The following is a 72089-nucleotide window of genomic DNA, read 5'->3' on the forward strand; positions in this document are numbered from 1 at the left end:
GTCTCTGCATGCTAGAGTCTCTGAGTCAGCCAAAACATTTGCATGACATATTCATGACTTGCATCATGAGATCATTAAACAAATCCAAGCAAGTAATGCCCAATATAAAATTCAAGCTTATTCACGTAGGAACCTTAATTCCCTTGACCCCGACACCAATCCTATAACTCATCCCGTACAACTACCTCTTCCACCACCATATAAGGAATATATTAATGTTATTTTGAATGAGCAGGTTGTTTTCCCCATGGATGGAGGAATTAAAAGCTTTGGATTACCAGGAACATGTTGCAGTTGTGACGTGATGGAGTACCATCAAAGCCGGTAGGAGCTACACTCGATGAGGTCAAGCTTTTCCCACCTTAGGAGAGTTGGTTCGGGCACCAAATACAGGCCACTAATCACACGTGTATGGATGCCGATGTCGGAGGACGGCCAAGCCAATGAATTTGTAGTTGGGTGATTGAGAGCCTGATATTATGTGAGTGCAATGTTTATTATTCAACATTTTATTTTATTATCATGTTAGTTATTTACCAGAATTTGGACTTTATGTTGTTTCTTTTAGTTTTGGCTTTTATGTTATTTCTTTTAGGAGGCTTTCAGCCTAGGTGTGACTAGGGTTTAGTTCCTTGGTCTATGATGAAGCGTGATTCGTTATATCAGCAATCCTCCTCATAGATCTATGTTATGTTAGAGGACATGACAGATCGAAAAGGAAAATTTTTCATTTTCCTTTGGTTCAAGGTGCTATTGTGAGCTTTCATATATGAAAGTTTACTGTAGCAAAATTTTCATTTTGAAGGATCTGTTGGAGCAGAAAAATGACCTATAATAACTGAATATAACTATGATGAGCTATTTGGAGTGTCTGTTGGAGATGCTATTATTGCTTCACCAGAGAAAAAGAAGATCGTAGTATATCTATAGATCATCCAAAGCAATATAAAAAGAGAAGATCCTCCTGCTAATGCCATCCACACCAACAAAGGTTTTATTTGTTTTGATCGGATCAACCTGCAAAGAGTCACCACAAGCCACCAAAAACGTTTTTCACTCTTGACCACATTCACGTGACATCATCATAAAAGTCTGTAAGCTAGAGGCAGGACAGACAGGATCAGCCTCAATCAACGACCTTGTTTACAGGAAAGAAGCATGCAGACAACCGAAGTTTGTCCAGTGATGCACTGCAACTTCCTATGGACATAAGAAACAATATCGTTCCACAAACAACAATACAGGGAGGCTTTAAAATCAATCTGGCGGGGGGTTGGTTTGCCTTAGCGAAGAATACATGCAACCATTACTACTGAAAGCAATATGAAATCACCACAGAATCGAAAAGAACCAAAGCACTATCATTTGGCAATGTTGAAACAAGCCTGGGAAAATGCTAACAGAATTCATATTCTAAGGAAAACAATAAACATGATCTGACACAGAGTTTCTTAAATCATTAAGACTAGACATAAAACTTCAAACGCCTACTTAGCCTCTTCTTCAGTGGGATTAAAAAAAAAAAAAAAAAAAATGAAACATACACCATAAAATTTCTCATACAGAAGCAAGTTTACCAGACACGCCATTTCCATGATTCTCATCTACAAAATCATCACCATCATTCTCGCTGTCAGTCTGCTTCGACGATGCTGTTGACTCACGCTGCAATGGAGCACTGCTAGCTCCAGTAACTGATTGCTGATAAAGAACTCCACCGGCAAGTGTAAAGAGAAGGCACAGCAGACCAAATGGAGTTGCATGCTTATCCCAAATCGTCACATTGATGGCAACTGTGAGAAACTTATTAACAACACCAGTCACTGTAAAAGCTGTAGCAGAGATCGCCTTCCTCGCTGCAAACCCAAAGAAACTGATGGCCAATCCGAAAACACACGACAATGATACTGCAAAGAATGCAGCGGGTTCAAACCAGTTCCCAGAGTTAGATCCCAACGCAGCAAACACATCAACATACTCTCCCGTAAGAAACCAAAAGACCGGAGCCATCATCAGCGAAAGCAAATTATTATACAACACAAAACCCCAAGTGTTCAGCCCAAGATTCGTCACCATATGTTTGATGTAAACCATCTCAGTAGTAATTGTCACCAAATACGCGAATGCCCACGAATATGCAGTCAAAGTAAAGCCCGAATCTGTGGCCACATACCCAACAGCTCCGCCCAATATAATCACCAATGCCACAAACGTGAGCTTTGACGGGCATGGCTGTTTCCTAAACGTTGTATCCGCTACAGCAACCAAAAGGGGTGTCAACGATCTAAACACTATAAAAGTATCCACATTTGCGTGGCGAAGAAGATTCGTGTTGGTAAAGATAGCCAGATAGAAAACCATAGCGGCTGGCAAAAATTTCTTGGCAGTCTCCAAAGTAAATGGATCATGGTGCAAAAATCCTAACTTCCCCAAAACCCAAACTCCTAGTGCAGAAGTTAGATACTGCAATGCAGTCAAAAGGCCAGGGTAGTTAAATTTGGTTATGGCAAACTTGTTTATCACAGCGAGCAAGCTTGAACAAAGCGCATACCCGACCACGAGACTGCTCGTGGCATAGTACTGCTTCGTAGCATCGAATCGAATCGAAGACATTATCAAATTCTACTCTAATTTCAACGAAGATAGGTGCTAAATCTAATAGATCTTCAACAATTTAAAAAGCTATAAAGCAAGATTGCACATCCAAAGAGTAAATGAATCAAAATCGAAAGGAAATGAAGTGGGAAACGAATTCATAGCAAAATCTGAGACGTGGGTATTTGAAATTAAGACGAATCTGGTATAGTGGGAGCGAATTAATAAGAGAAAATAGGACAAATTCCGCGGAATTTCACTACCCTTAAAGATTAAGATCAGTAATAATCGAATAAAAGCAGAGATTAAAGCAAGAAAATGAAACCCAAGAGAGAGATTGAGGTACACATCACCGACAGAAACAGGAACACAGATCTTGAGCAAAATGGAGGCCGATTGAGAATCGGAGACAACTTAGCTCGAGTCAGAGGTCAATAAAATCTTTGCCAGACATTACCGGTGCAGTGCGCATATGAGAGAGAGAGAGAGAGAGCTGAAGCGGATTTTGGCAGTCCAATCCAATGCAATGAAGACCTTGGAAGGAAATCAATGCCGTTGATTTTGTAGTACAAAGCAAGAATAGGAATGGCAGCCCATTTTCCACACAAAATGATGTTATTTCGCTAAAGCCCCAAAATTGGGACGTCGGTGGAATTATTGGAGGGGAAACGACTTCGTTTTCAGGGAATGGTGAAGTCATGCTGAATGGTCTTCCTTCCGGACATATCAAACCCGTGTTGGATGGGCATTGGAGGTGAATTAAAAAAAAAAAAAAAAAAGGGGGGGGGGGTTAAATATGTTTTTGTTCCCCAACTTTTAAAGATTTTATTTTTTATTTCGTGTGGTTTATTTCTTATCGTATGTGCACCTTTTTTATGTCTAACTTTCCGTCTAAAAATTAAGAGGGCAAAAAAATAAAATATTTAAATCATTGGTGTCAAACATATTTAACCATTTAACAAAAAAAATAAAAAAAAATAAACAAAAACTTCTTTTGTTTGAAAATGTTTTAGGAAATGTTGGGAAAAAAATGGAAAACCATAATGAAATATTTGGATTCCTCTGCTAACCTGTGCGAGATTTAAATTTTCGTTCAGACCAATAAAGATAGTAATTAATTTTGACAGAGAGATTCCCATCTCCGACAAGAAAAAGAAAAATTTATTTATACAAAAGAAAAAGATCCATTCCCATTTAAAATATTTGAATATTTCGAGAGGAAAATTGTACCGTTGGTCTCTGTAATATGCTATAATTATTTTTCATTCTCTATGTTTTAAAAAGTTCATGGGAGGTCCTCGTGGTATGCAATAATTACAAATCGATCCCTGTCGTCAAATTCTGTTAAAATTTTTAACAGATTCCGTCAAATGCCACGTCAGCGACACGTGTCGCCAATAAGATGGCGACACGTGTCCATCTTAATAAAAAAAAATATAAATTTATTAAAAAATAAATAAAAATACTTATTTTTTTTTTAAAAAAAAAAATTCAAAAAAAAAAAGCTGAAAGGGTGGCTGGGCCACCCCCGGCCACCCCCTGCGGCCACTGGGGGTGGCGCGCGGCCACCCCCTGCGGCCACTGGGGGTGGCGCGCGGCCACCCCCAGTGGCTGGGAGCGGCCAGGCCATCCTCAAAGGGGTGGCCCAGCCACCCTTTCAGCTTTTTTTTTTTTTTTTTTTTTTGAATTTAATTTTATTTTGAAAAAAAAATTAAGTGTTTTTATTTATTTTTTAATAAATTTATATTTTTTTTATTAGGGTTAAATACCTCAGAGGTATCTGAGTTTTACGTGTTTTTAAATTTAGCACCTCAGTTTCATTTTGTATCACAGGTAGTACCTGAATTTGGAAGAAAAAATCATTGTCAGATTTCTCGTCCAAATTTCAACTTCTCGCCACGTGTCAACCGCTGAGGTTGACACGTGGCACTAAAAAAAATTAAAAATTAAAAATTAAAAAATTAAAAAAATGATTAAAATTAAAAAAAAAAAAAAAAAAAAAAAAAAAAAAAAAGAGGGGTGGCTGAGCCACCCCCCTTGGCCACCCCCCTTGGCCACCATGGGGGTGGACTGGGGGTGGCCGAACCACCCCCGTGGCCCTAGGGGGTGGCTCGGCCACCCCCTAGGGCCAAAACCCTTCAAATTTATTTTTTTTTTTCAACTGTGGGGTGGTTTGGCCACCCCAGACCGGCCAAAAGCCACCCTTTTTTTTTTTTTCTTTTTAGTTTTTTTTTTAATCATTTTTTTAATTTTTAATTTTTAATTTTTTTTATGTGGTGCCACGTGTCAACCTCAGCGGTTGACACGTGGCGAGAAGTTGAAATTCCCGCGAGAAATTTTACAGGTACTACCTAGGGCTTTTTTCTTCCAAATTCAGGTACTATCTGTGATACGAAATGAAACTGAGGTACTAAATTTAAAAACACGTAAAACTCAGGTACCTCTGGGGTATTTAACCCTTTTTATTAAGATGGACACGTGTCGCCGTCCATCGTGTCGCCAATAGATGGCGACACGTGTCGCTGACGTAGTATTTGACGAAATCTGTTAAAAATTTTAACAGAATTCGACGCCAGGGATCGATTTGTAATTATTACATACCACGAAGACCTCCCATGAACTTTTTAAACCATAGGGAGTGAAAAATAATTATGGCATACCGCAGGGACCAACGGTGCAATTTTTCCTATTTCGAGATACACGTAATTTTTTAAAATTGTTATTCTTTCAAATTTCAATGTTGGCTTTATTTTTTAGAAAAATAAAAATTAATTAAAATTTACAAAATTATATATTAAATTTTTTAAGGAGAATTTCACTTACAATTTCTGATCTTTCATCATTTTTAAAAAAATGTAATTAAAATTTAAAAAGTGTCAATTTAAGATATTCATTTTTTCAATTTTTTTTCAAATTCAACTATTTATTAGAATTTTCTGTTAAATCCTATCAAAATTTTCAAAATTCCCCTCCCTTTTTTTAGAAAAAAAAAAAAAAATGTTAGGATTTAGGTGTTGTTCAGAATTTAACGAAATTTGCAAAAATACTCATGTCTGAATCTTTGAAAAATTATATATATTTTTTTTAAAAAAAAAAATGCATAAGTATTTTAGAAATTTTGATAGAATTTAACGAAAAATTCTAATGGAGGTTAAAATTAAAAAAAAAAAAATTTAAAGAAATACTCTAAATTGACACTTTTTAAAGTTTATGTACATTTTTTTTCGAAAATGATGAAAGATTAGGAATTATAAGTGAAATTTTCCTAATTTTTTTTTATTAACAACCATATCATTTCAAATTAGAACATCTATTTATTTTAACCGAACCAAAATGTTTAAGAAAAGCCATTTGGTAAACATTCTTATCAAAAAAATAAAAAGTCAGTGATAAAGTATATTTCTCCATTTCTTATTGTTTTAATTCGTCGTGGTAGAATTTTCCTTCTCCCTATGTTTTCTCTTTGAAACCTAGGGTTGAAGTATTTCTCATCTAACCCTTCCTGGGTTGAGAGTTGTTTCTTCGCAGTGTCTATTGTTCAAAGATTTTATTTTTCTCGAAGGAAGATGTGCTTGGCGGTATCATGGCGGAAGATACCCTTGTGAAAAGAGGCAAAGCTTGGTGGTATCCAATGAATCAGGACTAGATTCCCTTGTGACAAGAGGCAAATCTTGTTTGATTGGTAAAGTGCTAGCTGATAGAGTTGTGCTCAAGGATTTCATCAAGGTCCATAAGACTCATGCATGGAAACCTATGGGACACGTTGTTTTCCACGTGATCCGAGAGAATCTGTTTCTTATGGAATTCGAGTATGAGTGGGGCAAAGCCTAGGTTCTGGAAGGGAGGCTCTGTTTATTTGATGAAAATCTAGTCTCAATAGCTGACTTTGACGGATTTACTCCTCCATCTTAGATGGATTTTGAGAAGGCTGCCTTTTGGGTTAGGATGTATAACCTTCCATTGGCTTGTATGGGCATTGTGACAGGTATGCAGATTGGGATGAGTAGAAGAAGTTGACGTCAACGATGAAGATGTGGGCTGGGGGGAATATCTGAGGGTACGCATTGTCTTGGACCTTACTAAACCACTGGCTAGGGGGAGGAAGATACAACTCAAAAACAAGTCTATTTGGGTAGCTTGCAACTATGAAAAAATTCCTAAATTTTGCTTCAAGTGCAGAGTGGTATGCCATGGTAAACTCGGTTGCGAAATCACTAGAAGCCGAAGGTCCCTGGGTGCAAATGGGGATAACCAATTCGAGCCATGGTTGATGGTGAATTTTTTTTCAGGTGTAGGGGTGGAGGAAGTGAGGAACAGAAGGGAAGAGAGAAGGTGGATAGCGATCAGACGCCAGAGAATACCAGCCTTCATACGAGTACTGGTGTGATGGCAGATGACTGCAGTTCCCGATCTGAAGGTGGTTGAGGTATGGCTGGCCAAAACCGTAATCCTCCATTGATGACGGAGATGCATTCTAAAAAGGAAGGTCAGCATTTTTTTGGCAACTGTAGTAATGAGAGTTATGGAGGAGCTATGCAAAGTAAGGAAGATTGCGGCAATCAAGGCCTCTCTCCTGGGATCATGCATGCGTTACGTGACTCCTATAATGGGTGTGATAAAGAAGAGCAAAATCCTGGAGAAGGAAATAAAGAAGGAGATACGATGCGGGATATTTTCGAAAGGGGGCCAAGCAAATATGTAGGAAGGTGAGATTTTGCTTTGGGGAAACTAACATTGAGCAATTTGGGATCTGGACCTAGTATTCAACAGCTGGAGCATGCATTAAATTTTAATCCTTCTAAGCCACGTGGTGCAGCATCTTCTAGAAGTCTCGGAGAGCAATCCAATGTGGTTCTACACCACATATTGCCTTCTCAACAGATGTAGATTCTACGATGTCCATGTCTTCTGATGTACAACAGCTGGAATTGCCACGCTTGCTGTCTCACACCAATAATCTGCCACGAAACCCAATTGGTCATTCCTTGACTTGGAAAAAAAGAGCCAGAAATGGATAAGCCTCAGAGGAGTCGGGAACGAAGGAGGCCAATGTAGATGGAAAGAGAAAATGTGAAATTTTATCAATGGAGGGGGCAAGCCTCCGAGCAAAGAAGAAGATGAAAGAGTAGGAATCCAACATCCCTCTACAGAGGAATTAGGCGGCAGTTGTGCAGCAACCCCTCCCACAGCAATGAGTGCATTAAACTGGATCTACAAGGGGCTTGGGAACCCTCGGACAGTTAGAGACCTTTGCCACTTGGTGAAGGAGAAGAAGCCTAATTTGGTTTTCTTGATGGAAACCAAACTTATGCAGAATAAATCTTGTTCTCTGAAGTCTAAGCTTGGATATGATCATGTATTCACGATGGATTGCAAAGGAAGAAGCGGTGGTCTCATACTCATGTGGAAATCAGATATTCAGGTAGACATTCAAAATTCCAGTCGCAAGCATATTAATGCTGTAGTGAAACTGAGTCACAATGCTCGACCATGGAAGTTCATAGGATTTTACGATTTCTAGTTCGGATGCAACCAAACCCTTAGTTATGTATCGGGGATTTTAACGAGATACTCTCAAATGCTAAAAATGAAGTTTCACTTACCAGTCACGCAGCAAAATGAAGGACTTTCAACAAGCTCTGGATGATTGCAACTTGTATGATTTGGGTTTTTGTGGGCTGAAGTTCACTTGATGTAATGGTCGGGAAGGACATGCTGAAACCAAAGAGAGGTTGGATAAAGGCCTAGCAAATCCAGCATGGAGTGAAATTGTTGATGTCGCTAAGGTAAAGGTCTTAGCTAGGGGGTGTTCGGATCACAATCCATTTCTGGTCTCCTTCTCCTACACTTCGGATATCAGGTGAAGTAAACCAAGACTGTTCCAGTTTGAAGCAAAATGGACAAAGCATAAAGACCACTCGACCCTAGTTAAAAAAGTTTGGAAACAAAAATAACAGGTAGAGGGGCAATGGAACATTATTCACGTTAAGTTGAATGGACGCAAACAGTCATTGTAACAATGGGTTCGTAAACACAGCAATCAAGCGGAACAAATGAATCGAGAAAAGATAGAAGCTTTGCAGAAATTCCAAATGCAAGACACTCCCCCAAGAGTAGAAACTGAGGTGCAACTCCAGGGAGAATTGCAGACCCTACTGTAATAAAAGGATACGTGATAGAAGCAAAGAGTTAAAGAAAACTGGCTTAGGCAAGGAGATCAAAATACCAAATATTTCCATGCTTGTGCAAATAAGATAAGTAGGAGGAATCAGATTATGCAGATTAATGACCAAGAGGGATGGCAATTAATGCAGTACTCAGACAGAGATTGAATTAGCATTTATTCAGTATTTCCAAGACCTCTTTACTACAAGGGGGTAATCTGAATGTGGAAGCAAGTGCAAAGGCAATGGAAAGGAAAGTAACCAATGCCGTGAATAAGAAGCTCCTAGCTGATTTCACAATTGGAGAAATCAGTGCTGCTTTGGATCAGATGTAACCACTCAAAGCTTTGGGTCTAGATGGTTTCTCTGCCAGCTTCTACCAACAAAATTGAGGTATTGTTAGCCCTTAAGTTAGTAAAGCAGCCCTATTTTTTTCAATTCAGGTGTGCTAGATGAACGAATAAATGTCACTCATATTTCCTTGATTCCGAAATAGAATAGCCATAGTAGTGTCACAGATTTTAGGCCCATTAGCTTATGTAATGTTTTATATAAACTGATCTCTAAAGTCTTAGCCAATAGACTTAAGGTCGCATTACATGATATCATTTCCTTTAGTCAAAGTGCTTTTATTCTTGGGCGTTTAATTACAGATAATATTTTGGTTGCTTATGAGATCATGCATACCATGCAAATTAGGAAGTCTAGGATGTGGAGTAAAGTGGGGTTCATGGGAATCAAACTTGACATGAGCAAAGCCTATGACAGGGTGGAATGAGATTTTTTTGAAGAAGTCATGAGGCGTTTAGGTTTTGCTTCTCAATGGATTAGCCTAGTTATGGCTTGTATCCACTTGGTAATTTATACTGTGTTAGTAAATGGGAATTTTGTGGGCCACATAAAACCTTCAAGTGGTATCAGCCAAGGTTACCCTTTATCACCTTATATGTTTCTAATATGTGCAAAGACACTTAGTTCCTTGCTTTTGCAGGCAGAGAGCAAAGAGAGTATCACAAAGGTTCCTAACTTAAAATATGGGCCAAAATTGAGTCACTTATTTTTTGCAAATGATAACTTGCTTTTTTGCAAGGCAAACTCTATTGAGTGGCGACGACTGATGCACTTTCTGGGTATCTATGAAGTTGGGTTTAGACAAAAACTTAATCTTTAGAAAACATCCATCTTTAGTAGAAACACGGGCCATGCAAAGAGACAATAAATACTCCGCCTTTTAGGGTTGCAAGAGGCCAAACAGTATGATAATTATCTTGGGTTACCTTCTTTGATAGGGAAATCCAGGGTCCAATCTTTCCAAAGTATCAAAGAGAGAGTAGGCAACAGGTTGAACAATTGGAAAGTAAAATTCTTATCACAAGCGGGGGAAGAAATCCTGTTGAAAGCTGTATTCCAAGCTATCCCAACTTATTGCATGAGTATTTTTCAGCTCCCGATCTCATTATGCAAAGAGCTAAATGGATTGATACAGAAATTATGGCAAATAATGCAAAGATACATTGGATAAGCTAAGTGAGGATGGATTGTTCTAAAAATGAAGGAGGAATGGGCTTTATGGATGTTGTCATTTTCAATCAAGCGCTTCTTGCAAAACAATGTTGGAGACTATTTCAGAATCCCACATCTCTAATTGCGAGAATTTATAAAGCCAAGTATTATCCTCAATCCTCAATCATGGAAGCTTTTCTAGGGACACGACCTTCATTTGCGTGGAGAAGTATTTATTCTTCTCGCACACTTTCACAACATGGGATGGTTTGGAGAGTGGGTGACAGACATAGCATCAGATTTTGGGAGGATAGGTGGTTGCCCACACCTATTACATTCAAGGTACAATCACCCCAACATTATCTAGGTGGGAATGCTTTGGTAACAGACCTTATAGACCCTGTCACAAAGAGATGGAACACAGAGCTATTTTCAACAGTTTTTCAAGAGGCAGAAGCTCATGTAATAGCAAACATCCCATTGAGTCCACTCCAACCTCTAGATTGCATGATATGGATGGGGACAACAAATAATCTCTTTTCTATCTGCAATGCATACCACTTGGGGAAGAAGATAGAGGCACATAACAAATGAGGTAAATCAAGAGAAGATATAGACAAAGCAATTTGAAAAACAGTTTGGAGTCTAAACACATAACATGGTAAAACTTTTTATGTGGAAGGCATGCAATAATCTCCTACCTACTAAGGTAAATTTATTCCGACGAGGGGTTGTAAAATACAACTTATGCCCGATTTGTGTCGTTGAGGAAGAGACTGTCATCCATGCTTTGTGGAATTGTCTGGCATCGCAAGATGTTTGTGGCCCAATCATTTTCCAAAAGAGAAGCTCATGGGGGGGAGGGGGATTTTCTGCAAGTTTTCGCTAATTTAATTGAGATATGTAGCCTAGAAGACTTGGCATTGTTGGCAATAATGACTCAAAGAATTTGGTTTCGTAGGAACTCTGTGGTACACGATGGACCTTTCACCCATCCAAATTTGGTATACTGCGAGGTAGTAATGACTTGTGAAGAATTTAAAACCCGCAACACGCAGGATATACATACAGAACTAGAAATGGGACCACATGAGAATAATAGACCAACTTTATGGCAACCTCCACCCATAGGAGTGATCAAGATTAATTGCGATGCTGCAGTAAATAACAAGAAGGGTTGCATTGGAATTGGAATTATAGCTCGTGATAGTCAGGGATTATTTTTGGGGGTGTAGTGTCACCCATAAGCTAGTGGTGGATCCAAGAGGTGCAGAAGCAATTGCTGCCCTCACTGCAGTGCTATTTAGCAAGGAAGTAGGCTTTTTTGAAGTCATTTTTGAAGGCAATGTGCTGCAAATAGTTAAAGAGGTAAATTCAAATATTTTATCTATGCACAGCTTGGTCATTTCATAGAAGGGATCAAACACGAGCTGAGTAATTTTAGATCTTCTTCGGTGGTCCATGTAAGGAGGGAAGCAAACTTAGTGGCTCATACTCTTGCAAATGAGGCATCCAACAATTTCATTGACACTGTATGGTTGGAAGACATTTCTAGTAGTATTTTTTGCATTGTAAGTAGGGAGTTTGTTGTCCCTAGATCCTGATTCTCGAATCATTTGCTGATAAGAGGAATCAAAGCTTACCGGAAGGAACGCAGGCTTGTCAAAGACCTAAATCGAAAATTAAAAAATTTGTGGAAGACACCACTGGGACAGAGAGGCTTAAACCCACTACTCCTCTAATTTCTGGATTGACCCAGTGCAGCCATGGCTACAACCCCACCACAAAAGCTACGGTTTTTCTGGTAAAATGATCCACCAAACCTAGTTGCAGAAATAGGAGCTAAAGGGGAAGGCGCGAACGAAGAAAATAAAAATAATAAAATAAAATAAAATAACTTAATAGAGAAAACAATTTGTGAGCTAGATTTATAGTGAGAATCTGATGAGAGATAAATTAGAGGAACAATAGAGAGAGCTCGATGGTATTCTCCAAATTTTGGAGAAAAAGTTTGAAATAGCTAGCTTGATACAGATGCTCTTAAGCTTGCTATTCAACTTAGAGAAAGAGTAAGAATCAAGCATATACATATACATATATATATATATATATATATATATATATATATATATATATATATATATATATATATATAGAGAGAGAGAGAGAGAGAGAGAGAGAGAGAGAGAGAGAGAGAGAGAGAGAGTAAGGAAGCTCAAAAGAGAGACAATAATAACCGTAACTGTTGAAAGACAATAATAACTTTGTGTGATTTAACTATGATGAACAAAGAGGAAGGCAATTCTGCATAAGAGGAAAGATGTTTTTATTGGATATAGGAGTTAAAAGGTGCTTTTAAAAGAAAAAGAAAAATGTGAATGATTTGCCCGCCTAAGCATGCATTGGGCAGGTCCTCGATCAATCCTCACTACACGAGAAAAAACTTCTAATTTTTTTTACTTTTGCAATTCGTGGCAAAGAGGGAGAGGTAGATGACAAACCTCGAGAAAGCCTGTGACCCATATGGGCAAGCTATGCTTTTTGACCTTCTTTCCCTGCAATTTTTGACCATTTTACTGACACGTGTTCAGTGACCTATGTGTTTTTTGACCACTTTAATATTTCAACGAAGACAACTAATGAAAAATATCTTTTTGCTTTTTTTTTTTTTTTTAGATCATAGCATCTCGTTGAGATTGTTGATTTTACACTGCCCAATGAAGCAAACGTCTATTACGTGAAAGAAAGGAGAATATATTGAATTGAAGTAAAAATATTTTACTTGCCTTTACAAAGAGTACTCAGAGTAGTATATACAACTACATGAGCAAGTAAATCAAGAAAGAAGTAAAAGGAAATACAAAGGTAATAGATGTCATTGTCAAAACTAGTAAGCCTTGTTATACAAGGTGGAGACGTGTGGTATGAGTGTGCCACAAGGTTTGGTAACCTTTCCAACATAGTCTGCAATCATATCTGTGAGGGCTTGATTGGAGGAGATATGTAAGGCAATCTTTTGAGGAGGTGGCATTGTCTGAGGATGAGTCGTGAAGAGATTTATCAGCATGAATAGCAATAGGTCTTGCTATGTTAACAGCCCCCCTCAAGTAGATGGGAGGCACAACCAGCAGCTTGGATCGTATATAAGCAAAACGGGAGGATTATAAACCTTTGGTAAAAATATCATCAATTTGATCACCAATGGAAATAAACTTAATAGCAACATCATGGTTGACCACTTTTTCATGCACAAAATGATAATCCACTTCTATTTGCTTGGTGTAACATCCGGAAATACTAATAAATGTTTAAGTGTAATTAAACTATTAGAGTTAGTAAAATGTCGAGAAAACGCTTGGAAAACACTAGGGGTCGTGTCCGGGTGTAATGGAATGCTCAAATAGACATTCTGGTTCCCAAGTTTGCAAGCTGTCCGGACCCTCATGGGACGCGTTTGTTGACCGTCCGGACCCTCTTGCAAACGCTGAAGTCCAAGAACTCCCGTCCTCTGCCTGTTCGGACGCTCTTGCAAACACTCAACTCTAAGAGCTTCCATTTGCAACATTGCCCAGACGCCTTGAGGACGCGCACGATTTAAAATGTGCGTGTTCAGATGCCCACTTAGCCCATCCAGACGGTGCCTGAGAATATATGCGAGAATGAGTGTATTTGGCTCATGTCTTTGGTTTTCTTCACCCCAAACACGATTTTCTTAGGGTTTTTCATGGAAAACCCTTGATCCACTTAAATTCAAGCCCCTAACCTCAAATCTAACCCCAAAAATGTGATCTATGAAGTCCGACCTACGTTTCTATCGATTGGTTTGAGGTAATTTTGAAATCTCTACTTTCTCTAGATTTTGAGCAAATCCTTGAGTAATTAAGTTTGATATTCAAATATTCTTTAGGATTTGTGCATTGTGAAGTCCCCTAGTTGTTCTTCGAGCTTCGGGTAGTATTCGGGTGAAATTTGCAATTCATTGCACGACCTTGGTTGTAGATTTTTCCACTAAGCCGCGAAACTTACAAACAATTGAGTATTCTACTCACTAAGGGACCTTAGGAATTTTATATATATTTTTGTGTTGTGTGAAACTTGAATTAATACAATGTTGATGAAATGACTTTGAGATATGCATAAGAATGTATTGTGAATGTAATATATGTTGATGCGTTGATGTTGAGAAATGCATGGGATTTGCGTTGTGAATTAGAAATATGTTGATGGGATGTTGTTGAGATAAGCTTGAGAATGCATGTGAATGTGTAACATGTTGTTGGGTTGATGCTATGATATACATGAGATTCATGTTATATGTATGAAACATGTTGTTGAGATGATGTTGAGTAATGCATGAAATTGTGTTGTGGAAAGTTGAAATATGAGTACGATGTGATAATTGTGTATCATTTGGGTGAACATTATGTCGAGATGAGCTTTATGATGTTAATAGAGTATGATAATTTGGCATGTGTGATAATATGTATATGGTGTGAGTGGATACCCAGGCAGGGGTGGAGGCACGCCCAAAAAATTTGCAAGCTTTTATTTTTTATTTTTATTTTTAGGGTTAAGCATCTATGGCCCCTCCAAAAATGAAATTCAGCCCCCCCAAAAATGGAATTTAGGCCCCCCTAAAAAAAATATTAAAAACCCAACAACAAGCAGCAGATTTTTTTTATTTTTATTTTTATTTTTATTTTTAGTCATAAGCAGCAGATATAAAACTAGAAAGAAAAAGAAAAAGAAAAAAAACCTACATAGATGTAGCAGATAAAAAAAAAATGTAGTTGGCATATCTTCTCCAACACGCAAAACTAATGCCAATCAAAGAATCATACTGCACAAGAAAAAAAAATCTACTTTACAACAACTCTCACATTTCTCTCCCTCAATCTCACACTGTCATCCAACCCCAAGAAGAAAGAAAAAAAAAACACAATACTTGAAAATACCAAGATCCAAGAGGCGAGAGAACTTTTAAGTCTCTGAGAAGAACCGCTTTGGAAACACCATGAGGTCCATGATCTGGCTGTGCATCCATCGTCGGCCGTCTGTCTACCGATCCACACACCACCACCAGCAGTCAACACTCACACCGTGAGTTATCTACTCTTATTCTCTGTTTTGCTTTGAAATTTAAGGCTTTTCTAAAAAAAAAAAATCCGTAGGTGTAGTTTGTGTTTGATTCTGTGGTTTCTTTGAGATGGTGTGAGGTTGAAGAGAGAACTAGCATGAGGAAAGGACTGAGGTTTGAGGTTGAAAAGAGAAATTAGAATAGGAAAAAAAGGAAAGAAAAAATGAAAGGCTGAGCTTGAGGGGCGTTTGCCGCATCTCCCGTCTGATACTATGATAAATTCTAATCTGATTCGTGAAGAAGATAAGGATAAAGGACTTAAGACTGAACACCTTTTAAAAAGAAGGGAAAAAAAAATATGAAAGGCTGCGGGGCGTCAAGCGTAAGAGTGGTGGGAGTGGGACCATATGTCTCTTGACTCCTTGACAGTTGAGAATATGAGATTCTATCATTCTAGTGTATTTGTCTTTGGTTTGTTTTTAAGAAATGCCTCAAGTTCAAAATAACGTTGATTCATTAAAATGTACTCATTTTTCTTAGACCCTATTAATAGTGCTTAGTTTATTTGTCAAGTAGTTTATATTTTTTTGTGTTTGCTATTTTAGCTAGATTAATATTTTTAATAGTTACTTTGATTATTGGATTTTTTTTTTTTCTAATTTGATGGGTTTGATTTGGTTAATTATTCGTTGCTTTTACGCTTGTTAATGCTAATAAGAACTATTACAAGTAAACAATTCTAACAAATATCTTATATTTCTAGATACTTTTTGGTTAATTTATTAATCTATAAATTATTCTTGTAGCTTAAAAAAAATGAGCAGACAAAAAACAATTGATTCATTCTTTAAGAAAAAATATGCAAGTCATTCAGAGGTTGATAATGATATACCTTTAAATAGATCGTTAGCAACAGATTTTAATGCTTCAGTGACTGATGAGCAGCCTTCTAAATGTCCAAGAATCCTTCCTGAAGAAATTGATGCCACCTCTTTGGAACGTGATCCAAGAATATGTCTGCAAATATGGAAATTTCCTGTTAACTTTCAAAATGAAACGCGACGTGCTTATCTTAGAGCTGGCCCATGTCAATTTATTCTTAAAGCTACAGAATATTTAACTTTAGGATCGGATAATCATCGTCGTCGATTTCAAGGTTCTTGGTTTCAGGCATACTCAAGTTGGTTGGAGTATTCATAATCAAAAGATGCCATCTTCTGTCATCCATGTTACATTTTTGCTAAGAAATCGACAGGCCGTGTGGGATCAGATGCATTTACTGTGAAAAGTTTTAAGAATTGAAAAAAATGTGAATGATGGAATGAATTGTCCTTTAATGGGGCATGTGAGGACAAATCCAAATTCACCAAACAAAATTGCTGTGAAATGTTGTGAAGATCTGAAGAATTATTCACGGCATATTGACAAGTTAATTGAAAAACAGTCATCACAAGAAATTTAGAATAATCGATTGTGGCTCAAAACATCAATAGATAGTGTTCGATGGCTAGTATTCCAAGCATGTGCATTTAGAGGTCATGATGAAAACTCTGACTCAAAAAATCAAGGTGACTACATTGAATTGATAAAGTTTTTAGCAACTTATAATGATAAAGTTGCTAGTGTTGTCTTGATTAATGCTCCACGAAATGCCAAATGTACATCACCCCAAATTCAAAAAGAAATTTTGCATATTTTTGCAACTAAAGTGCAAGATGTAATTCGTGAAGAAATTGTGAATGTCAAATTTTGCATTCTTGTTGATGAAAGCTCGGGATGAGTAAAAAAGGGAGCAAATAACAATTATTTTGATATTTGTTGATAAAGATGGTTTTATTCGGGAGAGATTCTTTCATACTGTACATGTCAAAGATACTATTGCATTAACTTTAAAAAAGAATATATGTGATGTCCTTTCTTGTAACGACCTCAAAATTCAGAATATTCGAGGTCAGGAATATGATGGAGGTAGTAATATGCGTGGTGAATGGAATGGGCTACAAGCTTTATTTCTTAGAGAATGTCCATATGCATATTATGTGCATTGCTTTGCTCATAAGCTATAATTAGCTTTGGTTGCAGCATCTAGAGAAGCAAAATATGTTCATCAGTTCATTGCCAATTTGAATTTTATTATCAACATTGTTGTTGGTTCTTCAAAACGCAATGATGAATTGCAATCTGCTCAAGTTGCTGAGATTGAAGGTATGTTTGCTTCTAATGAAATTGAGACTGGAAGGTGGGCAAACCAAATTGATACTTTGCAACAACCTGGAGATTCTTGATGGTCTTCTCATTTTAATTATGTTTATAGCTTGATAAAAATGTTTCATGCAACTTGCTCAATTCTCGATACTATCTCAAAGGAGGAAACCAACTATTCTCAACGCGGTGATGCTATAGCGGCTTATATGGTATTAACATTATTTGAATTTGTTCTGATCTTACATTTGATGAAGCAGATTATGGGATTTACTAATTCTCTTTGCCAAGTTTTGCAACAAAATTCTCAAGACATTTTAAATGTCATGACTATAGTTTCAACTACAAAATCACCTATTCAGAATTTGAGAAATGAAGAGTGAGAGCCTTTCCTTAATACTATTAAATCATTTTGTGAAGAAAATAAAATTGATGTTCCTGATATGAATGCTCGTCTCGAGGTAGATCATGTCGCCAAGATGACAAATCTTCCTTTACAATGGAGCATCATTTTAGAATTGATATATTTACTGCTGTAATAAACTTCCGATTACAGGAACTAAATAATAGATTTGATGAGCATGTTGTGGAACTTCTTATTCTTAGTGCCGCTTTAAGCCTTGAAGATGCATACAAATCATTTAAGATCGATGATATATGCAACATTGTTGAGAAGTTTTATCCTCAAGACTTTACTAAGCAAGAAAAAATCATTTTTGAGATTTCAATTGGATCATTATAAGCTTGATGTGCCAAAACATTCAAATTTTCAAAATATGTCCACTTTATCTGAGTTATGCAGAGGATTAGCAATTGCAGGAAAATTGAAGATCTATAATTTGATTGACAGGTTGATTCGTCTAGTGTTGATTCTCCATGTTTCTATTGCCACTATTGAATGAGCATTTTCTACCATTAAACTTGTAAAAACTAGATTACGTAGTAGAATGGAAGATGAGTTTCTAGCAGTTCATTTGGTAGTTTATATTGAAAAAGAAATTGTTAAGAATTTCACGACAGAGATGATAATGGATGAATTTTATTCTATGAAAGACCGTCGTTGAGGACAATTCAAAGGAGATATGAAGTTATTTTTTTTCTTTTCTTTTCTTTCTTTTTTTTTTTTTTTTTTTTTTTTTTTTTTTTTTTTGTACATGTCGATAGAAAACTAAAACGCTTTTGTATTTAGAAAAAAAGTGGACATGTAACTTTTGTATGCAATTATAACTTATGATTTAGTATGAATTTAAGTTTAAAACTTGTTTTATTTTATTTAGGTTTGGCTCCTCCACCTCCAGATTCCTGGCTCTGCCCCTGTACCTATATATAATGAGAACTCGGTAGTTGGAAAATGACAAGTCTAGTGTCGTAGCATCTTGCACAGTGATAGAACATAGGGTTGTAGCTTTTAGTCGGGTAGTGTGCTCTGCAGGTTGTAGCCTTACAGGTGGGACAAGGTAAGTCTAGAGTTGTAGCTCCTAGCACTTGTGAGTCGTTGGTAGGCCATAGAGTTGTAGCTCTTGGTTGAGTGGTGTGTCATGCGGGTCGTAGCCTTACGGGTGGGATCTGTGTAAGTCTAGAGTTGTAGCTCTAGCTACAGTTGGGGTAAGTCTAGAGTTGTAACTCTTAGCACTCGTGAGTTGGTGATCTTGCGTTCGATGTGTAAGTTTAGAGTTGTAGCTCTAGCTACAGTAATGGTAAGTCCAGGGTTGTAACTTCTGGCACATGTGGGTCGTGACTCTTGGAATTTGAGATAAGAGTTGGTAGGAAGAAATAGAATAAAGCATGTGATGTATGATGTGACCAATGTTTGGGAATGTATGGGTGTGTGAATACGGTGAGATACAATTATAATGGTTGTGTTATGCTTGTGTACTTTATTTGCTAGGTAGAGTCTTATACTACTGAGGGCCTGAGGCTTTTGTATTATTTATTGAGGGGATGAACTCATACTTTCACTTATACAAATGTGGTTACCACTACAACAGTATAGATGAAACTCCTTTGGTTGCAGGTACACGATGCGGATGACTTTGTGGCAAATTACTTGGAGTACTACGACTAAAGCATGTCGCTTGGGTCGTAGTGGCGTTGGAATTGGATGGTCCTTTTGATGTATATTTTGTATATGGTTAGTGTTGCTTATAACACATAGGTGTTAACCATTCTTTTGTTGTGTACAATTATGCCTAAGCTTTAAACAGATAGACGCTAAATGACTCTTTGTGTAATTAACAGTTTATGTTTATGTTAATGATTTCTGCTACTAGATTTGTATTCTGATGCACAAATTTTATTACTCTGGTAAGTTTGGTTGGGACTGGCCTAGTGTGGCTCGTGCGGAAGGCTTCGTTCCTCATACCAAGGTTTTAATGGCCCCTTGTGGAGGAGTAGCGGACATTGCAGGATATCTCATGAGATGTCGTATCAACGACAACCAAGATGCTCAAAATGATGAAGAATATCACAAAGCTATTATAACTTGATGGATTTCTCGATAGTATCACAATCTTTATTTGAGTACAACAATAATTCTTCAACCATGCCTTGGTTTCCGTCGACTTTGCACTCACACAATCTTCCTTCTGATCTGAATGAAGTCCCCAGAGTCCGTGTTTCTTTTGATGATCAGATGGAATCTACCATGTGGGTACAACCTGGAGACCTAAACGGTTTAAAGTGTCTGCTAGTAAAAATGTTGGAACTCTCAAGAGGATGCTTGCCTCTGACCCGAGTTCCGTTTTCGAGTACCAGAAGTTTTTCGAGCGGCCTCTTTATGTTCGAACTCGCGAGTCTTCTTTTTTGGCGTACAATAAAACTACGTTTCCTTTGCAATCAGAGACTGCAATTTGCAAACATAAAATCAAAATCAACTTCCACATTCACCAAATAAGCAAAGATCAAAAACTTAATTAACCACAATTAATGGTTGATGTAATAGAATACTTACAGCTTCTCTGATAGCTTTCAAAACGTAGAAAAGCTGCTTCAGATTCTTTAGGCCCAGAGTCAGAGCCCTTTCTTTTGTACAATAAACGGTGCCTTACAATAATAGATAAATAAATATATGTTGTCATCAATATTAAAATTTTAAAATTAATTGATAATTTATTATGATATTTAAATTTATTAATTTTTGTAATTTATAATTTTGATCAACCTACTATTATGCTGAGCTCTTTCTCGCGAGAGATTCGCTGTCCTCCGAAGCAACCAAGTCAGCCCAAAAGCCCATAGAGCTCTAAATATTTGTAACGTCCACAATGTTGAAATTGCACAAAGCTCAGATGCTTACCGAAGGTAGCTTTAGAAAAGCCGTTTGGCTCTTTTGGCAACTGAGAAAGGATGGCCTTTGGGTTGAAGACTGGGCTTGAGTTCGACACCTATGTTTGTAAATAACTCATGGACAATGAATGCTGAACAGGGCGAGGTTGAGAATTTCCAGCAGTTGTTCGACGAAATGCCTGAGAGAGACAGGGTGTCTTGGAATGTTATGATTTCGGGGTATGTTAGGTGTTGGAGGTTTGAGGATGCTGTGAATGTCTTTCAGCGAATGCGAAGAGAGAGAGAGAGAGAGAGAGAGAGAGAGAGAGATGAGAAGCCTGATATATGAAGCCACAGTTGTAAGCACTCTATCAGCTTGTACAACATCGAAAAGTTTAGAGATTGGTAAGAAATTCACAGTTCTGTTGGAAACGAGCTTTAAGTTACTATTATAATTAGAAATGCGTTGTTAGACATGCATGTATGCTAAGTGTGGGCGTTTGAGTGTTGCCCGGGAAATTTTTGATGAGATGCCAAATGTGATTTGTTGGACTAGTACGGTACGTGCAGTCTGGGTATGTAGATTGTGGTCAGCTGGATGAAGCTAGAGAGTTGTTTGAGAGGAGTCCAGTTCGGGATATAATCCTTTGGACAGCTTGATCAATGGGTATGTGTAGTTTAACCGTTTGGCTTAAGAACAAAAGTGAATCGATTCTACTTAAATATTTAATAATGACCATCTACCATTTAGCAAGATTGACATGAAAAACATTAAGTCACTCGCATGCATTAAGAATACATAAAGCTTGAAATTTATCATAACCAACAAAACTTTTGGGGGATTTAATTAGCTAGGAACCCAACAAATAGGATTTGTAGCTCTCTTTCCATTGGGATTATGAAGTAGTAGCAGTAAAACATGTATTCATGCAGCTGGAGCATAGTCATAACCATCGTCATCATCGTCATCACCTTCCATGGATGCTGCTGGAGCATAGTCATAATCTCCATCATCATCATCATCATCATCTCCATCCGTTTCAATGCATGCGGCGGGGGCATGATCATATCCATCATCACCATCGTCATCTCCATCTCCATGCCTCTTCTTGTACAATGCAGGGGCAAAGGCCTTGGAATTGAACAGCATTTTCGGACTCACGTAACAAAATTAATAAGATAGAATGGGAGTGAAACTAAGAATTGGTCTCCTTCTCAAGGTTTGAAGTACTAGAAAAAGAAATGGACTCGTGTTAAATAAAGGGAAGAGAGGGTAATGGACTGGTCTCGGCATAAGCCATCCACGTGGGGAGTGTGGACTGATGGTTGAAGAGTGTGCATGACCCAATGCCAATGACAGGCCATCCTATCTGATTCATACACCTTGGAACCCCGGTTGACAGTTCAGCAAACACGTTGGAGCATCTTTGGACTTGATCGATCATGTGCATGCATTAATGGTTGGGTCATACAAAGTGCAAGATTTTTTTTGGCCTGATGGTGCCTGGTGGGAATGAAAATAGTCAGTCAAAGTAGCAGATTATATGTTTCTTTTTTGGATTTGAATTGTTGAGGAATAAAGATTATAATTACATCACTGTTGGAGGGAGGGTGTGAATAATCAGGTGTTTTACTGAAATCACGTACGGGATTTTAATTTAATTTGAGTGCTTCTAGCAATTAAGCGAATTGCTAGAAGCTAGCTAGGCTTTTACATCCACCAAAGATGTCCAAGTTTGGTATAACTAGTCAATTCCTTGATTTTGACAGTGTCTCTCTCCACTTCAACTTCATTCCGGTTGTTGTTGTTTTTAATTAAGCGGAGGATCGGAAAAGGTTGAGCGACTTCTGAAAGTTTGTGCTCCTTTCTGTACCATTTTATGCGGCTCTTACAGAAAATGATCAAGTCATTTTTTGGCTAATTTTCTATTATTTAGTTATAATTTTTGCCCTGTCATTTTTGTTTTGGGTATGTTGTTGAAGAGTCCACCCATTTTTTTGGTGCTTTGATTCCCTGTTACCCTTTTCCAATTTACTTTAAAAAAAAAAAAAAAAATCAATTCCTTCGTCATGGCTAATTTAATTTCATGCCTTTCTGATCTAAGACATCCATAGTTTCGATAAGTTGGACTTTATATATATATATATATATATATATATATATATATATATATATAGATGGGTTCTTTATTTACTAGCCAATAGGCTGAGGCACTAAATGGTTTTAGGGAACAGGGATGCATGTCACAGGATTGTTTTGTCTTTCAGCTCAGCATGCAGACAACAATTTCACGATTGCATGTCTAACGCAAAAAACACCAACAAAAACTATAACATTATGATATATATGGGCACTGTTTTACTTTGATATATTTGAACAAAAATCAAATCAAAGATGCCAAATCTTATCTAAATTATAAAAATCTCTTGAAATATGAATATGAGCGGAGCGTTATATATATTCCTGTTCCCACAAATCAAGATCAGGTACTCAATATTCCCTCGTGATTGATCTTTCTTTCTTTCTTTCTTTCTAATCGTCTCATGATTGATCTTGATTTTCATTGATGATGCTTATTGGGTAACTTCTCTCTCTCTCTCTCTCTCTCTCTCTCTCTCTCTCTCTCTCTCTCTATATATATATATATATATATATATATATATATATATATTCATTTACTCATAGATTGGACGCTACGCGCACAGTAAGATTGAAGAAAACTTGAGAGTACTGCTGCATCAAAATAAGGAGAACAAAGAGGAAATTTTTCAGCTTTAATTTGTGAAAAGATTTTTTTTTTTTCATTTTTTTTTTTTCAGTGTAAGACTTTGGGTGTAATAGGATTCACTTTTGAATTGTTTTCATCTCGATCTATTATTATTTTTGTACTCCATCTTTTATATTTCCTTTTGATTGTTTTCGTTTGTTGACATACCTCATGTTAAGGGAGCCAAGTAAATCTTTACATTCTTGTATGTAAGTATTTTGTATTATTTACTGTGACCGCGGCCAATTGCTCAATAATAATTAATTATATATGGAGAGAAAGAACTCTTGGCTTCTCTTCCTTGTCAATACTTGAATAGCCAAAGCTTGGAAAAAAAAAAAAAAAAAACATAGAAAGGGAAAAAATAAAAGGAATTGAGTAACACAATTCAAATAAAGAGTCACAGTACCAAAAGAAGAGATGAGGAATAAGATGAGTCACATCTTAAAAGAAAATAATATGTTTATTCATCAATTCTAATTTGTCTCTATTATAGTACAAAAGAACACTTCAATAAAAATTGACAAAAACCATAACCCTAATTTGGCCGACTTTGGGCCAATGCAAACTTATTTATTTACAAAATAGCACAGCTCTTATAAATTAAATACTAATAACCTAATTAATTAATAAAAACTACTAAAAATAAAAGACCAAATTATTCTTTTCTCATCCTGCATCACAGTGATCAAGAGCGTACAAAGCATAAAGTGTTATATATTATCTCCAAACTAAATAAAAGCAAGGGGGAAAAAAAACACTTTATAATATTGATTAAGTGATCAAATTCATCATATGGTGAATTCTCATTAACTTAAGGTTTTAGGATAATTTATCATGGTATCAAAATAAGTAGTAATCAAGAGCAAGTATTAAAAATATTTAATAAATAATTAAATTTATAATTTCTTATCTAGGTTAAGTTTTTGAAACAATTGGTAATTTATTAAGTAAGGGAAAAAAGTCAAAAACTACTAGAGTACTTTTAACAAGAATCATATAGCTACTTAATTACTCTCTGAAACTTGTATTACAATAAGTTGGCAGTTGTTTAAGACACTAGTTAGGAAAGCATTGAATTTACTTCCTTGTCTTATTATTATTTTATTTTTTTTTGAAATGACTTCCTTGTCTTATTTAGTACTGTATTTGGTTTTATGGAGCAGCACCCTAATTGGTTAATTATAATTTGCACTAATTTCGTAAGGATTTTCAAAAGAGGACCGAAAATTTATTATCTCTAGTATGATCGATGTACGTAGTGATTTGGGAACCCTATTCCTTAGTTATAGCCTTATAGGTTTGTGTAACCTTTTACTTTTATGATTCATACACTTAATTTCCAGACCAACACTACGACTGTTATAAAGATGGGGCAGCAGTACGTACGATCGAGTAATATGCATGCATGATGATTGTCATTGATCTGCTCATCAATGATGCTAGATTGCCTTTATTTTATCGGTAATTAAACATTAATCTTACACATTTATTAAATAATTGAAGTAGCTAGCTAGCTAGCAGGTGAAATAGTCATGAAAGCATAAATTCTGCTTCTTTATTGGAGTTTCAAACACATTAATTTTCAAAACTGCAGTGGCTGATCTTAACTTAAAATTAAGGTGTGTCGTGAGCTAGCTTGGTCAATAATGCATGGATTTGTTGCATTAATGAAATCTCTTTCTTACTTTTTTCTTTCTCTATGAACACTATTGATCCTTAATTACTCAATGGATGGACTAGACCATTATGGTACAAAAACATAAGTTGTTTATTTAATTTACTAATTCAACATCATAAGTCTTTAATACTAACCAAAGAAAAATAACACAAGTATTCTTTATAGCAATAGTATTACCATTAATTCATTTTCTTCATGCATGTGGTTGGTCTTACAAAGAGCAAATATCCAAAGATAACGGCTCTTCAACTTCTTAGTTTCGTATAAATATGGACTCTCTTTTATATATATATATATATATATATATATATATATAAATAAACGCATGTGAAGTTAATTATATTATGATGCACCTGAAAAGGCAAATTTATTAGGAATATATGTTCTAATTAGCCGAAGGGACCCTTAAAAGAAGAAGAGATTTTACATATGAGCGTCATGAGATTATAAGAAGCTGAGAAAAGCACATCAAAAACAGATTTTCTGACTGCATTTTAGGATCATTAAAACTTTTAGGGTTTTAGGGCTCTAGGACTAGCTAGGGTTTCCACAAGATACGTACGGATTGGCGCTTCAAGCTAGGCTCAAGCAGCTGGGGCATAATCATAATCACCATCATCGTCATCGTCATCATCCCCATCACCTTCCATGGATGCAGCAGGAGCATAGTCGTAGTCGCCATCGTCGTCATCATCATCATCTCCGTCACCTTCCATGGGGAGATTAATACACCCATTATCATAATGAAGATCATCATCGTCATGCAAAGTAGCATGCGTGATGCACTTCGACCTAAACATCATGGAAATGTGAAACATTTTTTCTTCTTTTTGACAGGGACAGAAGCAAAAGAAAGTCTGAGGAATCAGTCAGGATTGTTGCTTGGGACAAACACAGACAGACAGGGCCAAGTGTTATATAGACGGAGGAGAAGATGTAGGGCTTGCTTTGGTGCACGTTAGCCTCGTGGCGAGGCGTGCCATACTGCTTGAGATATGAGTAGGAAACGTGCCAGAAATTCCAGGTGGAAGCCTCGTTGGCAGCCTATCAGACACCTGCTACAAACAGACTGAATCTACGCGAGATAGCATTGTCGATTTGCCCTTGGAAAGCTACTTGTAGATTTATTCTCGGGTAGTGGCCAGTGGGCTGCTCTCTATTTGCAGCATTTTTGGTCATTTGCCTTTGTAGCTGTCCTCTTCTCTCTCTCTCTCTCTCTCTCTCTCTCTCTTATTTTTGGTCATTTCCTTCTTTCTTTCCTGTGTATTGCTCAGGAAATAGAAAAAAGAAATGGAAAATGCATTTCCATCCAAAAAAAAAAGAGTGGGAAATACATGCATTTCGAGTTGATGGGCCATATACACCACGTGATGTATTTAGAAATACAGTAATGCATTCTAACGCGACAATCTCGATCAATTCTTAATTTTTTTTTAAAATAATGATTGGTCTAAAAATTAGTTAAAATAGTTACGTCAATATTGTAAAATACTTGTAAAATAAAAATATAATATCTAACATTACTCTTACGTAGGAAATTATACACGTGCATGTGTTAATTAAAACAAAATAGAGTTCTTTTCACTTGTAATCATTATTTTTTAAACGAAATATGTTGGAGAAACTTCACTTAACCTCTTTGAACTGCTATCACATTTGCAATTACCATCTAAACTTCAAAACTCTCAATTTAGTATATCCATCTTTCAAATTTTATTTTTTTTTCAATTTTACAAATCCATTAGGATTTAGCAAAATCATAACGGAGAAGTGTCAAGATTTTCAAATATAATACCCATCTTTTTTCTAGGAAAAGAAATTGCAAGAATTTAGGCGTTGGTCAGAATTTAACGAAATTTACAAAAATACCTACACTTCACTCTTTGATTTATATATATATATATATATATATATATATATATATATATATAAATTTCCGGAAATGTATGCCGAATTGGGCAAGGTTGAGAATTTCTAGCAATTGTTCGAAGAAATGCCTGAGAGAGACAGGGTGCCTTGAAATGTTATGATTTCATGATATGTTAGGTGTAGGAGGTTTGAGGATGCTGTGAATGTCTTTCAACGAATGTGAAGTGAGAGCAATGAGAAGCCTGATGGAGCCACTGTTGTAAGTAGGGGTGTACATAGGGATGCAATTATTTGCAATATCTGCATTAGCATCTACAAAATATGGATATCGCTTTTAGAAATCTGCATCAGTACTATATTTTTACTATACGCATCCGCGCGGTTACTGCGGTTATTATCTCTATTCGCAAATAGGTGATGAGTCTATTTTAAACGATTTTAAAAATAATTTGAGTCGATTTTTAGTGTTTTGTGCTTGTTTTTAAAATGTAATGCAACATCGAAAATATGTAGAACTGAGAAGAAAAAAAAATAAAAATAAAAAATAAAAAAAAAAAAAAGAAGAAGAAGAAAAGAGAGAGAGAGAGAGAGAGAGGAGATTATGGGTACAACTTAGTAATCAATACTCACAAGAAACACCCTTATATTTTTTATCCATAATTCAATGAGCATAATAATCAAGCCAACAACCAACAAAAATTGCAATAAAAATGTCTAAATATACAATATTACAGCCTAGCTGCCGGTCCCAATATTTCCCATGTTAGGTATATAAGTAATTACCCAATGCCAAATTAACCTTGCAGCCAACATTAACCACGCAGCTGCTTAATCGAAATAATCCAGAAAATATATATATATAAAAAAAAAGTTACAAATTCAACAAACCTAAAAAAATAATATTACAACTTCAAAATATAAAATACATAATGAGAGTCTAAGCTATAAGAGAATCGGATATAAGAGGCGAGGGGAGAAGACGGCTTTGGGCTCTAGCGGCGTATGAATGTGAACTTTGAAGTGATGAGAAGAAAAAAACCTAAAACTTAAATATTCAACATAACCTATATGACGTCGTTTTGGTATTAAACACAAAAACGCATAACGGCCCTAAAACCGCCATCCGCATATGTAGATAGTGTTTTTTGTTAACCACATCTACATGTGTGAATAGTAGATAGTTGCCAATAATAGATGCAGGGGTTTAATTAATATCCGCCCGCATGCATGGACATTCCTAGTTGTAAGCACTCTATCAGCTTGTAAAGCATTGAAAAATTTGGAGCTTGGCAAGGAAATTCACAATTCTGTAGGAAACGATCTTGAAGTTACTATTATAATTAGCAATCCCAGCCGTTGTTAGACATGCATGCTAAGTGTGGGAGTTTGAGTGTAGCCCGACAAATTTTTGATGAGATGCCAAAGAAAAATGTGATTTGTTGGACTAGTATGGTGTGAGGTGTATGTGTAAAGGAAAAAGATACAGGTTCTTGGACTTCAATTATTTATGGCCTTGCCATGAATGGCAAGACAAGCAAAGCACTTGATCAATTGTTCTCAGAAATGAAACAAGCTGCAGCTAAACCTGATGATATCACATTTATTGGTGTTTCAAGTGCTTGTAATCATGGAGGATTGAGTGAGGAAGGCCGACATTTCTTTAATTACATGACCAAGGTATATAAGATTGAGCCAAAATTAGAACAATATGGGTGTCTGATTGACCTTCGATCTTGGTCGAGCTGGAAAGTTGGATGAAGCAGATCGAGGTATTGATAGAAGAAGTCCCTAAAGAAAGTTATGAGATCATAGTTCCACTTTATTCGTTCTTTAATTTGCTTAGTGCTTGCAGAGTCCATGGCAACGTTGAGATAGGTGAACGGGTGGCTGAATGGGCTGTGAAACTTGATTCAAGTGATCCTAGTAGTCATACACTTCTTGCCAAAATCTTTGCCTATTCGGATAGATGGGAAGATGCAATGAGAGTGAGAAGGAAAATGAAAGATCAAAAAGGGTCCTGGGTGTAGTTCAATATATTGAGGCTAATGGGATTGTCCATGAGTTTGTTGTTGGATATCCATCTCACCCAGAAATGAGAGAAATATATTCCCTGCTGGATAGAGTGGCAAGACCTTTGGTGGGTTCAGAAGAAAGGGAAATGGAAAGAGAAATTCTACTTCCATCTTATTAATTGGTGAGGATCCAAGCTGCATTTTTGGAATTTTTCAGGCCACAATTGTACGCTGAGAAAAAGTTCGATCATGACAATTTGCCGCTTCTCCACAATGAACATTATACAATGTGCAGCCACTGGAAAAATTGGGTAGAATTCCATTACTTTTCTCAGGTGAGATAGGGGTCAAGTAGTATAGCTCTTTATAATGATTATTAACTCTTTTGAGATATTGGTTTACAGAATAACTCTATACATAAATTAATGAAGTATGTTTAGACCAGATATTTTGGGTCCCATGCATAGAGATCGAATTAATTTTTCAAATTGCCCTTTATCGTAAAATCCAATATTTTATGCATAAAAGAAAAATAAGAGTATTTCTAGTAATCTCACCAAATTTTACTAGTTAATTATAAAATAGCTAAAAATTATTTTTTTTTCTATTCTAGTGAGCCACTTTTTTAATGCACCTCCAATAGCTTCACCATTTTAACAATTCACTATCACTATTTCATATAAATAATACTTTTTTTTTTCATATTTCTTTATTATTTCTCTATTTAATCTTTTTTGAATGTTTATCTTTTCTTAACAGTTATATGTTTGAATATTTCTCTTATTCTAATGTTTATATTTTTAAAAAATTGTATTATATTTTATTATTATTTTACTATATTTAAAATTGAGAATATCGAGAAAATTTATTTTTTAAAATTATGTTTGGATAGTTTAGAGAACCCAAGACAAAATTGAAAACAGTTTGATAAAACTTGAGTAAATTTGAATTTAAAAAACCTACCCAAACATGTTTTTAAAAAATAATCAAAAATAAAATACTACCCAAATATGCCCCTTTAATTCCACAAAACTTGTTGGAATATGTGAACAAGAAATTTGCACGGCATTGGATGTCTGAAGTATGGAAATATTGTAGTTTAAGAGAAAAAAAAATACATTTTTAGTCTAAAACATTGCATAACGAACCAGAGTTGTGCGTGAGAAAGAAAGAAAACAACAAAAAAAAAGAACATAGAGAACTGACTAAATTTTTATAGTTTTTTAATGATTTGGTGAGTGAACAGTATTCACTATATTGTTGGTGAGTACTGTTCACTCACCAAATTTTTTTAATTATAATAATGAGGCGGTTATGAGAGGTTTTTGTGTGTTTTGCTTTTTGGTGAGGCGGCTAATGCTCTAAAAGGCTACAAACATTCTCCTCAGAAAATTGCGTCTTACTTAAGAACAAAAGTGAAACTATTCTTATACTTGAAAGAATATTGTTCCAAAAAGTTAACTAACAACTTCTAATGAAGTAATCGCTAATATTTAATAATGACCATCTGCCATTAGCAAGATTGACTGCATGAAAAACACTAAGTCACTCGCATGCATTAAGAATACATAAAGCTTGAAGTTTATCATAACCAGCAAAACTTTGGGGGATCTAATTAGCTAGGAACCCAACAATAGGATTTGTAGCTCTCTTTTCATTGTGATTATGCAGTACGTAGTAGCAGTAAAACATGTATTCATGCAGCTGGAGCATAGTCATAACCATCATCATCATCGTCATCACCTTCCATAGATGCTGCTGGAGCATAGTCATAATCTCCATCATCATCATCATCATCATCACCATCCCTTTCAATGCATGCGGCGGGGGCATAATCATATCCATCATCACTATCATCATCTCCATCTCCGTGCTTCTTGTACCATGCAGGGGCAAAGGCCTTGGAATTGAACAACATTTTCGGACTTCACTTAACAAAATAAGATAGAATGGGAGTGAAAATTAAGATTTGGGCTCCTTCACAAGAAGCAAAAGAAAGTCTGAGGATTGTTGCTTGGGACACACAAGAAGCAACAGACTTGGCCAAGTGTTATATAGACGGAGGAGAAGAAGTAGGGCTTGCTTTGGTTAACGTTAGCCTCGTGGCGAGGTGTGCTATACTGCTTGAGATATGAGTAGGAAACATGCCAGAAATTCCAGGTGGAAGCCTCGTTGGCAGCCTAGCAGACACCCGTTACAAACATACCGAATCTATGCGAGATGAGAAATGCTGGGGAACCCACCGGTATCCCACCAGCATCCCACCAAGGCCTAAGTGGCTTTGTCTTTTTATTTAGCAAATTCATTTTTTGTTTTTTTACTTAGACCTTGGTGGGATGCTGGTGGGATACCGGTGGGTTCCCCAGCATTTCTCATGCGAGATATGCATAGACGGAGGAGAAGAAGTAGGGCTTGCTTTGGTTAACGTTAGCCTCGTGGCGAGGTGTGCTATACTGCTTGAGATATGAGTAGGAAACATGCCAGAAATTCCAGGTGGAAGCCTCGTTGGCAGCCTAGCAGACACCCGTTACAAACATACTGAATCTATGCGAGATATGCATAGTCGATTTGCCCTTGGAGTTGGAAAGCTACTTGTCATCTTTATTCTCGGGTAGTGGACCATTCTACTCACAGTATTTTTGGTCTTTTGCCTTGTAGGCTGTAGCTGTCCTGTTAAACTGTTCTCTCTTTTTTTTTAGCTAGCTGTTCCCGTTTCGTTCTTTCCTTTCCTCATGTTTGTTGCTCACGAAAAAAAAAAAAGAGAAGAAAGTGTTAAATGCATTTCCGTCCAAAAATAAGTGCAAATTAATGCATGCGTTTTGATTTGATGGGCCATATACACCACGTGATGTATTAAGAAATAGAATAATGTTATATATCATATTTTTATTCAACAATAACCCTGAGCATATATAGCTTTGTACTACAGAATCGACAAGTATGTCATTTGAGAAATTTGATAAACAAATCAGAAACCTAGACCAACATCCTACACAAAATAGATGTATCCAAGTGAATGAAAATATGTACCGATGGTTTGTGATCCAATATGGGCTGGAGTAGGACTGAAAAACTAATTATTGAAGGACTTTGGATTTGAATTGTGTTGGGGAGATAATATCCATCGTAATATAATAATAAGGTAGGGCTCGATCTCCATAAAAATATTATATGATAAGAGGAGGTCTGTAAAGGAGGACAAATTAAAGGATAGAGAGGAAGAGGATCCCCTTCCCTTATAGAAGGAGACCACTCTGTATCCCCATCCCTCATCTCCTCCATCTCACTTTCTATATCCCTCCCTTTGTCTCTTTCTTCCTTTCTTAGGGTCCTTTGCACCACATTATATTTCTTCACTCAAAACGTAGATACACTAACTTAAGTATCGAAGCATCTTTAGTCTCCGATCAGAGACTCTCTAACCACCTCCTTATTTTGCAAGAACATCATTCTCAGGCTGAAAAATCCACTAAAAGCGTAACGTCTCGAAGGTGATGGATACTCATTCTGAATGGTCTTCTGAAAGCTTCAACAAGCCCCTTGTGATAAATACCCCTCTATATTATAAAATATCTTACCCAAAAAATATTCCAACAGATTGCAACGGGAATTTTCTTTTTTTTTTGAAAGAGCAACGGGAATTTTCTAAGCAACAGAGTTGGTGACTTCTGAAGTTACTTATTCCTGTGATAGTGGCCTTGAACATATTACAATGCATGTACATTGCAAATCTCCGCATGCATGGTTCATAATTTGCAACTGAAGAAGAGACAAAAAAAGAAAAAGAAAAAAAAATGGAAATTAAATTGCTTTCCACTGTTTGATTGTAAAGGGATATTAAAGAGAGGAAAATAAATCTATTAATGGTTTCTCAACCAATTGTGGCAAATCGATCGGTTGAAATACTTGGACTACACAGTACATAAGCCAAAACATGGTCCAGTTGCTAAAAATGACAAACGAAAAGCTATAGGAAATGGAAAGAAGGGTACTTAGGGCGCGGGCGCCGGAGCTTTTGGCGGAGAAGGGATGGGGTGCGGAGATCTTCTTCTTGGCATGGAGCAATTCGATGTTGGTCGACTTGTTGAACGCCTGAAAGATAGAGAGACTCTTGGACTCGCGTTCTTGCGTGTGAGAGAGAGAGAGGGGGAATTTTAGACGTGATAGGAGGAGTTAACGGTGGTCCAATTCTGATAATCCTATATATAAAAAATTTCCGTAATTCTCAAATGTTTTCGATGACATATTGCAATTGTGTGTGTTTCCATCCCGCTGTGCCTTGAAGTTGTGTAATAGTTAGGGTGAGGTTGTATTTTTAGCATTATTCAATGGGACCCAGTATATGTGATCCACCTCAATGTACCTTGGAATTGTACAATAGTTAAGGTGGGATTGTTTGTGAATCAAGACTCTTACAATTTAATAGGTTGGCTAGGTTGGAAAATTTTCCTCCTTAGCTAATTTAGTTTTTTTTTTTTTTTTTTTCCTGGAAAAAAAATATTAATAGCTTCCATTTCTTAATCAAGAAAATAGAGCTAATTGCTCTAACAAAATAGTATCACAAATGCAGTTAGAAATTTCTTCCATCCAGACGTGATTTATAAGTTGTTAATATTTAATATCAGCCTTAACTAACCCGGCATTGAGAGGAAAACTTTGTCATTTTGTCGGGTAGTAATTGGGGGAAGGCACTTGACCAGCTTTCTCCCCCTACTTTTGAATAAACAAACCCACTTTATTAAAGAAAAAAAACATAAAAATAAAAAAAAATAAAAAAAAATTGGAATAAAATAGATTTGTTTATTCAAAAGTTGGGGGAGAAAGCCGGTCAAGTGCCTCCCCCCAATCACTACCCCATTTTGTCAAGTGATCTAGGCTTCCTCCAACTATAAATGTATATATGATTGTTTAGTAATTGACATTCTCGTTAGGGATAATATATTTAAGAAGTTAATTGGACATGATTTATTGTGAATGAGTACGTTAGAAGTTCACAATTTCTAGAAATAAATAGAAAATAATATTACGTGAAAGAGAAAGAAAAAAGAGAGCGGAAGCGGAGAGAGACGTATAGGCTACATCTTGTCTATCCACTATATTAAACATTATTACATAACTCTCTATTTATAGAGAAATAATGAGTAGTGAGCAAGAAAACCTAAACTTAAATAAGGTAAATATTAATAAACCTAATTTAGAGAATATAAATATTCTAACATAACGGGAATAAACCCTACAAAGAAAACAAACCTAAATGAGAATATTATTATAAGAAAATACACTAACGTAATATGAAATATATATTCTAACGTAATATGAAAATACACCGCCTTGATCCAATCATCGACTTCAGCTGCTTTTAAGCTTGAGTTTGAAAAAGAGAATGAATTAAAAGCAGCTGAAGTCAATGATTGAATCAAGGCGGTGTTAAAGATGCTCTTATTGTAGCTAATATTAGAACCAGATGCAGCAATAAGAGTCATTTTTAGCTGCTTAAAAAACCATCTCTTATATTTTAGCTATTTATTTTTCAATATAATCTCCAGCAAGACTATCTATTTTGGATCAGAATTCCTTACAATTTCTTTAAAATTGTAGATTCTCAAATTATATTAATTTATGTTGTTTTATGCATAGAACGGCATGAAAAATGCTACTTATTAAAAATGTGACATGTTAACAATGAGAATTGAGTACATTTTTATCAGATGCTTACAATTTATGTTGTAGAAAAGTTTTGAGCAAAAAATTGAAGTGAATAAAAAGCCTTTTGAAATTTATTTTTTTTTATGCCTCAATACCATGTCATATGTTTAATATGTAGCATTTTTCACGTTGTTCGATGTAAAAAAACAGTCTGAATTCACATAATTTGATAATCTAAAATTTCTTTAAAATTGAAAAGGATCCTAATCCATCTATTTCACCCTGTACTTTTTCTAAATATTATTTTTCAATCATTTTTTATTATTTATTTCACCTTTCACCTTTCTCTCCATTTTTTTAAAAATATTATTATATTAGTCCAAGTTGCTACAGATTCTAGCAAATTGGATTGAAAGCTTTTATTTTAAAAGCTCTATTGGAAGGTTAAATTACATGATAATAGCTAAATATAATCATTATAAGAATAGTCATTCTTTCATGGGCCATGAGAATGACTATTCCAATATTATTTTTATTCTAAATGTTTTTATTTAAAAAAAAAATATATATATTTATTTTTTTAGTGGAATAATCATTTCACATACGTACTCTTAATCTTTAAAAATATCATGTGTCACATGAGAATTTTTTTTTTTTTTTTTTGTATTAATCCTGTTAATAAAGCATATAAGAACGACAAGTTATTAAAGTGATTCACACACGTTCAAAGCACGCATAACATTTTTAGAGACCATATTAAAAAAAACACTTAACAATTTTAAGACCGGGTTAAAAAAAATTTCCTACGACCCATTTTCTGTCATTTGGAAAACTAAAACTAAATATGTAAAAAATAAAATAAATAAATAAATGAACAAAGTTTCTAAAGAGACCAAGAACACTTGCCCCATCCATTTCCACCAGCTTCAACCAACACAAGCCAATCATTTCTTTTGGCTAAGCTTCACATTGTCCTAACTAAACCCAGAAAAGCAATTACCCACAGATCAATGCCCACACATTTGAACCCAAACAAATGGCCAACACCCAACTCTCCCACCATGTTTTCCGCCCAATCCCCTCCGTGCGTCTCAGCAGCCACCGACTGAGTTCCACCAAACCCACCACCAGACTTCCCCTCCAAATTTTCAAAAACAAAAGCTTAGCTCTTAAAGCTCGCCAAAACTCCAAGTGGGCCATTGCGCTGAGCCTTGTGGACCAAAGCCCGCCAAAATCGACGGCCAGCGTGGAACGGCTTGTGGGTTTTTTGTATGATGATCTGCCGCATCTCTTTGACGATCAGGGGATTGATCGGACGGCGTACGATGAGCGTGTGAAGTTCAGGGATCCAATCACCAAGCATGACACCGTAAGTGGGTACCTGTTTAACATAACTCTCTTGAAGGAGCTCTTCAGGCCTGAGTTCCAGTTGCACCGGGTCAAACAGGTTTGATTTTACTACAATTTCTGTTCTAATACTATGTAACTAGTTTTTATGTATCTTTTTCTGTTGATATTAATTTTTTATTTACTCTTTCTTTCTTTCTTTATGCCTCTGTTTTGGCATTATGCATGATTTATGAGAAAGCATAACTTTCTGTTTTCTATTGCTTGTCATTACCTTTTGATATTTATTTGCTGTTTTCCCCACTTTTTTGGTACTAATGATTTTAAAGGGAGGGAGTACCTTCTGGTATTGGTCATTAATTGATCAATTTGACATTGAAAGAAGTCTTGTTTTCCTTACCAACACCTATGTAAACAAATGAAACTTTTCTTTTTCCATATAAACGGTTTTGAGAAGTTCAAATACTATATGTAAAAAGAAACATGAGTCAGACTGAAAAATGTTAAATTATTTGATTAAATGATTAAATTTATATATTCCTATCAACATAAGCTTTTGGGACAAGTGGTGATTTAACATAGCATCAAAGCAGAAGTTCGGAGTTTGAGCACCGTCTTCTTCATTTACCTCCCATTTCAATTAAATATTTCCCGTGTTGGGCATCACATATAGAAAGGGAGTTTCAACCAACATATGAGAGGGAATGTTAAAATATTTGATTAAATGATGAAATTTATCTTATCAGTTTAAGCTTTTGAGACAAGTGACGATTTAATAAAAAATACGTTTTAGTCCTAAGTTGTTATTAAACAAATTACCAAACGGAATATTTATCAAACCAATTACATCACAGTTTAGTCACCACAATCAAGATAAGAAAAAATGAACACAATATTTAGTGACGAAGTAGAAACCTTTTGAAGAATTCTTTAAAAGTAATACCACTCTAGGGGCCAGCCAACTCCAAAGGCATTCACTATAAAAGACTTGCGTTACAGATTGATCTTACTTACAAAACCTTTATAATTCTCAAAACTCAATATGTAACCACACAAAGGACCCGTTCACCTCCCATTGCAATGACACCAGAACCTACGTCCTTCTTTTACATGAATCACCTTTACGAACAAACCTCGTCTCCTTCGACCCAAAATCTGGTGGCTGTAGGCTTTTTTGTGGTTTGAACAATGGCAATTAAGGAGAAGGATAAAACTGTTTAAGGCTCAAGAGTGTTTAGTCTCCCAGGTTATGAAAGTCATGACTTATGAGGCTTATATAGATGTTAAGAAATCTAAATTTTTTAGGTTAGGTCGACTAAAGTTTAAATCAGTCTATCGTAGTCTCATTCGAACGGTATTAGTTAGCATTCAAATGCAAGCTAGGGTTTCCCAGTTTTCGCATAACGGTGTTCAAACGGTGTGCGATCGAGGTTGCAATCAAGTGTCATGGATTTGACTTGATGACCATCTCGATCGAATGTTGTGCAATGACTGCGATCACCATTGCTATTGGGGCATTTTTTGAGTATTCTAATTTAGCCTCATTCAAACTGGATGCAATTGGCCTTGCAATCATGCATTTTTGGAATGCCCTTCGAACATGATTATGATCAAGACATTCTGCCTTGCATATTGATATTTGAAAACTATATCGTTTGAACCCTATACGATCGATGTTGCGAGCGAGCTATTATGTTCTTCAATTTGAAGTTTTAAACCAAGTTCTTAAATCTCATTTTAAGACCATCTTCAACCTTAAACCTAGACTCACAACACAAAAGTTTTGACACTGAATTTACTAACAACATAAAACCTAACACAAACAATTACTCTGCTTAGCTATAACCTTTCCTTGAATCTTCAATGAGTTAAGTTTAAGTGTAATATGTTTGGTGATCCTAAATTCCAATTGGAGATCACTTTCATTTTCAAGAACTTAAATTCTAGAAATTTGAAGTTAAAGTGAAATTCCTTTGTCTCATTACCTTTTTGTACGAGACAATTAGTTTGTATGGAATCACTTCTTTGACTGATTGAGTTGCTATAGACAGGACCTTATGAAATTACTACAAGGTGGACTATGATCATGAAGTTTATCCTTCTGCCATGGAAGCCAGAACTAGTCTTTACAGGAACCTCTGTCATGGGCATCAACCCAGAGACTGGAAAGTTTTGCAGCCATTTGGTAACGTTCACTCCTCTTACCATATGGAAGAAGGACATTGTGTATGACACATCATAAATTTGATAATTATGTTCTTGTAAATTGTAGGACTTTTGGGATTCCATAGAGAACAATGACTACTTTTCTCTAGAAGGTCTGTGGGATGTGCTAAAGCAGGTACTGGCACCTTCTTTGCTTAAAATGACATGAGATGGTCATATTTGTGTTTATGTAATTGAGTGTCCCTTATGTGTAGATTGTAACTTTTTTCAGCTGCGGATATACAAGACTCCAGACTTGGAAACACCTAAGTATCAGATATTGAAAAGAACTGCTAACTACGAGGTTTGTCCAGCTTTTCTTGAAGAAATTGTTTGGGCATTTAGACTTTGTTTCATCACAAAATAGAGAGAGTGAAAATTACTCATACTATGACATAGAATCACTTTATATCCATTTCTTTCAAATGCATTTGAAGTTGCAACCATGACGGAATGAAAAAATGGTGTCATTGCTACAGTTGGTTGGCCATGGTGATCATTCAAAGATATAAAATGTGTAATATCAAACCTGTGCATTATCTAATATACTAGTATCTATTCCTATTGCCTTCTTGACACTTATGCTCTCTTAAAGATGGCTCTTGTAATTACTGGGAAATGACCCATGATCTCAGTGTTTCCAATGATATTCATGATCTTACCATATATTTAGTTTATCATATATTCAGGAATATCCTGTTGTTATCTAAGTCCCCTAGAGTTTCAAATGATTATACAGGTGAGGAAGTATACACCGTTTACAGTGGTAGAAGCAAAGGGAGACAAATTAGCTGGGTCGACTGGCTTTAATGATGTTACTGGGTGAGTGTCTTTCATAGTCCAATTCAGTTGTGTTGTTTCGCTGTTCTCTTGGGTAACAGGAATAATAATTCATCTGTCTAGGTACATTTTTGGAAAGAATTCTAAATCAGAGAAGATACCAATGACTACTCCTGTCTTCACACAGGCATATGATGCTGAACTGTCCAAAGTATCTATCCAAATAGTTCTTCCTTTTGAGAAAGATATAACCAGGTGAGGCTCATCAGATTTATTCGGCTGTAAAATATTAACATTAAAGATTGGATGTAGATATCTGAGTTTATGTCCAAAAATGCAACTGGATGCATCCAATTAGTCAGAAAATTGAAGAAATGCCTAGTCTTTTCAAAATGAATTTCAGTACCTCCCTTCCATTAATGATAAGTAGTTTAGCAATAAACACGTATCTTTGCCCAGTTTGCCAGATCCTAATCAAGAAACAATTAGCTTGAGAAAGGTGGAAGGAGGCATTGCTGCAGTTTTGAAGTTCTCTGGAAGGGCTACAGAAGATACCGTCCAAGAGAAAGAGAAAGCACTTCGCTCTTCTCTTATAAATGATAGCCTCAAACCTAAGACGGGTTGTTTGCTCGCACGATATAATGATCCAGGCCGAACATGGAGCTTTGTAATGGTATGATGTGGTCTATCCCTGGAATACTCTTTAAATCTGATCGAGTTATACCATTTAGATAATCTGATTTGTGGTTTTCTTGTGTAAGGTGTTTGTAATTTGCAACTTTTATTTGGACAAGATTTTTGCTCAAACGACAGTAGTAGGTTCAAAATTTTCTTCCCATTTCCTCCTGTCTTTTTGGCAACCAAACAGAGTGTTAGGAAATCCTTACAATATCTAAAGACAATCATTTTGAGCTTGAGTTCTTGTGGAAGAAAATGTTTTTGTCTATTTGAAGCTCCCACGTCTTCCATGAATGAAGATTCTTAGAAACCATCTGTCTATGCAAGTGAGTGGAGTAAGCCCCCGTCAACTACTTGAATGAAATATTAGCTCAAACTAAGAAGTCTGGATATTGGTTCTAGCTCATATATTTACTAATAGAGCATTCCCTTATTCTACCATACTCAACTCAACTATTGAGGGGAAAAATGTAAGCATAGAATGAAGAGAAATATAGAGGAATTCATGTCTTATCTCAACTTCAGTGACATTTTTTGAAGAATGAGGGAAAAAAATATCCACTGCTCAGATTTTTTTATATTGGATTTGTGAATCTTCTATGCTAGTATTGTTCATTGGTACGATTATTTTGCTTCATCTTTTTGAGTTTAGTGGGCTTGATCTTATTCTTTCCAGTATAAGCTGCAGGCCAGTTTTTCTGCTATATGCTTCACTTAACGCAGTTCAACATCCATTCAGCTTCAATGCAAATTAAAATTATTCTTCCCTGCAAATATTGTTACCTCTCGTGTTTATAACGTCAGAATTGGATAGTATTCATTTCATGGTTAGGATTTAAAGTTGATGTATCTAACGGTGTACATGATTTTATATTATTTAAATTTTTTAAAAGATTTGTCAACATTGACTTCATATACACCATGCACAAACTTTAAATCATGACCATCCATTTAATTTGAAATTGAGGGATCATATTCCGTTAGTTTTGCTTTGCCACCTTTACTCTGTTAACCTGTTATGTGCTATATATAAATTTGCCTTGCTAACACTTACCCCCTTGATTAGCCCTACAAAAATTATTATTTCATTTTTCTGTATTTGCTATACTAATTACTGACACCATTCTCTGTATCTTCTGGTGGTTGGTTGCATTGAAGAGAAATGAAGTGCTAGTATGGCTCGAGGAGTTCACATTGGATTAGTCCGTTAAACGTGGCCATCCCCTTTGACAAGCACTTCTAGTTTGACAATTCTTGCCTCCTTGTATTTACTATTTAGCATATGAGAATATATCTCGATTAATTGTAATGAAAGAAACAATATAGGCTTAGCTCAACAAAATGTAATTACTTGTTTTTCCTTCTAAGACAACACAAGTTTTTCCTGCTTATTTACAAAATTTTGTCAGAAGTTCAGCAATCACAGTATTTTGCCTTTTTCTCTTATTTTGGGGTTCATTGGTGATCCCAGTTTTCCTTTTACCAGCAGAAGGATTCAGATTTTTAGCAATTTGCTATTTGAGCAATTAACATTAAAAAAAAAAAAAAAAAAAAAAAAAAAGAGAGATGGGATAGAGCATTTTTAGTAGATTTACCAAAATAGTTTTTTTAACTATTTAGGTGAGCCAAATCACTAAAATCCACAAAAAAAAAAAAACCCTCCCCAATTGCCTCACCAAAATGGTGATTTTTGTTTGATAAGTGAATAATACTCACCAAAATAGCTTTTTAGCTTCTTTGGTGAGTATTATTCACTCATAAAAAATTCTACGTGTACTTTTTTAAGAGAAATGTTACGTGTACTTAAAATTTTACGGAGGAATCCTTACCAATTAACGTGGAACCGATGTGGCCTTAAAAAAAATTAAAAAATCTGTAGGGACGTGTTGGGGATAAACTAGACCAGACATTATATTTACTAATCACGACAGTGTCTTTTATTTACAGTTGTTTTTTTGAAAAACTTGCGTTTTTCTATCTCTCCAAGCACTTCATTTTTTGAGAAAAACTAAGACCGACGTTGGTTCATCTTCCTGATTCTCTCTTTCTATTTTTAAGATCTCTCTACGTCTTGGTTTTTGGAGAAATTAGCTGCTACGTGGGGGCCATTCAAATAATCTTTTAGATCTTTTAGGCCTTTGTCAGAAAATGAAGAGCTTGGAGAGAGAGAGAGAGAGAGATACGAAAATAAAGAGATCTAAAAGATGATTTATCTACGTTGAAGGGCCTCCATGTTGCCTATTTCTCAAAAAACCACATCTAAAATATGGAAAGAGAGAACCAAGAAGATTAAGGAAGATGAACCAATCAATCCTAATTTTTCTCAAAAAAAAAAGTGAAGAAGGTTGGAGAGAGAGACAAACGCATCTTTTTTTAAAAAACAATTGTTAACAAAGAACAGTAATGTGAACAGTATATATCACATCAGTCAAGTTTAACCCCAACACATCTCTCTAAATTTTTTTAACGCCGCCTCGGTTCCACATTAATTGGTAAGACTCTCTTAATAAAAGTTTTAAGTACTTTTAGCATTTCTATTTTTTTAAAGCATCCTAAACAGTCTCACCATTTTAGATATCCACTATAACTATTCCGTTTAAATAATATTTTTCAAAAGGAAGGTTGCATACGAAACACGAGAGATTTTTTTCTCTTTTTTTTCTAAAAAAAAAAAGAATAATTTTTTATAATTTCTTACTGTTTTAGTGAGTGAATAGTGCTCATTATTGTTGGTAAGTACTATTTACTTAAAAAAAAAATTTCACTAAATTAGTGAGTCTGCTGTAAACTCATTTTGAATCATTTCAACAAATTAGTTCATCAAAATAATCGAAAATTTATTTTAGCAAATTTACTAAGAATGCTTTAAAGGGTGATTCGTAAATTCAAATTTTGTTACTATTTCTAAGTGAAATATGATCTTTTGCCATCTCAAGACATAATTCTTGACCACTTTGCCTATATGGAAAGTGGCTTTCTAACTAGATTTAAATTTTTTTTCTAAAAAATTAAAAATTGATACGTAGACAAAAATAATAAAAAATTATATCTTAAAGTTACAATATATCATATCTCTTTCCAAATCCCTCTCTCAAAGTCTCAACTATATTGAGAGGGCAGTTTCCAACCGAGCAGTCTTATGTGGCTACGCAGGGATTGACAGCAGTGCACGTTTCATATGTCTGGCACGGTGGCTGCCGCATTTTTCAAAACCCAACTCAAAGCATCCACGGACGCACGCATGTGAACTTTCAAGGTCTCCAACTCACCAAATTCGCTTTCCAAGCCTTCCAGAAATTCCACCTTTCTCACTGGGTCCCCCTGCTACCATTCTAGTATCTTTCCTTCGTCAAATTGATCGATTTGAAACGCGGAAAAAAATAGTTAGTGGATTATAATCGGAATTTTTAAAAAAAAATCGAATAGATAATTATGAATTATTATTTATAAAATTCACGTAATTAAATAAAAATTAAGTTGTTTAATTACTTATTCGGTTAGGTGAATTAAGGTGTCGAAAATGCATATCTTTTTATTGGCTTATTTTTGCCTTAAAAATACGTTTGAAATTGCATTAAGAAGCTTAAAATGTATTTTTAATTTATAAAAAAGTTGTCAAGCAAAAATTAGCCTGTTTGATTTTTTTTTTAATTATTTTTAACTCTAAAAAAACTCAAAACTGTGTTTTGGATAAGCTGAAAATGAGATTTTTATTTTTATTTTATTTTTTAAAAATTTTACTATTGATAAAAACTCTATTTTTGAAGGCAATCCCAAAAAATTCTTCCAGGCCCTTTTAAATCCTGTCACTCTCACTTTTATAATGTGGGACCTAAAGCACAGCTTAGCACATGGATGGACTGAGTCTTTGAGGAATCTTACAGCTATATGAGAGGAAGATGTGTTCATGTGACCGGCATTACAGGTCAGGCCCATGCTCTCCGAATAACGGGCAATTTCGGAATTAATAAATAATTCAGCTTTCGTCTTCCTAAAACTTTTGACTTTGACCTCTAAGGGACCAAATTAATAAATAATTGGCCTTATTTTGCCAGATAATTGTTATACGAATTCTTCTTTTACACTTCTAAGGGCGCTCAAAATCGATTCTTTATATTTGGGGTTTTTTTTTTTTTTTTAATAAAATTTACAAATATTACCATTTAACAAGTTTTTTTTATGAATTACTGGTCCCTGAAATTTGCTTAAATTACGATTCACTCTATGTGGTATAAAAAAATTTATGAAAGGTCCTTGTGGTAAACTATAATTACAAACCACTCTTTGAACCTGTTTTTCGTCCACTAAGTTAATAGGTCCGTTAGTGGATTACAATACAAATGATATTTAAAGGTTGTCTCACTATTTATATGACGTGACAAACCAACAAATTCTGTTAACTTGGTGGACGGAAAATGGGTTTAGAAAGTTATTCGTAATTATAGTTTACTACAATGACCCTCCATTAACTTTTTATACCATATGGAGTGATTCATAATTTAGGCTATTTACCTCTTTTATTAAATGTTAAGTTTAACGTTTGTCACTAACCCTCTTTATATTCAAAGAGCAAAAAAAAATTAATGTTATAATTTTTTAATATTATTTTTTATATGGGAAATGCTTAAATTACAACAAGTGCACAACACCAAGACACATTGAAGGAGACCCACATGTGTAGGTCCCATCTCAATGTACCTTGATGTTGTGCATGTATCATCTCCTTTTTTATATTAAATGCTTCAAAACGTCTGACTTAAATTGAATTTAATGAATTGAATGCTTTTGGCTATTAACTTTATCAATAAAAAATAATATTTATTTAAAGTAGATAAATATTTTTTTTTAAAAAAAATGTTTAAAACTTTTTAAAAAATTAATAGCTAAATCAATAAATATAACTTTCAAAGTTAAATTTGAAAAAATTTTAAAAAAATTCATTGCAAATGCTTTAAATATTTAGTTCTTATTAACAGGGTAGTTTGCTCTGTGTTAGATTTAGCCTAGTCTTTGATGATTTGTGATTGACTCTATAGTGCAAGTAGAGGTTCAAATGTCAACGCAGAGACACATTTCTATTGATTAGGTTTATTTGTGACAACTATCGGTATAATCTGAGTTTTAGGGTAACTGTAAGGGGACATTTGTATTGGTCTGAGTTTGTTTATGTCTGTAACTATGTTACCCTTTGGGTGTTTAATGAAATGTTTACATCTTCCCTTCAAAAAAAAAAAAAAAAAAAAACAGGGTAAGAGAATAATAAACAAATGAAATATTTGTGTGTGTATATATATATATATATATAATAAAAAGCTGAGTTGGCAACTAGCTAGCAGCTAGGAGTAATTTCTCTGGTCAAAAAAGGCCAACAACTTTGGCTTGTTTGAGAAAAAAATGGAAAATGCTAGAGTTCCCACCCGTATCCTACTCTCATCCCACTAATCCTAAGTGATTTTAATTTTTTATTTAATAAATTCATTTTCAGATTTTTGCACTTAGGGAGTGGTGGGATGGGAGTGGGATAGGGGTGGGAACACTAGCATTTCTCAAAATATAAACATGGACAGATAGACTTGACATGCAATAACCCTTTACAATTTTATTTTGTTTTGCTTTATTTATTTTTTTTTTAAAAAAAAAAAATCTTTTTTAGGAGTATTTTTTTTGAACAGATTAGGCCGTTTGGCAATTCCCTTCCCTTTCTTTTTTTTTTTTTTTTATTTTTTTTATTTTTTTAATTTTTTTTACTTCTCCTAAAAAACATCCGTTTCAAATTTTTTTTTTACCTTTTATGTCATGTCAACAATTTTTCATTACTATAAAAATAAAAAAAAATTTATTACAATACAAATTTTCTTTATTTATTCATATAAAATTTTTTTCCTTTATATCCGTTCAATCATTTCTTAGAAGACCATAAGCACAGCACGACCGTGAGATTACCCCCCGACAACGACCGGCCAGATGTCGGAAAAGTCAAAAAGGTCAAAAATCAAATTCGGGAAGCTCCGCCTTAAACACGCGTACTCTTCGCCACCTTCATCTACGGCTTCCATGGCTTTGGCAGTATCTTCTCTTCCATTCCTATAAATCTATTCCCACCCACGCCCCACGTACCTCAATTTCTAATTTTTGATTAATCGAAATATTTGTTATTAAACCGTTTAATTTGATCCTCTCTCTCTCTCTCCCGGGCCTCGTATATATTTCTCTCTTTCGCCGGTTCTGCTCTTCGGCTGCTCCGGCGAATTTTTTTTGCTATCTGTGGTGGGATTCGGCATTCAAGGTGAGTTTCTGGGATCTGGGTTTTGGTTAAATATGCAATTGGTATCTTTTTATGGATGAAATTTTCGTATAATTCTTTTTAGTTTTTCTATTTTTCTGGTTTTTCCTGCTATCGACGTCTTCAGATTGTTGAAAAATCTAGTCCTTGATATGAATTTTGATCTGTTGTCGTTTTTCTGCCATGGGTTTCAATAAGGTGGAAATCTGATCTGGGATTACTGATAGCTTAAATTTGATTTATAAAGGATAAAGTGAGGGATTTTATAGTGAGAAAAATGAGAAAGAAAGAACTTTTTGATTATTGTCAAAATGTATGTACTTTAATTTTGTTGATTTACGTTTCTCATAGAGAGCCCGCATTTAAGAATCTTCACATGGAATCTCTGAAACTTCAAACCAAATAAGAAAAATATGTACCGCCATTTCTGATCGAATTTACTACTGAAAGACTATACCGATTGATTCTAGTTATTTTGGAAACCCTTGCCATCGTTCTTATTTGCTTCTGAGATGTTCATGACGTGTGCCTAGAATTCACAGGGATTATGGGTTTTTTTTTCTTTTTCCTCTGGTATTTTATCTCACCCGATTTGTTGGATATCTACAGGGAAAATGACAGAGTCAAAACCTGATACCCCCTCGATCCCACCCTCATCGACGTCGTCGCGTAACCTCCCTGATTTCAAGAAATCCATTAAACTAAAATATGTGAAGCTGGGTTACCATTACCTCATCACCCATGGAATGTACCTTTTCCTCTCCCCTCTTGTGGTTGTAATGGCCGTGCAGCTCTCAACATTTTCTCTGCATGATCTTTATGATCTTTGGGAGCATTTCCAGTACAATCTACTTTCGGTGATCATCTGCTCGACTCTCCTCGTTTTCTTATCTACCGTCTACTTTCTCACTCGTCCTCACCCTGTGTACCTTGTCAACTTCTCCTGCTACAAGCCTGATGAGTCTAGAAAATGCACCAAAAAGATCTTCATGGATCAATCTCAGATGACTGGTACGTTTTCAGAGGATAATCTTCAATTCCAGCGTAAGATCCTTGAGAGGTCTGGCCTTGGTGATTCTACTTACCTTCCAGAGGCTGTACTCAATATTCCTCCAAACCCATCAATGGAAGAAGCTAGAAATGAAGCTAAAGCTGTGATGTTTGGTGCTATTGACGAGCTTTTTGCCAAGACCGCAGTAAAGCCCAAAGACATTGGAATTTTGATTGTGAATTGCAGCTTGTTCAATCCAACCCCATCTCTTTCTGCCATGGTTGTCAACCACTACAAGCTTCGTGGAAACATAGTTAGCTATAATCTAGGTGGGATGGGTTGCAGTGCAGGTCTGATCTCAATTTCTCTTGCTAAAGAACTTCTTCAGGTTTATCCAAACTCCTATGCATTGGTTATCAGCATGGAGAACATCACTCTGAATTGGTATTTTGGAAATGATCGATCGAAGCTTGTTTCCAATTGCTTATTCCGAATGGGAGGAGCGGCAATATTGCTTTCTAACAAAAGCTCTGACAGAAGAAGATCCAAATACCAATTGGCACATACCGTTCGGACGCACAAGGGTGCCGATGACAAGTGTTTTGGCTGCGTCAGGCAAGAAGAGGACTCCACGGGGAAGGTTGGTGTTACTTTGTCAAAGGATCTCATGGCAGTTGCTGGTGATGCTTTAAAGACAAACATCACCACTCTGGGGCCTCTTGTTCTGCCAATGTCCGAACAGCTGCTATTCTTTGCTACACTAGTTGGGAAAAAACTTTTCAAGATGAAGGTGAAGCCTTATATTCCAGATTTTAAACTAGCTTTTGAGCATTTCTGCATTCATGCTGGAGGAAGAGCTGTTTTGGATGAACTGGAGAAGAACTTGCAGCTATCGGATTGGCATATGGAGCCGTCGAGGATGACACTTTATCGATTTGGCAACACCTCAAGCAGTTCTCTTTGGTATGAACTGGCCTATACAGAAGCAAAGGGGAGAATGAAGAAGGGAGATAGAACATGGCAAATAGCATTTGGTTCAGGTTTCAAGTGTAACAGTGCAATGTGGAAGGCTCTAAGGACTATAAACCCAGCGAAGGAGAAGAACCCTTGGATGGATGAAATCCACCGCTTCCCCGTAGATGTTCCAAAGGTATCGGCCATCTAAATTCAAGAAACCTTAGATGTTCCAAAGCTATATATTGCCTTTCTGAATGGTGGACTGTTTACTTCTTTTCTGAATGGTGGAATGTTTGGGACTTGATTGTGCTTGTACACGGCTGAGTGGTGGTTGTTCTGGTTTGAGAGGATATTTGCATTTAACTTCTCCTAGGGACTATTTATTGCTGGGCTGTTGCACGATGCTTAAGCGGGATGCGGCTTTGGTTATTGGCATGGTGTAAAACTATATTCATTGGTGGTCAGAAGGGAATTTATGTTTTGATTATTATTTAATTATAACATGATAACCAGAGATTGCGCCGTTTTTTCTTTTTACAATCTATTAATCAGAAAAGGCAAAATTTATTAATCTGATGGGCACTGCCACGTTAATCTTGTGAATATTAGGTGTTCTGTGTCGACCGGGTGCTCGGGGGGCTATTGGACTCCTCTTAGGTTTCATAATTCTTCAATAATCAAGAATATATTCAGCAACGGATCTTACTACCTCTCAAGGGTCCCATGAATTTTTCACCATTCAAACTGTTTCGGTTATTCCATAATGTTCAGGCAGCAAGAAAGAATCGAGCCAAACTATAATATGATCTCATGCTCCATCTCAATCACCCATGCTTCGAAGATGCTGTTTGAGCTGAGTTTCACACCTCACTAGCCAATTCACATACCCTCAGTGTGTGAAGAATTCTCATAATTGGAAAATTAACATATCAAATTCTTTTCCCAAAAGGTTTTGCCCGTTGTTGAACTCGAAGCTACTGCGCCAGCAAATATGCATTACTTCCAGTGATTAATAGATTAAATAAATAATATTAATTGTGAATCGTAATTCACAATACTCGTTGATGATCCGAATCTATTTTCAAATATTAATACGATATTTATTTTCATGGTCCCTATCATGCCGTCTTCTATTTTGGATTTTGTAGTATCTATGTCCTTGCTATCTCATACACCGTCACGTGTTCGTGTCCTTGCTTATAGTAACTTTCACTTTAAACACGTAAATAACAGTTGCATATCATGGAAATTGGAAAGGGAAGTGAAATTTTTTTTTTTCTTTTTTTTTTTAAAGAAAAAAAGAAAAAGAGTTGAATAAGTTTTTGTCTACTCGTTTATGGCTAAAGATGAAGAAAATACTTCTGTCCAAAAATTGACGAAAGTCACGTTTAACACCTTTAAGAAGCTAACATGTGTTATATGCCTAAATAAAAATTAAAAACTGATCACGTTTTGTCGAAACATGTTTCTGTTTGATCTAAGACACAAGAACGTCTCTGCGGCCTCCGAAACGTGACCCACAAGCAAGTTTTGTTACGGGTCCACGACATTGTCTCCAGCAGTTAATCTAAGGATATCTTCCACCTCGCCAGGAAGGCCAAACACTGAGTCAACTTGCTTCGAGGCAAGATCGTCAGCGTGGAAGTTTGTCGCGCAATCGTTCTCGAGGAAACCGTGGACGAGCTCGAAGAGGCATGGTGAGTCATTGGCCGAGCGCTCACTTCTGCTGCTATTCTGCTAACATAACTGAGTTGGGTTTGATCTTTGTCGAGCTCAACCGAGTCATCTTCTCGGATACTCAAAAAAGTCCGCTTCAAGCCTTCAACCCATTTTTTTTACGATCCAAAAACGAGCTTTTAGGACTTCACATGAAAATTGAACAGCTCCAATTTCTCTCGCATAGCATTCGTAGGTACATACCAACGATAAAAAATATTATGATATAGAAGAAGCCACCCCTGCAGCTGATGGTATAGCATAAATATTTCATAGAATTACACGATTTCAATTAATTACCATCATCAGAGAGACTACAGCTTCCATCTGGCACTAGCCAACCCAGATGACTGACTTGTGCAAGATACATCTACGAGTGAAATCAGTTTACTACAACGAAACAAATACATTTCATCCAAATGTCCTCAAGACTTCTATTTAAGACAGACGTTGATACTACACAATAAAATGTCTAAAAGTGAGCCTAAGATTTTGAAAAAAAAAAAAATGTCACGCAATGACATTATCCACAACAGATATCATCAGAAACATAACAAGTTCGAAAGCAGGAGAACAAGTATGACCAACCACAATTTAAAAACACAATTGCAGACCCCTCTACTTTCATGGCAGAAGAGAACACAAATCCATGATTTTAGTACCAGGGAGAAGCATCCATTCTGCATAGAAAGTCGGCAAATGTATGCAAGCCCTAATCCATTCGTAATCTAGTCCTTGGACGACTTGTTGATAAGTGACTTGTGGATGTGAGGGATCACACCTCCACCAGCAATGGTTCCTTTGATAAGAGTATCAAGTTCTTCATCACCTCGGATTGCAAGCTGCAAATGCCTGGGAGTGATACGTTTGACCTTGAGATCCTTGCTTGCATTGCCAGCCAGCTCCAACACCTCTGCAGTCAAATACTCTAAGATTGCCGCAGAGTAGACTGCAGCTGTTGCTCCAACTCTCCCACTTGATGTGGTCCTTGACTTCAGTAGACGGTGGATCCGACCCACTGGAAACTGCAATTATAGATTCCAGAACAAATCACAAAAGATAGAAAATACAGCATTCAAAACCCTGACCTCCAGCATTGATTGTCTAACGCAGCAAATTTTTCAGACTACAATTTTAAATAGAATCCCAACACCTAACAGCAATGCTGATGCAAGAAAAAAACATCAATATGAATTGATTCAACCATCAAAAACAACGAACTTCAAATTAATTGGCTAAACAAGTAGGCCCCCCCTGCTTAAGTTTCCACTTGCACCATCTTAGGAGTCATATCAAGATACATAAAAGGGGATAAAAAAAAGAGGCTCGTCATAGATTAGAACAACTATACGTGTACAAGACAAACATGGAACAGAAGATAGGAAGAGAAGCAGCAAGCAAAAGATGTAAACAACTCTAGAAAGGATGACTACCTTCATTACATATATGCAAACCTAACATCTAAATAATGTAATTTGTCTTCAGCTTTTCCATTGCCATTGAATTATTTCCTTGAGAAAGGAAAAACTTACCAGCAATCCCTTCTATTAATGCATCTAACTTATCCCCTAAAGACTCACATTCTACACGTGAATCTAGGGAGCCTATAGATAATGGAACACCCACATTCAGCATAGGTTTGGTTTCTGTGGGTGTTCTATTACCTTCCCCTATATGGAGGGGAAGCAGTGCGAACTAGAACAAACAACTACTACAGTAAGTTCAGTAACAAAGCTGCAAGAGGCACAGTGAAATCGCCTATTATATAAAATGTAATCCACATGAAGGGTCTAAATATGCATAAAACTCAGCCTCCTGCCTCCACTGGGGGCGGGGGGAAGAGTTCTCTTTAGACAAAAATGGGTTCGAAAATAAATCCCAAATAGAGCAACATTTATAAATTTCAAAGCATGAGTAACAACCATAATGAGTCATACTCTAGATTAAAGAACACCACCTCTAACAACATATATGGATCACAAACCCAACTAAGTCAAAATAAAAAAAAAAAAACTGGTGCCATTTTCATCAGATTTTACATCCTAATCTTATTCAAGCGCATGCATTGTCTAGGTTTCTGTTGGGAATCATTTAGGCCTCATTCGGTACGCGAAATAACTGTTACATTAAGAAAATGAATAGCTATTACTGGGAATGAGATGAGGTGAAATGAACTAGTTATTCATATTTCTTACTTTGGCGACAACACATATGTTCTCATTAAGATTGCATCAAAATTACTAAAATATCCAAGATATATATATAAAAGAAACGAAAAAAAAAAAAGCCTAGAAAGAAGTCTTTGATGGCCACCATGGCAGAATCACGGGGGTGGTCGCACCACCCTTGGATAACCACCCCCGATGAGCATCAGGTCAAAGCAGCCCTTGTTGCAAGTGCTAGGCATGAAAACGTTTCTCCGGTGCTGAGATCTGCCCAGTTTCTACGGAATCAGCAACCTGGCAGACCCGAATCTCCAACACGTGAACGAGAACAAACAATCCCCTAGAGCCCGTGCAATCATTGTCTACATGTTTGAAGAACTAGAAGTGCCTATGCTCTCCATATACGCACTCAGTGACGGTGTCCCAAAATCTATACCATTGGACCCCTCCATGCACTCTTGAAACTCAAACTTGGATCCAAATTAAATGACCACGTTGCTGTGTCAGTCTTCGAACAGCCTCTTTGAAGTGGATAGAAGCTGCACGACGTGGCTTAACACTCAACCATTGAAGTCTGTAATCTTCAAGAGCTTTGGAAGCATTACGACAGTGACCAAGGACATTCTCATGAAGTTTTGGCATGGTTTGGTCAATAGCAAGAAGCGGTTCTTGTGGATCATACGGCCAGACTTAGTGGACGAAAACGATGGGGACGGTCAGACTCTGACGGAGCTGGTGGAAGGGACAAAAGAGAAGGCGGTCGCACCACTCCGGAGCCCCTCTTTGAGAGTGGTGCGACGGCTGGCAACCAAAGAATTTGTTCTAGGTTTCTTTTCTTAATCTATATTTAAATTTACAGGAAAAAAAAATAATGGATTTTTTGGAAAACTCATTCCAATCCTCAAGGAATAGCTATTCCTATCATTTTTTAGAGGAATAAGTACTCCTTTTCATAAGGAAAGGCTCTTCTTTTTGGTCGGAATCTCATTTCCTGGATAGATGTACCAACGGGCCAAATCCCTTGGAAATGTTGTTCTTCACTTTAATAATACTCAAGCACAGAAATCCAAAGGTCGTGGGCCTTAGAAGTCCACCATTTTATTTTATTTTTAAGCAGATGTCCACTATTTATAAGGATCACATATATAACGGAGATAATGACGCACCATATATTGCCTACTAATTTCGGAAAAAACAAGCCTCTGGCCGCCACCAAAATGCACATCATGTTTGGGAATCCACAGAGATTATGACTAAATATCAAAGACGATAACTAACTCAACACACAAGCGACAGCTCCCAGAGATGAGTACTCAAGCCTAAAGCCTAACAAGCAAAAATAAGATTATGGTTAGCAAAGCCACAAGCCTGAAGTGCCTAAAACAATACAAAAGGCACAACAATAGCTCGAAGACCACAAAATAATTTCAACAGAGCAATCTCAGCAGGACACTAATTTCCTAATAATTTCAAAATTCAAGCACTCTCCTACAAGTTGATACTTCGATTAATAAAACTAAACTGCAACAGTCTGTATGGCTCTTTTGTTTTTAATCGCAGATATCGCGCTATCATACTTGACTCTTCACTAATTTGACGTAACCCACCGGACGATTTAGTCAAACAACCGTGAATTAAACGAAGATAATGATGAATAAAAGCAACAATTCCACAAAAAAAAAAAAAAAAAAAAAAAAAAAAAGGATTAATCAATCCTAAACAAGTTAAATGCATACACATCTCAAATGATGTCTAAAAACTACAAGGTCTCTCACAGTCTAATAAATATGCAAACGGGTAAGTTAAATGTTCCTTCAAAAACATTTTTCTTTTTCAAATAGCTAAAAAACCCCACACCAAAACCCTGTTTGGCTGCTACCAAAAAAAAAAAAAAAAGGGCGGGCAAAACAAAACGTTCAAACCCAATAATTAGTAACATTTCTAATAATTCTCAAACAATTGAAATTCACCAACCAAACCGTGCATAAACAAGCGAAACCCGGAGGTTTGACAACCAAAAAATTCGGCGAAGAAAAGTGCACGGCAAGGAGTGAAATTGAAAGAGAATGACACGAGGAAAGCGAAAGGTAGAAGGGGAGAAGCGGAGAGAGAGAGATCTGGACCTGAAGGCCAGCGCGGGAGGAGCGAGAGATGGGCTTCTTCTTGTTGTCCTTGTCCTTGTTGGCGGCCGCCGAGGCCTTGCCCATGATCAAACCCTTCGCGCCCTTTCCCGACATCTTTTGGAGTCAGATTAGATTAGATTTTGGAAAACTCGGAGAGAGGGAACACTCGCTCACACGCGCTCTCGCACTCAGCACTGAGGGTAGAGAGGAAAGGTCGCAAACTCGCAAGCAACTGATCGGGGAGACCCTCGGAAGGGTATTTATTTGGGCGCACTTTGACAAAAGTATCCCTCGTATTTCTATCAATTTACGATACTGGTGTCTTATCTTTTTTCGACGCTTTATTTTATTTATCTATTTATCGGGAAACTGGAAACAACAAGCTGAGCTTGACCCCTTAAAGTTCGTAAAGAATCGTAACATATTGCACTTCAAAGTTCAACCAACTCTTTTCTTCTCTTTTTTTTTTTTAAATTATAATTTTATTCATTCAGCTAATCACTTTTTAAAATTATTAAATAACAAATATTTTAAATATTTTTCTATTTTAAATAAGTACTATTTTTTATTGACAAAGTTAACTACTAAAAGTATTTAATACATTAAATTCAAGTTAAGCCAAACATTTTGAAGCATTCAATGCAAAAAATAATATTAAAAAAAAAATTTAAGATTCACTTTTTGGTTCTTTACATTTAAATCGAGATTCTAATAGAGAGTTTGTTAAATGGTAATTTTTATATGTTTTGTTAAAAATTTGGGTAAATGTATGACAAATTACTAAGTCATTTTGTGATTTGAAATTACTCACTCACTTTTTAAAAATAAACTTTCACTCATTAAGTTTTTCACGGCTTTGAAATCACTCATTCCTTGAGTTTTCTGACAAATATTTTGACATCCATTAGTGCCACATCATCTTAAAATAATATATTTTTAATGTTTTATAAACTAATTTTTTTAAAAAAAAAATCTAAAAGTTAAGGAGGAAAATACGCCACTCACCCAAAGCGCATTCCCACCACTGGCCACCCCCAACGGTGGTGGTGCCCCATGGGGGTGGCTTGCTCTACTTTTGGGCTACTATTATGGGTTGGAGGAGATAAGGAAGAGTAGGCCACCCCATTCCATTCGGATTTCAAAATGGGAATCGTTTATATGGGACGTTTGGGTGTTCGATCTTTTAAAATCTAAATTCAACAATAATTTATTACGCGAATTTCGAAACAAAATAAAGTTGAAAAAGAATGAATTGTTTGACTTTCTGAGACAAAATTAGAAAAAATTTGATCAAATCTGATTTGCTTTTGAAAAATTGCGAATACAAATAAATACCAATAGAATTTGTTTTTTAAAAAGGATGCACCCAAACATCCCATTCAGTTGATGAAAAAGAGTTCTAATTTTTCTTTCCTTTCTTTTCCTATGGTTTCCCAGAAACCAAACTAAATACAAATTCAAAGTCATAAGAGCAAGACCACAACACTGACTATCAAATTAAAAACTCATAGGTTTGGGATCAAGATCAAGTTAAGCATATTCCATGCAAAGAAATCCATTGGACTAGTCGACCAATTAAGGAACAAACATAAGCCCACTCACCATAATTTGGGTAACAATAGAGAAACAGAAACATACATGTACACAAAATAAAAGACCAAAAACCTAATAATACAATCAAAAGAAGAAGAGCTATAGAATTCTCCTTACCTTTGGGAGACCCAAATTTGAGAAGGTCAGTAAGAAGCGGCACCAGAACTCTACTCTTCCTTATCTCCTCTAACACTTCAGAGTAGCCCAAAAGTAGAACAAGCCACCCCCATGGGGGGCACCACCTGGCTAACGGTAGGGATGCCCCTTTGGATGGGTGACTTTTTTTCTTCCTTATATTTTAGATTTTATTTTTAAAGTTTAATTTATAAAACACTAAAAATATATTATTTTGATGTGATGTGGCAAAAAGGTTGATATGATACTAACAGATATCAAAAATTTTGATGGAAAACTCATGGGATGAATGATTTCAAATCCGTGAAAAACTTAAGAAGTAAAAGTTAATTTTTAAAAATTGATGGAGTGATTTCAAATATCGCGTTAACCCAGGAAAAAACCAAAGAGAAGTGATTGGTACACAACTTATGTGCAAGAATATTTTCCCAAAGCGAAATTAAAGATCTTGTTGTGAGTGCATTTAGAGCATTTCTAATGTACTAGTCAAATTTTAGCTAGAAAAATTCATTTTTTCTATTTTATCTAGCTACTTCTCAAAAGCACCACACATTAAACTCTCTAAATATTCTTTTGGAAAAAAAAAAAATCGTATTTAGCACGTAGGTTTTCATCTAATTTGGATTTAATCCTTAGGTTTCCAATTTCAAGAATAAGGTTTTTAGGTTTTGCCTAAATTTTAAATAGGTCTATTTGTTACTTTACTGTCAAAGCTGACAGTTTATCATTTGTACATGTGTCTCATTTGACATGTCAATGTCTATGTCAACACCCTAATATCATTACTACATCCGAAAGTGTCACGTCATCCATATAAAAATATATATATATATATATATATATATATATATATATACAAAATACAAAAGACCCAAGTCTAGATGTGTAAAACCAATCGATTGGACCTTTGGCGTGAAACTCTAAGACTACAAACATCATCAATGTGCAACTAAAAAGCTCAAAAATAGGTCTAATACCATAAGGATAAAGCAATAGGGCCTTGATACACATATAACCCCCACCCAACTATTACACAACCCCAAGGCACATTAGGGTGGGGTCCATTGTGTGGGTCACACCCCAATGTGCCTTGGGGTTGTGCAATGGTTGAGTGAGAGTTGTAATTTTAGCATTTTTCAAAGCAATAATAAGACTTATCACTAACCAAAAATAAGAAATTGATGGAGCAATAGAATTTCATACTTGCGCAACAAATCCATTTCCGAATAGTTAAAACTCACAAATAAGGGCCATTTCATCGCTAAGTATAATAATAATGCCCAGATTTTGGCAGAATGTAAGAAACTTGAAGAAAATGAACTAGTTTGCAGAGGACACATTCTGAACACACTCCCTAATCGTCTCTATAACATGTTCACTTCAATTAAGTCACTAAGAGAAATCTGGGTAGCTCTAGAATTTTAGTACAACTCTAAAAAGCAATGTAAAAATAAATTCATCACCATGAAATATTTTGAATTTACCATGGTTGACAATATTTATGTGAAGGACCAAGTTCATGAATTACGAGTTCTAGTGAATAAACTTTGAAACCTTGAGGTTAACGTTTATGAACCTTTGCAAGTTGGGCCTATAATTACTAATATTCCTCCAAGTTGGAATGATTATAGGAAGAAACTAATGCACGCAACAAAATATTTCACTATAGAGCAAATTCAAAAGCATTTACGAATTGAAGATGAAACTTGAATATGTGATAAGAAACTTCTTTTCCCAAGTAACTCTAAAGTGAACTATGTTGATGAGGAAAATAAGTATAAAAATAATCTTGTAGGAAACAAGAGAAAATATAATGATTTCAACAACTCCAATAATAATATACCATCCTTTGAAACCCACACCTCCGTTCTTCACCATGATTGACCATGACTTTGCGTATATGTCCTTCACCATGAGTGGCTCACCCAAGAAATAATTTCATCTATGTAATAGCTCAAATCTTTGTGTGACTGTCCTTTGGTGTGATGTAGGGAAGACTTCTTTGATCAATCATGACTTCACGTATCCGTCCTTCGAATGGGTGGCTCACCCAAGGAATAATTTCCTCCATGTGATAGCTCACACTTTCTTGTATCTAATCATTCGGTATGGTTAACTCTTATAATGTCTCTTCTCAACATTTTTATAAGGGATAATTGCACTTAACCCCCCTGATGTATCCACGGTGTGGCGATTTACCCTTCAATGTACTAAAATTGGTAAATGACCCCCCTGAACTTGCCAAGGTGTGACAAAATCAACATTCCGTCCAATCGCCCGTTCGTTTGGACGGAAAGTCGGGCACGTGCAAGCTACGTGACTTGGGGAGGGTCTCTGTCTTAAACGGTCATGTGACTTGCACGTGACCGACTTTCCGTCCAAACGAACAGGCGATTGGACGAAAGGTCGATTTTGTCATACGTTGGCAAGTTCGGGAGAGTCATGTACCAATTTTAGTACATTGGGAGGTAAATCGCCACACCGTGAATAAATCGGGGGGTTAAGTGTAATTATCCCTTTTTATAATCTTTAAGGGAAAAGTACACATAACCCCCTCAAACTACCACATCATTGTCAATGTACCCCCCAAACTACCAATTGTGTCAATCTCCCCCCTTAAACTACCAAAAAATATCAATGTCCCCTAATGACAAAAATGCCCTTCATAAAATTATTAAAATAAAATAAAAACTAAAAAAAATTATTAAAAAAATATAAAATAACAAAAAATTATTCCAACAAAAAAATTAAAAATTAAAACTGTTTTTTATTATTTTTTTTAAATAATAATTTTCAGTTTTTTTTTTCTTTTTTTTTTTTAAAAAAAAAAAATTGTTCTTTTTTCGTTTTTTTAATTAAATAAAAACTGGTTTTTTTTTTCATTTGTTTTATTTTTTTTAAATAAATAAATAAATTTCATTTATTTTTTGTTTTTTCGTTTTTTTTTTCTTTAAAATAAATTGTTCTTTTTCGTTTTTTAATTTAATAAAAACTGGTTTTTTTTTTCATTTGTTTTATTTTTTTAAAATAAATAAATTTCAGTTATTTTTTGTTTTTTTGTTTAAAAAAATTTGTTATTTTTCGTTTTTTAATTTAATAAAAACTGGTTTTTCTTTTTTATTTTTTTCATTTTTTTTTTTTTAAAAAAAAAAAATCAGTTATTTTTTGTTTACTTTTTTAAAAAAAAAATTAAAAAATTTGTTCTTTTTTTTTTAAAATATTTTTTTTCGTTTTTTATTTAATTTAATTTAATTTTTAATTTTTTTTTAAGTTTTTTAGTTTTAGTTTTAATTTTTTTGAATTTATGAGGACATTTCTGTCTTATTCAAAAAAAATTAGGGTCATTTTTGTCTTTTTGTTGGTCTTAGGGGGGACATTGACATTTTCTGGTAGTTTAAGGGGGGAGATTGACACAATTGGTAGTTTAGGGGGTACATTGACAATTGAGTGGTAGTTTGAGGGGGTTATGTGTACTTTTCCCAATCTTTAAACTATGTCCAAGATGTGCTTTTCTCTTTCTTTGTACTATAATAAAAATTACTTAAAACTCTTTTCTTTTTCTTTCTCAAAATCATAACAAATAGATTGTGGTAAATATGCTATAAAATCAATTTTATGCTCTAAGGCTCATATCATTTTTGCAAATAATTCTACTCTCATGCTTGAGAAAATAATCTTTCAATACGTAACTCCTAAACAACATTTTCAGTATATAAATCATGAAATTGCATTTGATCAATATATAAAGCATAAAGTATTTCAGTTTAAACTTATTTGAAGGGTGTTTACTTACAATGTGGACTTAATTCCCTTATTAGCCATTTCTCGTAACATTTTGTTTTCAATGTCTGTAAAGTGTTCTATCATTAGTAAGGGTTTAACCAATAAACCCTAAGTTCCATTTCAAAACCAACCCTTTCTTAATACCCATGTAAATTATCCATTAGTATTCTACCACTCATTCAGACCCTAAAATCCCATTTCTCACTACTCTCTCTCTCTCTCTCTCTTCTTTTCTTTCTTTTTTTCATGACAGGTTCGATCGAACTTCTTTGTACCTCATTCGATCAAAAGAACTCCCAAAACGCACCATTTTACTTGCACACGTGACATGCTTTCAAATAGAGCCACTAGTTCAATCAAACTATCAATAAAACCATTTTGTTATAGTTTTGATCAATTGACACCCACTTTCGTTTGATTGAATCATACTACTAGGTTTTTTCCACGTCCAAGACACACACTTGAACCCTAATTTCTCCGACAAGTACACTACAATTCACGTACTAAACCAACTCAACACCATTCTATAACGTCATCCTCAACTCCAAAAACGCTTCCTTTTCACACTTAACAACAATATTCTAACAACTCAACACTATCAAAACCCTAAACACAACCACAGTAAACTCCATCAACTTTCACAACACAAGAGCAACTATACCTTAACAATAACAACACAACTATATTAATATTATCGTAAGCATAAAACACAACCCACAAAACCATCAACATCCTCAAAACATCCATTTCTAACAACCCCAAATAAACTAATACAAAGCCTAATATCAAAAACTAACCTGAAGGAGCTTACCCTTGAAGTTTCATTCACCACTCCTAATTTCTTCTTTTACATGCTTCTAACGCGCGTTAAAAATTGACCACAATCAAACAAACCTAATTTCATTCCACCGAGATGTGGTAGCTTGCATTAAATTGAACGTCAGACATCACCTATTCACATGCGTGAAACTCTATTCGATCAAATGAACCGTACTTTGATCGAATGAACTTGACAGATCTCTTTATTGTCATTCAATCTCGCCAAACTGCCCGTGAGGCACACCACGTGGAGATTCCATTTCAATCAATCGAACCCAAGTTCGATAGAATGAACTCTCTCATAACTGTTTTAATTTATTAAAAATGAACATCTCGTAGGTTGTTTTAGCGTTCTCAACGCTCGTTCACACTATGCATTTTCTACTTCATTCCTCCCAATATTATTTATAAGTTTGTACTTTTATTTCTCGTATTCCTAGAACAAATTATTACAATAGGTGAGAAGTATTAGGCTTGTAGCTGCGCGGTTACCCGTCACAATATAGGGATTATTGCGAGCGCACACCCCCTCTAACTAACATATAAGGGTCGGCCAGCCCTCGTACAGCAAAGGTCCTATCAGCCGGCATTAATATTTTTTTTCTTTACCTAAGAAAGTGCAATTTCATACAACGGGTAAATTAATAACTTCAAAAGGATTGAGACTTGCGTGCTGCTCACATGCACCATTTTCCATCCAAACGAACAGTCAATTTTGATCCAAGTAACTAGGAACATTTTGATAGTTTGTAGGCCATAATTAAAGTCGTAGTTTAGAGGTTGAAATGCAAATGCATTGGAAGTATAGGATGTAAAGTGTGATTTACCATTTTCAAAATCAATAGCCCTGTCAAAGCGAGCGTTCGCGCATGCCCATTTCATATGGAAAACATGATACATCAACAAGACACAGAAAATGAACAAAAGGAGACAAAATAAAACAAACTAAAACAAATCACGTTTTCTATGGATTTCAACAAACGTCCAGGATAAGGCTGTCCGGATGGAGACAGGACTCGACACCACCTGATCAGCGGTCTTCCATTATACAACCTACCATAATATAAATAAGAATAGAGCGGATATCTGGTAAGATAGCTGTTGATTTGGTCTGATCCATATCTCTATGCAATGCAGCATCAACTAAATTGTACAAAAAAAGTCCAGTTCAGTGACTTCAGTCTATATCCCATAGCATCAGGTGACATCTAGAACAGCAAAAGCAATATGGCCAGCAATAGGCAATATAGTAGCCGGCCATGTCACTCGTTCCCTGCCTCTTCCTTTTCTCTGGGCTTTCCCTCATCTTCAATCTGAAACCCTTCAATCTTGCGTGAAACCTCTTCTGCAGTTACCTTCACCTTTCCGGTTGATCCATTTGTTGTGAATGTCTCAGCGTCATCATTAGTCAAAGGGCCAGTCTGCCATATTCTAATGGTTCCATCTTCAGATCCAGAGGCATATGATTCCCCTCCTGGTGAGAAACGCACACAGTGTACAGGGCCATGGTGACCTTTATTGCATGCTGCATCCATATACAAATATATCACTACAGCATAGACACAGAAACCCAACAAAAGAACTACCAGATCTTTACAGCATCAGACAGGCTGTCTAATCTAAAGCCAAAAATGCCGTGTAAATAAAAACTTATTACAGCTAAGACTTTCAAATAAATAATCACATGGAAATTCAATATAAACTAGGAAGTAGTAAGAGAAAATCCATCTAATGATATCAAAGTCCAGCACTAAATACATATAACACTAAGGATTTTTTCCACCAAATAATTCAAGTAGGAGCACATACCAATCTCTTCACCAGTATGAAAATCAAATACCCGAATCCACATATCTTCTCCTCCAGCAATAAACTTATTCCCATACTTTGGTTCCAAGGAAGCTGACTCTACTGTGCATGGCATGTCGTAACTCTTCACTAACCCAAAGCTGGAAACAGAAAAAAGATCATAAGCCACACAAGCTGGAATTGTGGCAGAAGAAATAGACTAACCTGGCTTGAAACTTACTAGTTTGCATCCCAGAACTTAACAGTAGACCCATCGGCAGTTGTGATATAACGACCATCTTGACTCACTTCGGCACTAGTCACAGATGACTTGGTCTCAAGTGTTTGGACAATTTTACCACTTCTTATGTCCCATAATCTGTTGTGCATTCACTAAAAACTTGAGTAAAATATTGGCAAACAATCAAAGCTTCAACAAATACTACAAAAAAAGACAGTAGCTTTATTTATACCTTACACCCCCCATATCAGTACAAGAACTTAATATTGTCTGATCACTATGGAGCCATGCAACAGTTCTGACTGACCCCGGAGACTTATCCACTTCCGTCGGAGGTGCATCTGGGCGATTTAAATCATACATACGAAGAATTTTTTCTATTCCCCCAGTAAGTAAAAGGTGTGTGTCCTATTTTCAGATTAAAAAACAGCAAGTGAGATATGCAGAAACAGATAATGGGGAAGAAAATGCAAACGTTAATTTTGAGTGTCACAGAAACCCATACATTGTTTCAACAATAGACAACCAAATGAGCTGATTCTAGCATAGTGCAAATATATTTAACCATATGGGCACTAACTAACATTGGAGGACAACTAGAATGAAAAAATCATAAGTATAGATACCTTAAAACTGATTGTGTTGGGTAAAACATCCAGAAGGTACTGTTGACCGCAACAAGTCAGCATATAAAGCTTACCCCATACTTGCTAAAAAGTATTAAAGAAAACCCCCACACATCCCCTCCATTCAACAAAATGAGGGTAAATTACAAATAAAAATAACTCCCTGGAAAGTGGTAACAGTTTGTGGTAACCATTTTCTCAAACTACAATCACAGGTGTTCATAAAATTACGAACATTGAGGTTAATTACAAATTATTTTCTTTAACACATTCAGTAGTGTTTCGTGTGGCTAGACACTAAAACATATAGGAGATAAGACTCCAACAAATGGCAATAAGTATTTTTATAAGTTGCCCTCAACGGCTAACTGTATATTACTATTAGGTTTCGTCAATCCATCCCCCACCCCCCATCTTTTTTCTATTGTGTCTATGTGTGAAAATTGACATGTATGCATATGCATGTATGTGTGTATTCATAAACAAATTAACAAAAAAGGCAAATCTACCTCTGAAAAACCACAGGCTCGAACAATGTGCTTGTGTTCAAATGAGTGCAACTCATCTCCTGTTAATGCATCCCAAATTTTCCTGCACATGAGATCAAGCCACATGACATGTCAACTTTTATTCAGTACACAGTACTTAAACGAGACTTGCAACATTCATTCTTATATTAACAAGAACAATGCTAGAGGTACCAAATCTTTTACCGAGAGATGTATATCAAAATGATGTGGAGCTTATTCATTGGTATCACTAGTATTTCTTTTTATTAATTGTTTTAATCCTCTCCAATGAATAAGCTCTACATCATCTTGGTACCCATCTCTTGGGAAAAGATTTGGTACTCCTAGCATTTCTCATTTACAAAGAGGTTGTAAAGGCACTACAATGCTGAATATAAATGGTTTAACTAAAACCCCACACAACGACTTGCAACTCTGTATTTTACACTAACATAAAATACTCCATCAAGAAGAACAACAAACTTATCATAGTTCCAACTTTTAGATGACTAAACACAGACTGGGAATGCATGGCCAACATACCATGGAGTACAGTGAAAAATAAGTGGGATACCTAATAATGCCAAAACTGACAAGAAGCCTAAATGGAAACAAAGACTGGAACATAGAAAATGCTAACATCGAATTGCAATAAACAATTCGGAAAAGCTTCCTGGCTAAGTTAAACATGAAGGGTGTTCTCATGCTTCACCGTAGTGCCAAAGAAATTTCTTTCACAAACATAATTTTCCAAATTATTTCACAACCATGCAAAGCACACAGCATTACTAAATGCATTACAAAGCAAGGGAAATAATTAATTCATACGCAGTGAAGTCCGCAGAACCAGTAGCGGCACGTAAAGCATTAGTATCCAAGCAGCAACTCCACACTGCACCCTTATGTCCCTCAAATGTCCCAATCCAATCCCCAGTCTCTCCATTTCTGAGCATCGGATTAGAATCTGAATCACAAAGTAGAAAAACTCAGATATGACCTCCATTACATTGCAGGGAACATTTACCTACATTTACATGTATCTTAATGCCACATTTTCATGGACTATTTTGTTGATATAAAAATATTAGAACCCATGACCATTATAACTGTCTAGGTATTACATTTTAATCAATAACAATGCTTACAATTAACTTTAATTGTTCACAGAACCCGAGTTGTATACCGAGTTATACAATGGAATTCTTGATGAGTTTCCTGTTCAAAATTTGATTCAGAATTAAGTCAACAAAAACAATTTCTTCTTGCCTAACCGGATAAATTGGTTATTAGAACAATTCGATCACTAAGAAATTGCAGTTTTCTTATCAAATCTAGACACAATTAGCAGCAATAGCAATCCAATGTGAACACAAAAAACAACCCATATCCAATCAAAATGAACAAACAGAACGAGTTTCTACTCACTAAATTCAAAAATTAGATAAAGAAATTCGACAAGAATGCACGAAAACCAAACGACACAAATGCGAACCTTTGCTCGCGCTGATGAGGAAGAACCCATCGGGAGTAACCGGGCTATAAAACAGATCCACTACTGGCCGGGAATGGCCGTGGCACACCAGCGGGACAGCTACCCTTTTCTTATCCATCACTTACAAACACCAACAAAATCCAATAACCTAATTAACAAATTATTTTCTTTTCTTTTCTGATGTGATCTGTAATAATGAAATTGAACATAAAACCCTAACCCTAACAAATTTACACGAAATCGAAACCGGAAATTGATTAATGATTACTGAAGCAAGGTCTGCGAAATGAAGATCAAGAGGTTAAGAAGTAAAATTTTGCGAGATTAATGCGAGAAATGGCGGTATTTGACACAGGTGGGAAAAGCTGGTTCTTGGAATTCTCGGAATTGAAAGCGGTGAGCTATGACCGAATCCGCACCTCCTAACCCCTCTACAATGGCTCTGAGATAATCGAAGCTATAGCAAATTACAGATTAAAAAATAAAAAAGAAAAAGAAAAATGAAAATCTATATGTTAGAGAGCAGAGCTGTGTGACCAGGGCTAGGCGCAAGGAGAATAGGCGCTGTATCTGGTTGTATATATAGGGGCGGGGACTTCTTGATTTTTGGCACATCTCCTATTTGTTTTTTTTTTTTTTTTTCAAAAAGAAAAAACAAAAACATAATTAATTTAGCCCTTACATGCAGTTCGACCTAACAGATCTTATGGGGCAATTGGACGGAAAATCCAAAAAAAATTATTTGTTTGGATGCTTCGGATTTTTAACTCTTTTCATGTGTTTTTTTTTTTTTTTTTTTTTTTTTTTTTTTTTTTTTTTTTTTTTTTTTTTTTTTTTTAAGTACAGTCAGAAACAACGAAAAAACAAAATCAAGGAACAAAGAAAAAAGCAGAAGATTTCTTTCCTAAACATGGCGGAAAAGAAATCGGGAAACATGATGGAAAGGGAATGCAACTAGACGAGAATCTAGTTGCGGCCCAGGATACCACATGATGGGCACAGAAGTTTGCACTTCGGTTGATATAACTAGCTGACCAGCTAGTCGAGGATGGGATGGTTGAGAAGAAATCCGAAATAACTGAAGAGATTCGCCAATCCTGTGTGATAGAAGGATTGTTAATGGCAAGAGTTACCATAAGAGAATCACCTTCAAAGATAACTGATGGGAGCTTGAGGGACAGGGACAGTTGAGCTGCAAGAAGAGCCGCAGAGGCCTCACCATAAATAGCAGTACAAGGGGGGCTAACTTGAGCCAAACAATGAATAATCGAGCCTTTTGAATATCGACAAACGGCCGATTGAGTTGAAAAAGTATCCCTAATGGCAGTATCAAAATTAATCTTGAAAGAAGATGCCAATGGTCGTTTTCACCCAGGAAAAGAAGGTGTGACCTGTAATTTCCAAGCCCCATAATGTTCATTGGAGAGACGATTGATCTTGACAGACAGAGCCATAGTGATGAGTGCCAAATATTGTGTATTTGGACCCCTTGATTTGCACTAGTTAGACCTTTAGCCTTGTTATTTTCTAATGTTTTGGTTAGTTTTTGTGTTTTCTGTTTCTGTAGGACAATAAGAGAGGAATGACAAATTTCATAAGGAAATAGCTGAAAATTAAGAGACCCTGACAAGTCGATCGATCGAACTTAAAATTCGATCGATCGAATATTTGCCCGAAGTCGATCGATCGAATTAAAAGTCGATCGATCGAATTTTCCCAGAAACTGCTTTTGCAGAGCGCGCCAGAACGCCCAATCAGAAGCCAAAAAGCAGTCCTCCCTCTGATTTCCGCTGCAGAACACGCTGGTTTCGTGTTTGTGGTTGTCTCTAGCTGCAGAGGAACCCTAGAGGAGGGTAGATGAGTCATTTCTTGCCATGGCTTGCTTCTATAAAAGCCATAGCCCTCCCCTTGTTGAAAAAGATGAATGGAGAATAGGATAGAGCAGAAATTCTGTAGATAGGTTTAATTTCGTGCTTCTTGTAGTGTAATTCAGTAGTTTATTTTCAGATACTTTCTCTTTGTAGAGCTTTTCTTTCATTTCCATGGTTGTTCATCATTTTCTTGTGGTGTTCTTAGTCATGGAAGGCTAGTAACCTCAACTAGGGTTGAGGATGAAACATTTCCATTGATGACACTCACAACCTTGCTGTACCACTTGCACATTTAATGATATATCATTTTAGTTGTTCAAGTTCCATTCATTTAAAGCTTTATCTTTTGCAATGAATGTGGTTAGTGGTGGATAGAGGACAATTTATGTGTTTCAACCGACCAATACATTGTTTTATCGGTTTGAATGATGATATCCATTGTGATTGAATGATACATTGGATGTTTTGATTTCAATCGGTACTCTTTGTGATTTGTCAATGTGTTGGATTCATTTAATGGTCCTTGGGTTTATGGTTAACAAAGGTTAACAAACTTGAATAACACCCTAAGCTTAATGTTATTTGGGTGTTCAAGTGGAAACCAAGAGTGTGAGTTGTAGGATTTGGTTTGGTGAATTCCTTAACCTTAGTTCCTTTTATTTTACATATTTCATTATATCTCTTTCATTTAGTCTTTTGTTCTTGAATCAAGTCTCAAACCTTTGGAACTAGGTTAAAATGAGGTTGATTAAGCAAGATACCAATATTTGACCATTTCCCTGTGGGATCGACCTCGCACTTGCATAACATTATATTGCAAAACGATTCGTGCACTTGCGAGTACTATTTAAAACACACATCAAGTTTTTGGCGCCGTTGCCGGGGAAATCGGTTCAAAAATTGGTTTTTGTTTGATTGATTTTGTTTTTCTACTAGTTAGATAGATTTTTGTTTCATTTTTGCTGTTGTTTAGCTTCTGTTCTGCATTCTAAGTCTTTTCTTTGTTTTTCCCGGATCTGTTCTGCAGCTTCTGCAACTTACTGGGTGCCCTGAAGAATCGATCGATCGAAAATAAATTTGATCGATCGACTTAGAATCTGCACTATAAAAAGACAATCGATCGACATTATATTCGATCGATCGATCGAAATATACTTCGATCGAACGACTTCCTGCACAGCAGCAGCTCGGAACTAGGTGAGTATCACTGTTCCAGTACCTTTTTTTTAGTCCATTTTGTGCATTTTTTGTTCATAATTTGTTTCTGTTTAATAGTATTTTGCTGTTTGTTTAAATTTTCTTTTAGTTCCCTATAACTTAGTTCAAATTCTGTTTAGTTTGTGTTTTACATTATCCTAGATTTGTGTTATTTTGTTCTAACATAAAAAAAAAAAAAGAGAAGATTTTCTGTTCTACTTTTTGTTTCTGTTTCTGGGCCCTGCAAAAATTTCGAATATTCGATTGATCGAATATTATTTCGATCGATCGATATTCGACCGATCGACTAGTACATTCGATCGATCGACCTCACCTCAGAAGGCAGCTCCTGGATAAGATCAGTAGCAGAAATTTTTTACCAAAAACTCTTTTTGGTCCCAACTTGTAAGTATTCTTATCTTTACTTTTACTGCTATCTTAGTGTAAATTGTTTGCATTTGTGTTAGTCTTTATATTGTATCTTAGTTGTGTTATTTTTCTTTGATAAAAAAAAAAAAAAAAAAAAAAAAAAAAAAAAAAATTTGCTAGTAAGGGTTTACTTAGCAATCTAAGGGCAATGACAAGGTAAATTCTGGCAAGGATTGGTCTTGGGATTTAAGTGTGTCCATTGTGACCCCCCTCACCTACCTGGGAATTAGCCTAGATTGTACTTTGGAGAACTTTGTTCCCTATTAGCAAATTGTTTTCTTTATTTTTGGTCTGTTTATTTCTTTGTCTTTTGGTTAAACATTTGTGTATGTTTGGTGTATGCTTGGTAGAAGATCATTGAACTTAGACTTGACATCGTTAGATCCCGAAATTGAAAGAACTCTTAGGAGAAATCTTAGAAATTCTGTTGAGATGGGAGATAACATGCATACAAATGAAAATGAGAGGAATCGGGGAGAAAACGTGGATCATACTAGAACACTTAGGGATTTGTTTGCACCCGTTGCAACAAATTCTCCTTCATGTATCGTGTTACTCCCAACCAATGCCACTCATTTTGACCTCAAGCCTCATGTCATTCAACTCCTACCTGCATTCCATGGCTTAGACCTCGAAAATCCTTATAGCCATGTGAAGAAATTCAAGGACATCTGTGCTACCTTCAAATTTCAAAATTTTTCTGAAGAGTCTGTGCATCTTAGGCTATTTCCTTTCACTCCATGATAGGGCCAAAGCATGGTTAGATTCAAACATGCCTGGTTCCATCACTTTTTGGGAGAACTTGTTAAACAAGTTTTACAACAAATTCTTCCCCATGTCCAAAGTCAATGAGTGTAGGAAGGAGATAAGCTCATTTACTCAAGAAGAAGATGAGAAATTTTCTGAGAGTTGGGAGAGATTTCAAGATATGCTAATTAAGTGCCCTCCACATGGATACGAGAAATGGAGACTGGTGCAATTTTTCTATCAAGGATTAACTCAATCCAATCGTAGCATGATCGAGTCGATGAACGGAGGCGCATTTCTGAGTTTGACGGGAGAGGAAGCGTATAGGACCTTAGATCAGTTATCCGACAATTCCCAACAGTGGGATTTTTCAAGCTGTCGAGATAGAGCTGCTCGCATTCAGAAAAAGGGAGGCATCTATGAGGTTAAGGAGGATGTAGAATTAAAAATGAAGATAGATGCCCTTACCAAAAAGGTCGAAGCCCTAGTTGTTAGCAAATCCATGAATGCTGCCAACCCATTCCATGTTGACTGCTGTTCCATCTGTGCTAGTCCCTTGCACTTAGCACAGACTTGCCCATCATTGCCAATTTTTGTCGAATCACCAATGGAGCAAGTGAACGCTTTCAACGATTATCGAAAGCAAGCCAGTGGACCTTTCTCCGAATCGTACAATCCAGGGTGGCGGAACCACCCTAACTTTTCTTGGAAGCAGAACCAGCCTTTGGCTCAAGGGGGAGCTCCTCACCAATCTCATACTCAATACTCCACTGGATTTCATCAGCCGGTTCACCATCAAAGCCGTCTAGCCCAGCCAGCACCATCATACCAGTCCCCCACTCAAGCCCCTGCCTCTTCTTCACAATCATCGTTGGAAGACACTCTTAAGGCCTTCATCCAGATTACCGGCCAATCCATCAGTGACGTGAAGAATGCTACCATGGTGAACACTCAAGCTATTGCCAAGATGGAGACCCAGATCGGGCAAATTGCTAGTCACCTGGGGGAGAGAGAGAAGGGAAAGCTCCCTAGTCAGCCTGTGCCGAATCCGAAGTTGCAATTTCACGAGGGAGGATCATCAAATGCAGTGCATGGACAGGAGCATGTGCAAGCCGTTGTCACACTTAGATCAGGGAAACAAGTGGACAACCAAGTGGTTTATCCAGAAGAGAACCTTGCTGCACAAAGAGAACAAGGAAGCACGAGCGTCGAGAAGAAAGATGTCGAGCCATCTACATTAGCTCCGACCGTAGAGACTCCTCCTCCTAGGCCGTTTATACCTAGGGCGCCTTACCCTGATAGACTTCTCGCGCCCAAGAAAGGAGGAACATTCGAGGACATTCGGGAGGTATTCAAACAAGTGCAGATCAACATTCCATTCTTGGATGCCATCCAGCAAGTGCCGTCTTACGCCAAGTTCTTGAAGGACTTAATCACCGTCAAGCGGAGGAACAATGTCCCGAGAAAAGTTTGTTTGACCGAGCAAGTCAGCTCAATCCTCCAATACAGGCTGCCCATCAAATACAAGGACCCTGGATGTCCTACCATCTCTTGCACGATAGGAGTCAGCCACATTGAGAAGGCCCTGCTTGACCTTGGAGCCAGTGTCAATCTCCTACCCTATTCAGTTTACCTGCAATTAGGATTAGGAGAATTGAAGCCCACCTCCATGACATTGCAATTGGCTGATCGGTCAGTTAAGATACCACGGGGAATAGTGGAGGATGTTTTGATTAAGGTGGATAAGTTTTATTTCCCTGTAGACTTCATAGTGCTTGACACCGAGCCGGTACAGAACGTTGGAGTTCAGATACCGGTAATCCTAGGGCGACCATTCTTAGCTACGGCTAACGCCCTGATCAACTGTAGGACGGGAGTCATGAAGATCTCATTCGGCAATATGACGGTAGAGCTGAACATTTTCACCATCAGCAAACAGCCGAGGGAGTGCGATGAGATCAACAATGTCTGCTTGATAGAGGAAATCCTGGAGGAAAGCATTGAAGAATCAAGCATACAAGACCCCCTGGAAGCATGCCTTGCTCAATTTGGAGAGGATCTGGACCTGGATGTACTGCTTGAGCAAGCAAATGCTGTTTTGGAGTTTGCTCCTCTGGAGAGCAAGAAGGAAGAGGAGGCAGCAGTACCTGAGCCTCCAAAGAAGGAACTTAAGCCCCTACCGGACAATCTCAAGTATAAGTTCCTCGGTCCAGCAGAGACCTTGCCTGTAATCATAGCTTCAGATCTTCACACCGCTCAGGAGGAGAGGTTGTTAGATGTCTTGAGGGAGCATAGGGAGGCTATAGGCTGGACCATTGAAGACATTAAGGGAATCAGCCCCTCGGTGGTGATGCATAGGATACACTTGGAGGAAGACACCAAACCATCGAGGGAGCCACAGAGAAGGCTCAACCCGACCATGCAAGAAGTCGTCAGAGGAGAAGTCATCAAGTTGTTAGATGCTGGCATCATCTACCCCATCTCTGACAGCAAATGGGTGAGCCCCATTCATGTCGTGCCCAAGCGAGCTGGAGTAACAGTCGTGCAGAACAAGGAAGGCGAGTTGGTTCCAACTCGAGTACAGTCTGGATGGAGAGTCTGCATTGACTACCGCAAGCTAAACACCGCCACCAGGAAAGATCACTTTCCTCTTCCATTCATTGATCAAATGGTGGAGCGGTTGGCCGGGCACGAGTATTATTGCTTTTTGGACGGTTATTCTGGATATAACCAGGTCCCTGTGGACCCTGAAGACCAAGAGAAGACGACCTTCACTTGTCCGTTCGGAACGTTCGCCTACCGACGCATGCCCTTTGGCTTATGCAATGCACCC

General features: G+C 36.3%; 5 protein-coding genes and 1 pseudogene across 5 annotated transcripts; 3 read left to right on the plus strand and 3 right to left on the minus strand.

Annotated features, from left to right (window-relative positions):
• Positions 1–1342: 1342 nt before the first annotated feature.
• Positions 1343–3202, minus strand: LOC133857447 (GDP-fucose transporter 1). Its single transcript, XM_062292720.1, has one exon. It carries the CDS (start codon positions 2611–2613, stop codon positions 1558–1560), a length of 1056 nt encoding a protein of 351 aa, XP_062148704.1. The 5' UTR covers positions 2614–3202; the 3' UTR covers positions 1343–1557.
• Positions 3203–20880: 17678 nt separating this feature from the next.
• On the plus strand, positions 20881–29898 carry LOC133856678 (pentatricopeptide repeat-containing protein At1g31430-like; annotated as a pseudogene).
• A 5783-nt stretch (positions 29899–35681) lies between these two features.
• LOC133856872 (uncharacterized) lies at positions 35682–41202 on the plus strand. The gene is made up of 8 exons (XM_062291913.1): positions 35682–36228; positions 38176–38313; positions 38401–38469; positions 38566–38637; positions 39073–39155; positions 39237–39368; positions 39573–39786; positions 40950–41202. Exons 1-8 carry the CDS (start codon positions 35818–35820, stop codon positions 40992–40994), a joined length of 1164 nt encoding a protein of 387 aa, XP_062147897.1. The 5' UTR covers positions 35682–35817; the 3' UTR covers positions 40995–41202.
• Positions 41203–45830: 4628 nt separating this feature from the next.
• Positions 45831–48555, plus strand: LOC133856951 (3-ketoacyl-CoA synthase 11). Its single transcript, XM_062292015.1, has 2 exons — positions 45831–46077; positions 46684–48555. Exon 2 carries the CDS (start codon positions 46689–46691, stop codon positions 48228–48230), a length of 1542 nt encoding a protein of 513 aa, XP_062147999.1. The 5' UTR covers positions 45831–46077; positions 46684–46688; the 3' UTR covers positions 48231–48555.
• Positions 48556–50006: 1451 nt separating this feature from the next.
• LOC133857249 (probable histone H2A variant 3) lies at positions 50007–54267 on the minus strand. Its single transcript, XM_062292444.1, has 2 exons — positions 54027–54267; positions 50007–50763 (listed from the first exon to the last, which is right to left on the minus strand). The coding sequence occupies exons 1-2, from the start codon at positions 54138–54140 to the stop codon at positions 50467–50469; spliced, it is 411 nt and encodes a 136-aa protein (XP_062148428.1). The 5' UTR covers positions 54141–54267; the 3' UTR covers positions 50007–50466.
• Positions 54268–61163: 6896 nt separating this feature from the next.
• On the minus strand, positions 61164–65556 carry LOC133857360 (uncharacterized). Its single transcript, XM_062292601.1, has 7 exons — positions 65013–65556; positions 64349–64484; positions 63521–63602; positions 62618–62793; positions 62386–62523; positions 62166–62305; positions 61164–61881 (listed from the first exon to the last, which is right to left on the minus strand). Exons 1-7 carry the CDS (start codon positions 65128–65130, stop codon positions 61619–61621), a joined length of 1053 nt encoding a protein of 350 aa, XP_062148585.1. The 5' UTR covers positions 65131–65556; the 3' UTR covers positions 61164–61618.
• Between the last annotated feature and the right edge of the window lie 6533 nt (positions 65557–72089).

The sequence above is a fragment of the Alnus glutinosa genome, chromosome 14, assembly GCF_958979055.1.
Source record: "Alnus glutinosa chromosome 14, dhAlnGlut1.1, whole genome shotgun sequence".
Lineage (NCBI taxonomy): Eukaryota > Viridiplantae > Streptophyta > Magnoliopsida > Fagales > Betulaceae > Alnus > Alnus glutinosa.

Excerpts from the sequence above, each read along its gene's own strand:
- LOC133857249 (XM_062292444.1), bottom strand. The coding sequence starts at position 54,140 with ATGTCGGGAAAGGGCGCGAAGGGTTTGATCATGGGCAAGGCCTCGGCG. Across the intron at positions 50,764-54,026 it reads CCTCCCGCGCTGGCCTTCAG|TTTCCAGTGGGTCGGATCCA; the intron begins GTCCAGATCTCT and ends CTATAATTGCAG.
- LOC133857447 (XM_062292720.1), bottom strand. The coding sequence starts at position 2,613 with ATGTCTTCGATTCGATTCGATGCTACGAAGCAGTACTATGCCACGAGC.
- LOC133857360 (XM_062292601.1), bottom strand. The coding sequence starts at position 65,130 with ATGGATAAGAAAAGGGTAGCTGTCCCGCTGGTGTGCCACGGCCATTCC. Across the intron at positions 62,794-63,520 it reads GAGCCTGTGGTTTTTCAGAG|GACACACACCTTTTACTTAC; the intron begins GTAGATTTGCCT and ends ATCTGAAAATAG. Across the intron at positions 62,524-62,617 it reads ACTGATATGGGGGGTGTAAG|ATTATGGGACATAAGAAGTG; the intron begins GTATAAATAAAG and ends AATGCACAACAG.
- LOC133856951 (XM_062292015.1), top strand. The coding sequence starts at position 46,689 with ATGACAGAGTCAAAACCTGATACCCCCTCGATCCCACCCTCATCGACG.
- LOC133856872 (XM_062291913.1), top strand. The coding sequence starts at position 35,818 with ATGGCCAACACCCAACTCTCCCACCATGTTTTCCGCCCAATCCCCTCC. Across the intron at positions 38,314-38,400 it reads GAAAGTTTTGCAGCCATTTG|GACTTTTGGGATTCCATAGA; the intron begins GTAACGTTCACT and ends TGTAAATTGTAG. Across the intron at positions 38,638-39,072 it reads AAAGAACTGCTAACTACGAG|GTGAGGAAGTATACACCGTT; the intron begins GTTTGTCCAGCT and ends ATGATTATACAG.